The sequence below is a fragment of the Macrotis lagotis genome, chromosome X, assembly GCF_037893015.1.
Source record: "Macrotis lagotis isolate mMagLag1 chromosome X, bilby.v1.9.chrom.fasta, whole genome shotgun sequence".
Taxonomy (NCBI): Eukaryota; Metazoa; Chordata; class Mammalia; order Peramelemorphia; family Peramelidae; genus Macrotis; species Macrotis lagotis.
The window spans coordinates 46,756,091-46,828,179 of NC_133666.1; the positions used below are offsets into that span (position 1 = coordinate 46,756,091).

General features: G+C 39.8%; 2 protein-coding genes across 3 annotated transcripts; both read right to left on the bottom strand.

Annotated features, from left to right (window-relative positions):
- Positions 1–1,431: 1,431 nt before the first annotated feature.
- LOC141502147 (U1 small nuclear ribonucleoprotein C) lies at positions 1,432–6,637 on the bottom strand. 2 transcript variants are annotated; one of them, XM_074206743.1, is made up of 3 exons: positions 6,523–6,637; positions 4,528–4,593; positions 1,432–3,047 (listed from the first exon to the last, which is right to left on the bottom strand). In XM_074206743.1, exon 3 carries the CDS (start codon positions 2,964–2,966, stop codon positions 2,550–2,552), a length of 417 nt encoding a protein of 138 aa, XP_074062844.1. In that variant the 5' UTR covers positions 2,967–3,047; positions 4,528–4,593; positions 6,523–6,637; the 3' UTR covers positions 1,432–2,549. The 2 variants fall into 2 exon arrangements, with proteins under 2 accessions (XP_074062844.1, XP_074062843.1); XM_074206742.1 differs by having other exon boundaries at positions 1,432–3,050.
- A 34,180-nt stretch (positions 6,638–40,817) lies between these two features.
- On the bottom strand, positions 40,818–43,764 carry LOC141502536 (transmembrane emp24 domain-containing protein 2-like). The gene is made up of 3 exons (XM_074207292.1): positions 42,797–43,764; positions 42,494–42,550; positions 40,818–40,891 (listed from the first exon to the last, which is right to left on the bottom strand). Exons 1-2 carry the CDS (start codon positions 43,432–43,434, stop codon positions 42,529–42,531), a joined length of 660 nt encoding a protein of 219 aa, XP_074063393.1. The 5' UTR covers positions 43,435–43,764; the 3' UTR covers positions 40,818–40,891; positions 42,494–42,528.
- Positions 43,765–72,089: the final 28,325 nt, after the last annotated feature.

Sequence of the window (72,089 nt, forward strand, 5' to 3'; positions counted from 1 at the left end):
AATCTTAAAAGGTTGGGAAGGAAAGTGAATAATGTAGTAGGTGCTAGTATTTCTCCATTTTAGTTGTGGTAACTGAGGCATGAAGCAGTTACATGACTTGCCCAGGGTCCCACAACTAGTATCTGCGACAGGATTTGAACTCAGGTCTTCTGACTTCATGCTCTGACAGCCCAACCTGGCTGCCCCGATTTGACAGCACACTGCATTCAATTCAAACAGGAAACTCATGTTCCCTGCAGATGTACAGGTTGATAAATAGGTATTGTAGTAAACAATACTAAACTTCTGCCTCAGTAAGAGCACAGTTCAAATCTTATTCATTCTGTAACCCTGGGCAAGTTATTCTCAACCCCCCTTTCTGCAAAATGGGATTTATAGTATCTACTTCAGATTATTGCAAGGACAGGATCATTTCTGTAACATGTATTCCAAGTTTCAAAGCATTGTGTACTTCTATCAATGCTTGGTGAGGGTCACTAGGTAATTTTGACACACTGACCCCTTTCTCAAGTAACACAAAAAGTGTTTCAGAAAGTCAGATTGCTAACATACCCTCTTCAGTCACATTGTCATCCCAGAGTGAGGCCTACCAAAGACCTCTCCATTATGTATTGACCAGTTTATTCTCACTTCATGCCTTCTGCTACTCAAACTTCACCTCTGAAAGTACTTTGGCTATGATCCCTGAAGCATCTATCTGATGGACACCTCCCATCACAGGTAACAAGATCTTCTCCACAGGATCCTGGAAATCATACTACCAAGGGGAGGCTTCCACCCTATCTTGAATAGTGCAATTTTTCCTAAGATGAATTTGTTCTAACTGCAGCAAATGATATGAAATCAGTTATAAGTATTAGAATTCAAAAGATTGACAAACATTATTTTGATTCTCTTCCAGTTATTAGTGTTAAGCAATTAGATATCAAAATCCTCACTCTGGTAGAATGTCATTTGATTCCTCCTAGTTCTTTGGTTTTTGCAGATTTTTGCAATGCAATGGGGTCAATTGGCTTTCTCAAGGCCACACAGCTAGGTCATCATTAAGTGTCTGAGGCTGGATTTGAACTCAGGTCCTCCTGACTCCAGGGCCAGTGCTCTATCGCCTAGCTCACCTAGCCACCCCTCCTCCTAGTTTCAAAGCAGGGACTCTCAGTACTGTACTTTAATGTCACTTCAAGCCCCTTGGAACTCAGGGTTTGATTAATGTGCAAGGCATGATTGAACAGGCATTTCAATAAAGCTGTATCAAAAACAATCCAAGGGGCAGCTGGGTGGCGTAGTGGAAAAAGCACGGGTCCTGGAGTCAGGAATACCTGGGTTCAAATCCAGGCTCAGACACTTAATGATGACCTAGCTGTGTGGCCTTGGGCAAGCCACTTAATCCCGTTTGCCTTGCAAAAACCTAAAAAAAAAAAACAAAAAAACAACCCAGTCCATTTTCTTAAATGCTAAAACAGTCAATACTTTTATTTTTATACGTCACAATACAAATATAAGCTGCATTTCTGCCCCACTCTTCCTTTTAAATCGTTTCTTCATTGTCAGAAAGTGGGAAGTCTTCTTACATATTTGGAAACTACCCCTGGGGCAGTTTGCAAAAAACAAAAAAACCCAAACTGCAAGCTATTAACAATCATGACAAAAAGCTCTAAAAATAGAATGCAAATTAAAATGATTCTGAAGCTTCACTTTACACTGATAAGATTTGAGAAAAATGACAGAAGATGAAAATGGTCAGATGTCAGAGGGTCTGTGGAAAGGTAGGCACACTAATGCACTTTTGGTGGAGCTGTGAATTTGTCCAACAGTTCTGAAAATGGTTTGGAATTACTCTAAATCACTAAAACACACAGATCTTTGACTCAGTGATACCACCATGGGCACAGAAACCCGAGGAGGGCAAAGATAGAGGGAAAGGTCCCATATATACAAAAATATTTATAGCAGCACTTTTTGGAGTAGCAAAGAACTGCAAGCAACAATACTCATCAATTGAGAAACAGCAAATGAACATACAGGATATGAAAGCAATGGGCTATCGTGTGCACTAAGAAATGAAGACATCTAGAGCAATTTGCAAAACCTTGTATGTAATAATTGTAGAGGGAAAGGAAACAGAAACAAGGAAACAATTTACACAATCATCACAATATAAAGGAGCACAACACTGAGACTTCAAAACTCTGATCAATGCTTATGCAACTGTGACTTCAGAGGACTGGTAAAATGTTTCCTTTCCTTTGGCAGAGGTGTTAAATTATAGGTAAAGAACAAGGAGTAATTTTTAGATATGTCCAATGTGTTGACTTTTCACTGTGCTTATTTATCACAGGGGAGGGATACTGAGGGGAGAAGAGGAATCAATGGAAAGTGATGGTGATGTAAGAGTGTCAGCGTTTTAAAATGGGAAGAGGCAAAAAACAAAAATCAAAAACAAAAACAAACAAAAAAAAAACCCATGTCTGAGACCCAGCACCATGATGTTCTGGTGAAAGAGAACAAAGAATAGAAAACTGAGGAATGGGTTTCATCACATTTTTCCTATTTTATCTGTCTGGTCTAGGCATTGCTGGGCGCGTAGGCACCATCATAGGATGAGGAAGGGGCCTCATCATGGGAGGACCAGGCATCATAGGCATGTGGCCTCCCATTGGCATCCTCATACCAGGAGGTGGCCCTACAGGCATCATTCCAGGAGGAGGGGGCCCCATCATGCTAGGGTGAGGTGGTGGGATCATAGGCCCTCCTAGTGGAGGAGCAGAGAAGAGGTTGGGAGGAATTCTTCCTTGTTGAAATGCAGTGGTTGTTTTATCAATCAGGCTCTGGGCTTGTTCTTCCATCCATTTTTGGTAATAGTCTCTCACATTTTCTTTGTGCTTCCTCCCACTGCAGTGTGTCTTCCTCACAGATGGAGAATCATGAGTAAGATACGTATCACAGTAATCACAATAAAACTTGGGCATGTTGCAGTGTTGTCCAAGGTATCTTCAGAAGAGGCTGGCTAGGTTCCTCCCCCTCTTCACATATAAGGTAATTCTGGAATGCTGCTATCAAATAAAATATAAGGGGAAATAAGTAGGTCAAAAATAGAAAAAAATGTATCAAAATATGTAAAGCACCATTTTTTTGAGCGTAACAAAAAAACTAGCGTTATAATAAATGTCTATCAATTAGAGAACACTGAAAGGAAGGAATTCAGAAAAACATGTCTGACAACACTGCAAAGCAAGAAATATAACTCAATTACAATATAAAGGCAGAACAATGCTAAAAACATCTGCCCTCCAATTACAATGACCAATCTTGGTCCCAGAAGGACAGATGAACCCATTTCCTTCTTTTTTTTTTTTTAGTAGAGGTAGTGGCTAGACATAAGTCCCAAAGACTGATGGATGTGGTGGTCACTATTGCTCTAAAGGAAACCTGAGTAATATTATATGTATGTTTTCCAGCAAACAGTAATAAGAAAGGATAGCCTGGCTTTCATTATATTAGCTGAACAACTATGAAAATTTAGTGAATTGATCAAGGTCTGCAGTTGGTCTCACAGCACAGCAGACTAACCTCATTTTTTTCTATACCAAGTTCTTATAAATTTTGCGTTACACAAAAACTATTTTTCTTAGTAACTATATATAGTAAAATTATCTTCAACACAGGAATCAACAAAACAATTTTAGTGACTAACTCAGGATTCTTTGTCCATTTATTCCACTTCACTTTTCCTCTTTCATGTATACCTTTTCTACTGGTTCTGCTTTTATCACCTTACATTATTTCATAGATCCTTCCATACTTTTTTCTATTGCTTAGATTTGTCAGCCTGAATTGCCTTATAGCGGGTTTTTTTTTTAAATCCAGAGCTACCTGAGGGTTCTTTACATTATATTACCATGCCACAATGTTGGACAGTTTTTTTTTTTCCAATTTGGGTTTTGTTACTATACTTTATAACACTATGAAAATCTCAGATCATATTTTGTTTTGATTATCATTTTCAGGGTTGTTTTCCAAATAAGATTATTAGATCAGAAGGTGTAATTTTTGAATTTTTGGAACTCAAGTCTAAAACATTACACATATTCAATGTTGTAGCCTGTCAAGATCTGTTTGAATATCTCTTAAACCTCTTCTCAACTCAAAACTGACACCCTTCATCATAATGGCAAAAACTGAAAATAAAAGTGTCCCTACACTAAGGGGCAGCTAAATCAATTGTGGTTATTCAAATGGAATGGAATACAACTGCTTTGTCCAACTCAGGGAAATATGATAACCTTTTAAAAAATCTTTCATGATTTATTTTTATATCACTACAATAATCTTGTTGTGAAAGTAAACATAATCCTTTTCTCCAAAAAAGAAAGAAAAATAAAGTGAGAGAAAAAAGGTATACTAAGACTCTTAAGGGCAGAAACAGTTTCATTTTGTATCTAATACACGTTAATCACTGAATAAACCTTGTGCATCCTGCTGCAAAAAAAAAAAAAAAAAAAACACAGCCATACTATGATATGCACTTACCTGATAAAAGAGGCTCTAGCTCTTCAGATAGATACTCAGCAGAGATCCTAGAAAGATGACCAGTACCTAACAGAGAAAACCAAAATGAACATAATGCTATCAGCTGACAGCTATAGACTTCTGCAATCCCTTCATTCACCCAAATGAATACTAGGAATTAGTAGTGACAAAAAGAGAGTAAAAAGCCAAGGATAGGAGTTTGGAAGTACTAAATTGAGGTATTGGATTGAGCCTTTCTGTCCACAGAAATGAGCTGTCTGACCAATGAAGACAGAATGCATGCTTCAAAGTCCCTTCCTTTGCTCAATCTCTCTACCCTTCCAAACCTGTTTCTTGTACAGGTCTTTCACTTAGTCACTCATAAAACAAACATTCATTAAGTACCTACTAAGGGCAGGCACTGGGATAGTGATCGGAATACAAATAGTCCCTGTTCTCGGGTAGTTTCAATGTGAGAAGGGAAAAGTGTTATCAACATGGATATGGAAAAACACTCTCAATATCAAAAAAAGTCTTGTTTTGGAGACAAGAAGGAAATCAAGTTGAGCCTCTGCTTCGAGAGTGATTAAGCTGGATCCTGGTTTTAGAGCTACAAGGGTCCTTAGAGGTCAATAAGATATCTCCCCTGCACTAAGACTCAGAGTAAGAAATTACTTTGTAAGGTTCACAGAGGTGGCAGAATTCTGGTTCTGGCTCCAAATCCAGTGAGCTCTACTAAACCTGCTTTTCATCTTAAGGGCCCTGGGTTCAAGTCATTATGCCTTTATCGTGTCCCATAGCTTCCTTCCCTTTCACATGCCAGGTTCTGGAAAAAGTTGTCTCCTCCCCTTGCCTTCACTTCTCTCAATTAAGTGCAATCAAGCTTCTGACTTGATTACTCAATTGAAAGCAGCCCCGCCCGAAGCCAAACTTAGTAAAGCATGGGTTCAGCTTAAGAATGTCGGTCCTGTGGAGCTATTTGGATGCAGGATTCCATCAGAAAAAGCTCAGATCCTTAACAACAGGTAACAAATTGTCCTCTCGCCTCCTCCTGCCCCCCTCCCTCCCCTTTACAACCGGAAAAGGAACGAGCATTCTCTAAGCACACCTCGAGCCAGGAGCGACTATTCCAGTACAAAGGGAAGGCTGGGAAGCCATCTTGTAAACTGCCACTCAGGAGTGGAGGACTGCAGTGCCCCTCCCCCTCCGAGGCCTCCAGGAGACCTGCATGGACTACACCTCTCATCCGGAGCTCAAGGTTAGGCCCCCTCCCTTTTGTCTGGTTTCTTCGGGTCAGTGTAGACGCTTATCACATAATGCAGCCCCTTGGGGAGTCCTTTAATAAAATTATATTTAACGAGATGAGCAAAGCGGCTCCCTTGGCCTCCTTTGTCAACTGCAATTCGGGCCCCTCAGAAGGAAGCCTCGGAGTGGCCCTGGCTGAGTGACCGACGTCAGCTGGCTTTCTGGTGCTTCGCATCTTCCAGTTTTCCTCCGGACAAGAGGAGTGTTACACACTGAGGAAACTGAGGCTCCCAGAGGCCAAGTGGGGCTTTTCAAAAGCTGTTGGCAGCCAACAGCCTGCGGCCCGTGATTCTGCCCCCAAGTCCTTCTAGGGGAGGGAAACAATTGGCCGGGCTCACGGCTGCTCAGCACCCGGCCCCAAAGGCCATGTGAGGGCCGGGGTGTCACGGTAGCAAGGGGGGGGCACCTGCGGCTCGGCCAGCTCGGAGCTCAGAGGCCATCTTTCCCAAGGCCCAAACAGGGGAAGGGTTCAAGGTCACGCAAATAGCGCGGGTGCCCCCACCTTTTCCCCGTGGGCCGGGGGGGGGCACGGGGCTCGTTGCGTCCCGGCCCGAGTGGGGCTGGATGGGGCTGGGCAGCGAGAGCCAGCGCCACGCGGGGCGCAGTGAGTGTCGCAGCGGCCGCCCCCAGGCACCGCCCCGACCGCCCCCCCCCGGGGGTCCCTGCCAGGGCCATGCGGGCCGAGGGGCGCGAGCCCGGGGCCCCACTTACCCCTGCCAGCCAAGCCCGGGAGCACCACGCCGCCGCCGTCCGCTGTCCGCGGGGTCCACCTGGAAGGGCAGGGGGGCACGAAGCCGACCGAGCCCAGACGACAGGCACCGCGCCTAGCGCACTCTGGGAGGGCAGGGCGCCGACTGAGGCCTGCCTTCCCTCGCAGGAACTGCGCAAGTCTTGGACTCCGCGGGGCCCGAGCCTACGGGCGGGGCGCGAGGGGAGGCGGGGCTTAGGCCGGGGGCAGGGACTACCGCGGGACTTGCCTTCCCGGCCGCGGGGTCCGGATGGTCGCTGGGGGCCTAATCCCTGCTTTCTGGTGACCTGGCGCAGTGGCGGACGGAGAAAACCAGGGGGCCCACGGGGATCAGCCGGCCTGCCGTGGTCGGGGTGGCTCAGAAGGAAGCCCCCCGAAATCCTGGGCTTGCAGCTGGGGTGCCTTGGAAAGGTGGTCACACCCCACTCCTTCCTGGCTGCAGGAGGAAACGGGCCCTCCCAACACCCAGGACCTGCTCCAGACCGTTGTTCTGTCTGAAATTTAATTCACTAACCCATGAAAATGAAAGAAAAGTCTTCGATGAAAAGGAAATATTCAATTAATATGAAAGAAAACTTCAAATAAGGGGAGTGAGCCTATAGGATCCTAAGGTTATGAATCAAAGAAAAGCATCTTTCCAGTCCCTTCTTGTGCCAAAGGAAATCTCAAACCAACGGTCTATTTAGGATCTGATTGCTTATGGCCCAACCACAATTAGTGATGAAATGCCTGACGGTACTGAAAATAGGTGAACATCCACCCAGCAATGTGTGGTGTTTTGTAGTGACCCTGTAAAATGTCAAACGAGTGAAACTGAAGCTTAGGAGGCTTAAGGGACTTTCAGAAACTATAGGGTCATAACACGGCAACACATTATAGATACTAACATCTCTTTCATTTGAGAGATTAGGAAACAGACACTGATGAATACAACTATTGACAGTATCCTAAAACTCTGACTGGACACTCTCTTCCTATGTCTTATCTTTTCAAGTCAGAACACTATGGCTTAAGGAGGGAAAGGGACTTCCTAAGAAAGGCATGAATGAGCAGTAGCTATGTGACTCAGTGGATACAACAGCGCTTCAGTTCAAATCCAATCTCAGACACTTATTAATTACCTAGCTGTGTGGCCTTCCACAAGTCTCTTAACCGCATGGCCTTGCAAAACTGAAACAGATTCTTCCTTCAAAGAGTTCACTGTTTAATATGAATATATGAATGCACCTATTTATAAACAATTAACTGAATAAATGGGAGATAATCTACAGAGAAAAAGTGACCTTGGGCAATTTATTAAGCCCTGATTGCTTCCTGTCCAGGGCCATCTCCAGTTGTCCTGAACTATATCTTTTTTTTTTCCAAAGGCAGTGGGATTAAGTAATTTGCCCACAGTTGGATTTGAACTCAGGTCTTCCTGACTTCAGGGCCAGTGTTCTATCCACTGTGCCACCTAGCTGCCCCTTGTCCTGATATATGTCTGACCACTGGACCCAGTAGTGGTATTGCTGGATCAAAGGGGATGCACATTTTTGTTGCCTTTTGGGCATAATTCCAAACTGCTCTCCAAAAATGTTGGATGAGTTCACAGCTCCACCAACAATGTTTTAGTGACCCAGATTTCCCAGTCCCTTCCAACATTGTTCATTGTCCTTTCTGGTCCTATTGGTCAGTCTGAGAGGTGTGAAGCGCTACCTCAGAGATGCTTTAATTTGCATTTCTCTAATAAGTAGTGATTTAGAGAAATTTTTCATATGATTATAGATAGCTTTGATTTCCTCAGCTGTAAATTGCCTTTGCATATCCTTTGACCATTTGTGAATTGGGGAATGGCTTTGTTTTTAAAATTTTACTCAGTTCTCTGTATATTTTAGAGATGAATCCTTTGTCAGAAACACTAGTAAAAATTGTTTCCCAATTTATTACACTTCTTCTTAAAACATTTTTAAGTTCATCTGCTTGAGTAACATTGTATTCATCACTTAAAGTCTAGAAAATATTGAAACAAATCAAGCCTTGATTTTTGAGGTGTAAATGCTCACATTGAAACTTAACATCTCAATAGTTACCTAGCTGTGTAGCCTTGGGCAAGCCACTTAACCCTGTTTGCCTTGGAAAAAAACCTTAAAAAAAAAAGAAAAAGAAAGAAGAAAAAGAAATTCAACATCTCACCCTCGAATCTCACCCCCCCCCCCAACCAATATCCAGTTTCTTTCCAAGGCCAGTTGATTTTCCCTTCCTAACATCTCTTAACTACATAGTACTTTCTTTTCTCTGTCAAATACCACTCCCTAAGTATAGGCCCTGATCATCTATGGTCTAAATTATTACAATAACCTGTTGGTTGATCTTTTGCCTCAAGCCTCTCTTCACTGAAGTCCATCCTCTCAACAGACAAGGTAATCTCCCAAATCACCAATTATTCCCCTGTTCAATAAATTACTGTGCCTAGCTATCTTCCCCAGGTTCAAACATAAAAACATCTGAAATTCAAAGTCCTTCACAACCTGGCCTCCTCCTAACTTTCCTATCCTTAAGGCAGGTGGGTAAGCTTTTTTTTTTTTCTGCTTTTTTAGAAGTAGTCACTTGACCTCTTTGAATCATCTCTCTTACCTAACCTTAAAGACTGAATGGGCTTTTTCTTCAGTCAAACTGTGCCCTGGGAAAAATGTAGCTTTAAAAAGCCAAGGTTTCCCCTGCATCCAGGGCAGGGGCCTACTGGACCCAGCTGACTCCAGAGGAGAAAGTGAGGCTGGTAACTTTTGTACACACTCCCTCACTCAGATCCAATTCACTTGCTTATCATGGCACCACTTCCCTGATGTCATGACCTGTGAGAATGAAGGACAAACAACAGCAACCATCTCAGTCTTATTTCTCCCACATACACCGCCATCCATTGACACTGACTTTGCTGCTGTTCCCTCATACAAGATATTCTACATACAGACACAGAGCATTTCCACTGTTGTTCTCCATGTTGGAAATCTCTTTTTTCTCATCTCTCAACCCCCTGGTTTTCCTGAAGTCCCAGCTAAAATCTCACCTTCTATACTTCTATAGGAAGTCTGTCTGTCTGTCTCTCTGTTATTTGCCTATGGACTGTTTATATGTAGTTGTTTGCCTGTTGTCTCCAGTGCTTAAGAAATACTTAGGAACTGATTGACTTTTGAAATCCTAGGATTATGAATTAGAAGGGCCCTTGGAAGTCATCTCTTCTGACCTGCTCACACATCTGTTGTGTGAGTTGGACAGAAAACAGAGAGGGGGAAGGAACAAGCAAAAAGAATAGAAAATGGTGTTTGCAGCTTCTCTTCAAGTTTAAGATTCTCTTGAGACTTTAAGCACCTTTGATTTGGGTGAGAGCTTCTTGGGGGTTTTGAGCACCTTCCTCCACAGGGTTCTACAGATGGATTTTGGGGAGGGGGATTTTTTTTTTATTTTTACTAATTTATAACCTTCATTGTAATCCTATGTATTTTACTTTATACATTTTAAAACTTGATTGGGCATATAGCATCACAAGATTGTAAACTTCGGGCCTCCTTAGAGATCAATTTATCCAACCCCTTCGGTGTTAAAGGGAGGAAAACTGCCACCCAGGGAGAGGAAATGCCTTAAAAGATCACAGACTGTCAGAGCTAGAGGGGAACATCTTGTCCAATCCTTTTATTTTACAGTGTTGAGCAGACTTAGAGGGGGGAGATACTGGTAGGGTTATGGGCTAGCAGATCCTTTATGGACCATCGCCACTGATCCCCTCATTCTGCACATGGAGAAATTGAAGCCCAGTCTTTCCTAGAGCTGCAAACTCCTATAATAATAAAACCATAATTGAAACCTGGCCTGCTGGCTTACAGATATGTATTCTCTCCATTCTACCGCGTTGCGGCTGAAAATACCGCAGCAGGAAGTTAATAAGGCCTCTAGGAGACCAGGTTGCCTAGCAACAAGCAGGCTCTGGGTAAGAAGGAAGGCTGGCAAGAAGCTTGTGTACCCCCAGGGTGCCAAAAAAGCATTGACTGTTTCCTTGTGAACCCAGTATTGTGACAAGACTTGGGCTCCCCTTTGTCTTTCCTTCTCTATCCTTCCTCCCTTCTCTCCCCCTTTTTATCTATCCACTCCATCCCGGTCCCCAGTAGGCTCCCCAAAAAGGCAGTAAAAGAGCCGACTACAGAGATACTGAGGCCTAGAGAGGAACCGGAAGTTCTCCGCTGAGAGCGCCCTGACTTCCTGCTGCTCAACGACCAATGCGTGGGCACTTCCAGGCTCCCCTCAGTCCCCCATTCCCCTCTCAGAACTTTGCACAGTTCAGCTGGTTGATAATTAGGGGCCCAAGGCCCAGGGCCCAGGTCTTACCCTACCACCTCTCCCCTGCCCAAGGAGAGGCTCCTCCAGGGAGGGGGGGAAGGGGGCTAAGCAAGGAGAGCACAAAATTAGAAGAATTCCCAAAATCCCCCAGTTTCTAAACTCCCCTGTTCCATGGAAGAGAGGCCTCATGGGGGGCCCTGAGAGATCTGCTGACTTCCAGTACCTCTAAATCACAGTGAAACTAGTGAACAGCTTTTCTTCAAGTCAAAGGCCAGGATCACCCAGCTACAACTGGAAGGGGCTTCCCAGGCCCACGAGACTGAAGCCCTCTTTTTTCCAGAGGTGAAAACTAAGACCCGGAGAAGTGACTTGCTCGATATTCCAAAGGCAGTCAAAAATCAGAAGTGGGATTTGGGCCTTGGTTTCCAGTCTTCTCACTAAACCCTATTTTCAAATTGAGTCACTTTGGCATCAGCTGGAACATTTTCTTATGACTTGGGAACTGACCTACAAACAAAAGGAGAGTAGGGATAAATTTAAGGCTTCTCTAAATAAAAAACAAATGTGGAGCTAAACTCAGGTATTGACTTTACTGAACCTTTTCTATAGACAAAAGGAAGATAAAAATGAAAAACTTCCTTGCCCTCTAGGCATTTACATTCTAATGGGCTAGGGGCAATTAAGTAAAGGGAGGTAGGAGCAAAAGAACCCTAAAGCCTGGGGGTAGGAGGGTGTCAGGAAATCTGTTTAGATAATTGTTTCATTCTTTTTGTTTCTCTTCCCAGCTTAATTGGTTGATTCAATCATTCATTTTGTCTTGATGTGTTTGTTCAGAAGAGAACCTGTGAATCATCCTTCCTTTTAGCTGCATTAAAAAAAAAAAACTCGATGTTTTTTGCCTTTAGTCATAGCAAAAATTATCAAATGAGCTAATATTTGTAAAGTGCTTAGCAGAGTGTCTGGCATACCATAGACAATAAATATTTGCTATCTTCCCCCCAAGAATGACCATATAGACCAGCTTCAGTACTGTGTCATAAGACAAAAATCATTCATTAAGAAAGCTAATTGTTAATTTAATGTCTGTTATATTGAACAAGAACTGTATGATTTTTGGCACCTCTGCCCCTTTTTTCTTCCAGCCTGTGACTTTGCCAACAGAACTAAGGAATTTTGTCTTTTTCATGTCTAAAAACATTCACAATCCAGTGGCCAACCTGCTGGTGATGAGCTTTTGCACACCAAGTGCTTGAATGGGAGATCCACTCTGGAACCAGAACCACCCTCAAAATCGTGCCAATTTCATAGACTCTTTCAGATATACTCCACTGGCATAGCTTTGGGGAGCCCGGATCACCTCTATGCTACAACAATGGAGAGATTCAAAATATTTAGAAAAATAAATCAAATGATCCAGTAGCCAGGGTAAACCATTCCCAGTAGGCACTATACTAATATCTAGCTGTGGTCATAGGACCAATAATGTGCTGAGTGTCCCAGAAAAGTTACTTAAAATGGAAATATGAAAATGTTATCCTTACCTTCATGTAGGCATCGACAATGACACCACATCTGGAATACATTTTTTTTAGGATTTTTTTTTTTTTGCAAGGCAAATGGGGTTAAGTGGCTTGCTCAAGGCCATACAGCTAGGTAATTATTAAGTGTCTGTGGCCATATTTGAACTCAGGTACTCCTGACTCCAGGGCCACTGCTCTATCCACTGTGCCACCTAACCACCCCTGGAATACATTTTTTAAAATGAAATGATTTATTGCTCTCTGACAATTTCCACTGACGTCCTCTCAACAGAACTCTTCCTTATAAGAAAGAAATTAAACAAAAGAAATTAACCCACCGGATTTTGGTTCAGTTTGGGATTAATGAAATGTATTTTCACTGAATATCAAAGGATGACAGAAGTGAATTGTAGAAGGAACAAAAACTAAAATGAATGAAGGCACTTTTGTAGCTGTTTGCCAGAGGAATGCCTCCCCTCCCCAGGGGGCTACAAGCTCCCTCCTTCCAGGTGTCTCTGGTAGCCCAGTCCGAAGTTGGTTTTGTGAGAATACACATGAACAAAGGATATCTTTTAAGCTAAGGTTTTTATGAATTTTCTCAGGAGTAGTAGCAGACAGTTAGTACAAGTCACACACACTTTAGGAAGAGCAGAATGAGTTTAAATAGGAGATTCAGACCCTGCCCCTTCTCAGTCCAGAAGTCTAGGTGTTGAGGTCTTTGATCTGCTAATTTCTCAGAGGAAAGGGATGAGGTGATGACCTAACTGTGCTTGTATGACCTATGGGAGTCGCCACAACAGACAATTGCCAGGAGAAAGCACTATGCATGGGACTCTGGAGATAAGGAGGTATTCTTTTTTTTTTTTTTTTGCAAGGTAATGGGGTTATGTGGCTTGCCCAAGGCCACACAGCTAGGTAATTAAGTGTCTGAGGCCAGATTTGAACCCAGGTACTCCTGACTCCAGGGCTGGTGCTTTATCCACTTTGCCACCTAGCCACCCTGATAAGGGGGTATCTTATGCCTGTTTCCACTCAAGCCAGGTGGAAAGACTAGGGAAGTATTCTCACATGACTGGGGGCCTCATGTCAGGCTTAGCTCAAATTCAAAGTTTTATTTAACCTCAACACTATCATTAGATTCTTCTTATGTAGCTCTTGATTTGTAGAAGCTGTAGAGCTATTTATCTTTTATTTTCTGGGGGTTTTTTCTAGGCAATGGAGATAAGTGACTTACCCAAGGTGATACAGCTAAGTCATTATTAATTGTCTAAGGCCTGATCTGAACTCAAATCTCCTGACTCCAGGGTCTGGCCAGTGCTCTATCCACTGTGCCACCTAGTTCCCTGAGCTATTTGTCTTTTAAAAGCTGAAGTAAATCTTTTTGCTTTGGAACTCAGAATTTAACAGTATTCTTGGACTGTTTCTTTAAGGAATGCTAAAATCTGAAGATACTTTGAATTTACCTTAAATGACTCCAAAATATTTAAACTTCAGCTTCCAGCATTTGTCTCCAATGAATAATTTGAATTAATTTCTTTAAGTTTTGACTGATCTGATCTCCTTGCTGACCAAGGGACTCTCAAAATTCCTCTCCAGCACCACAATTCAAAAGCACCAATTCAGCTACCACTCAGATTTCATTATAGTCTAACTCATGATCATACATTACTACTGAAAAAAAAATAAACCATTGCTTTGACTATTCAGAACTTTGTTAGTAAGGTAATATTTCTGCTTTTTAGTCTGCTGTCCAGATTTGCCATAGCTTTTTTTCCAAGAAGCAGGTATTTTTTAATTTCATGGCTGCAGTAACCATTTCCAGTGATCTTTGAGCCCCCAAATATAAAATCTGACACAGCTTCCATTGTTTGTCCATCTTTTTGCCAGGCAAGAAGTAATGGGTCCACTTGCCAAGATCTTAAGGATTTTTGATATTAAGCTTCAAGTCAGCTTTGATATTTTCCATTTTTACCCTCATCAAGAGTCTTTTAATTCCTTTTCACTTTCTGCCATCAGCAGCATATCTGAGATTGCTGGTATTTCTCCCAGCAGCCTTAATTTGTAATATAAATTAAGTTAAATAAATATAAAGATAATTATGTGTTATAATATATAAAATATTATATATAATATATGATAAATATAAGTTAAATATATAAATAATATATACATATATTTATATTTATTATGTTAAATAGATAAGGTGATAATATACAGCTTTGTCATACTCCTTTCCCAATCTCAAAGATAGTAAGAAGCCTAATAAATTAATTTATCCATAGCAAAAAATTCCAGGGGAAGACAAATCAGTCAGTCAACTAACATATCTTAAGTATCTACTATGTCCCAAGCACTGTACTGAGTATTCAGAGGCAACTCCTCCAAAAAGAAAAAACATTCTCTACCCTTATAGTCTAATGGGGAACCCATGTACAAAATTTTGTTCAAATAAGGTACATATAAACTAAGTTAGGGACAGTTTACAAGAGAAGGCACTCAGATTAAAGAAGGCTAGGAAAGGCTTCCTGAAGAATGTGGAACTTTAGCTGAGACTTGAAGTAAGCCAGGAAGAGGACATGAGGGATGGAGAGTATGCCAGTGACCAGTCAGACAAGACAAGTGATATCAGGAGATGGAGTGTCTTATGTGAAGAACAATAAGGAGGCCAGCATCACTGAATTGCACTATGGGTGACAGAAGGTAAGATGTAAGAAAACTGGAAAGGTAGGAAGGAGCCAGGTTATGAATGACTTTGAAAACCCCAAAGAGGATTTTACATTTCATCCACTGGAGTTAATTGGTGGGGTGGGAGCAAGGAGGAAGGATGTCATTGTCAGAATTGTACTTTAGGAAGACCACTGTGACAGCTAGGGGAAAATCAGAAACCAACCAAAAGGTTAATAGAATAATCCAGGAATGAATTGATGAGGGCCTGTACCAAGGTGGTGGCAGTGTCAGAGGAGAAAAGGGAATATATTGGAGAAATGTTACAGGTCTTGGCAACATATTGGATGGGTAGGGTAGGGAGAATGAGTAGCTGAGAGTAATAGGTAGGTTGTAAGTCCATCTTGACAGTACTAGGGAAGACAGGAAGAGGGGAACATTAGGAGGGAAAGATAAGATCAGTTTTGGACATGGTGAATTTAAGATTTATACAGGATATCCTGTTCTAGATGTCTAAAAATAGTTTGATTGTGAGACTGGAGGTCAGGAGACAGGTTAAGGCTGGACAAATATTTTTAAGAGTTAGCTTGATGTTTGATGTTTGATAAACCCAGAGTCCAGATATTGGGATAAAAACTCTCTCTTCAATAAAAACTGTTGGGAAAATTGGAAGTTAGTATGGAACAAACTTGCATTACACCAATACCTCACACCCTTTACCAAGGTAAGATCCAAATGGATACAGAATTTAGACATAAAAAGCAATACAATAAGCAAACTTGAAGATCAAGGAATAGTTTACCTATCAGATTTATGGAGAGGCAAGTGGTTTATGACCAAGGAAGAGATGAAGAACATCATTCAAAACAAACTAGATAATTTTGATTACATTAAATTAAAAAGCTTTTGCACAGATAAAACCACTGTAACCAAGATCAAAAGAAATGTAGTAAATTGGGAAACAATTTTTACAACTAGTATTTCTGACAAAGGACTGATTTCTAAAATATATAGAGAACTGAGTCAAATTTTCAAAAAAAAAAGCCATTCCCCAATTGACAAATGGTCAAAAGATATACAAAAGCAATTTACAGATGAGGAAATCAAAGCGATCCATAGTCATATGAAAAATTGCCCTAAATCATTACTTAGAGAAATGCAAATTAAAGCATCTCTGAAATACCACCTCATACCTCTCAGACTGGCCAAATATGACCAGAAAGGACAATGATCAATGTTGGACGGGATGTGGGAAATCTGGAACACTAATACATTGTTGGTGGAGCTATGACCTCATCCAACCTTTCTGGAGAGAAATTTGAAATTACACCTAAAGGGCAACAAAAATGTGCACCCCCTTTGATCTAGCAATACCACTACTGGGTCTATACCCCGAAGAGATGAAGAAAACGGGTAAAAACATCACTTGTACAAAAATATTCATAGCAGCCCTGTTTGTGGTGGCAAAGAATTGGAAATTAAGGAAATGTCCTTCAATTGGGGAATGGCTTAACAAACTACGTATGTGGGGCAGCTAGGTGGCCATAGTGGATAAAGCACCAGCCCTGGAGTCAGGAGTACCTGGGTTCAAATCCTGTCTCAGACACTTAATAATTACCTAGCTGTTCGGCCTTGGGCAAGCCACTTAACTCCGTTTGCCTTGCAAGAACCTAAAAAAACAAACTATGTATGTGTATGTCATGGAACAGTATTGTTCTATTAGAAATCAGGAGGGATGGGAATTCTGGGAAGCCTGGAAGGATCTGCATGAACTGATGCTGAGTGAGATGAGCACAAACAGAAAAACACTGTACACCCTAAGAGCAACATGGAGGTGATAACCAACCTTGATTAACTTGCTCATTCCATCAGTGCAACAATCAGGGACAATGTTGGGCTATCTGCGATTAAGAATACCATCTGTATCCAGGGAAAGAATAGTGAAGTTTGAACAAAGACCAAAGACTATTACCTTTAAGTTTTTTAGAAAGTTAACTTATTATGTAACATTTTGCTGTCTCTTATACTTTATGTTTCTTCCTTAAGGAGATCATTTTTCTCTCATCACATTCAACTGAGATCAATGGAAACAATGTAAAGACAAACAGACTGCTTTTTGTTGGGGGGAGAGGGAAGGAAGATTAGGAGAAAATTTGTAAAACTCAAAACAAATAAAATCTTAAAGAAAAAAAAATAGAGTTAGCTTGAAGGGTTAAATTTTTGTGTATGACTAAAACATAATGTTTTTCATACTGACCCACGAGGTTGTAAAATAGAAAAAAAAGAAGACAGGGTTGCTGATAACTTAGGGCTGTGTGGCAGGAGACCAGAGGGATATTCTTGAAAGCAGAATGTCTTCATTTAAGGAAAAGTACTTGTGTCAGTTTTATGTCAGCTCGGGAACAATCCTTGGTAAAGAGAAGAAACCAGAGTTGGTTGATCAAGGGACAATTGGGGAGTTGTGGGAGAATTTTGTAGTCTCTTTCAGGCCACCTATATACATATGACTCCTAATTAATTTGAGATAGTTTTTGTTTCTTGATTTTTGTGATACAACAGTTACTGAAATGATAAATTAAACAATGAGAGCTGATGAGATCATCAAATGATGAAACACCATCATAACAGACAGAGAAGAGAAGAGGGCCAAGGATGAAGCTTATTGTTAGTGGCCACAAGATGGATAAACATCCATCCAAGGAGAAAGAGAAGTAGACAGGTAGGAGGAGAAGCAAGAGAAAGTGGATGTTTGATAGTGATAAGAAGGATGTGGATTGAGAAAGGTCATTAGATTTTACAATTTAAGAGATCATTAGACACTTTATAGGGGCAGCTAGTTGGTACAGGGGTTAGAGCACAGTCTTGGAATCAGGAGAAGCTGAGTTCAAATGTGACCTCAGATATTTACTAGCACTTGTGACCCTGAACAAGTCACTTCACCCTGTTTGCCTCTATTTCCTCATCTGTAAAATGGATTAGAGAAGGAAATGGTAAACCAATATAGTTTCTCTGCCAAGAAAGCCCTAAATGGAGTTACAGAAAGTTGGACACAATGAAACGATCCAACCACAAGAGGTAACTTTAAAGAGAACATTTTCTTTTTTCTTTTTTTTATATTTATTTTGAGTTTTACAATTTTTCCCCCAATCTTACTCCCTCCCCCCACCCCCCCACAGAAAGCAATTTGTTAGTCTTTCCATTGTTTCCATGGTATACATTGATACAAATTGAGTGTGATGAGAGAGAAATCATATTCTTAAGGAAGAAACATAAAGTATAAGAGATAGCAAGATGAGACAATAAGACATCAGGTTTTCTTTTTTCTAAATTAAAGGGAATAGTCCTTGGTCTTTGTTCAAACTCCACGGTAGAGGTTTTTCATCCGTCTGTGTACCCCTTCCCCATATCTAATCAGTTATCAAGTCCTGTGTTTTAACTTTAATATCATGTACCTCCTTCCCTCCTCTCACACTGTCATGCTGGTTGAGGTTCTTCTCACCTCACTTCTGGCCTTCTGATTGGTGTTACTGCTCTAAGTTTCTCTGGCCTATATTCCATCCTTCACTCACCTGGTTGTCTTCCTAAAGTACAACTCTGACAATGTCATTCCTCTATTTAATAAACCTCACTGGCTCCCTATCTCCAGGATTAAATATAAAATCCTCCGTTTGGCCTTCAAAGTCCTTTATAACCTGACCCCTTTCGACCTTTCCTGTCTTCTTTTTTCTTTTTGGTTTTTGGTACAGCACTGGGGTTAAGTGACTTGCTAGTAAGTATCAAATATCTGAGGTTGGATTTGAACTCAGGTCCTCCTGATTCCAGGACCAGTGCGTTATCCACTGTACCACCTAGCTACCCAGCTGCTCCCACAACCTTTCCATTCTTCTTATACTTCTCAATCTCCTGATCCTGTGCCATTGGCCTCCTGGCTTTTTTTTACAAAATACTGTTTCCTAACTGAGTACCTGAAATATCCTCATGTCTTTCTCCTAGTTTCTTGACTACTTTCAAGCCTCAGTTAATGCCCCATCTTCTGCAAGAAGCCTTCCTAGTCCTCCTTCATTATGAGTACTCATTTGTACAGAGTTGATTGTTGTTCCCCCCCACTGAATTTTTAACTCGAGAGCAGGGACTATTTGATTTTTTTTTGTTTTTCTTTGAATAATCTTTACTTAACACAGTCCCTGGTACATAGTAGTTGCTTAATAAATTCTAGTACATTGACTATTTTTGCCTCTTTTGTATTATCCCCAGTGGTTAGCTTTCAGTGGATAGAGCACTGGCTCTAGAGTCTGGAGGACCTGGGTTCAGATCCAGCCTCAGAAAGTTGACACTTCCTAACTGTGTGACTCTGGGCAAGTCACTCAACCCCAATTACCTTGCAAAAAAATAATAAAGTGCTTATAGACTGAATAACTGATCGAGTACTCCAAAAGCTAGCCACAGAACGATGGTTGATGGATAAGCACTAGTATCTGTCTAAGATTCAAGGGAAGACATCAGGCTCAGGAACAGAGCCTAGTGGGTGGATAGGCAGAAGGGCTAGTATAAGTTCTGAACAGCCACAGGGATCCTGGGACCTATTGACTAGCTCCAAGCTGTTTGCAGATACAAAAGGGAGTACCTGAGGAGTTGAAGAGGGGTTGGAGAAAGCCAAATCAGCTCCAAGACCACCCATTATGGATCTTGTAATGTATGGGCCTTCCCTTTACATGACTGAATACTGCAGGCAGGCCCTTCCCCTTTTCTGGTGAGAAGTAGTATCAATCAGTATTTGATTAGCAATCTTCACCAGGGGATGAGGGAAAGGAGAGAAATGAACTTTTTCTGTTTGCCTAGATCATTTTTGAGACCAGGACACATTAATGTTATGATTGCTGTTCAAAATACCTGGGGATAAGGGGGAGGCATTTTTAGGATTAGACCCTTGATATTCCTGGGGTCCCCCAACCCCCACCACCTTTGTTTTTTGCAAGGCAATGGGATTAAGTGACTTGCCCAAGGTCACACATCTAGGTAATCATTAAGCTTCTGAAGTCACATTTGAACTCAGGTCCTCCTGACTCCAGGGCTGGTGCTCTATCCCCTATGCCACCTAGCCTCCCCCTCTTTATTATTTTTAATAGAAATGGGTACTGTATTTTGTCTAAAGCTTTTTCTGCATCTATTGCAATTATCATATGACTTTTGTTTGTTTTATTATTGGTCAATTATGCCCATAATTTTCCTAATATTAAAGCAGCCCTACATTCTTGGTATAAATCCTACTTGGATATAGTAAGTAAATATATATATATTATTTATATATATTTTATGTTTTTGCTAGGCAATGGAGTTAAGTGACTTGCCCAAGATCACAGAGGTAGGCAATTATTAAGTGTCTGTGGTCACATTTGAACTGAGGTCCTCCTAACTCCCCGGCCAGCGCACTTTCCACTGTATCACCTAGCAGCCCCTTTGTGGTTACTGTTTATGTTTTGGGTTTTGCTTTTGTTTTTGCAAGGCAATGGAGTTAAGTGACTAGCCCAATGTCACACATCTAGGTAATCATTATGTGTCTGAGGCCACATTTGAACTCAGGTCCTCCTGACTCCAGGGCTGATTTCTATCCTCTACACCACCTAGCCACCCCTCTTTACTGTTTTTAATAGAAATGTGTACTGTATTCTGTCCAAAGCTTTGTCTGCATCTCTTGCAATTATCATATGACTTTTCTTTGTTTCATTATTGGTCAATTGTGCTGATAATTTTCCTAATATTGAACCAACTCTACCAGACTGAACCAGACTCAGTGGAGATTTGGGTTTTGCTGCATCCTTTTTTTATTCTTTGTTACCAAGATGGCTGCATACATGTGGAAGGGAAAAATTTCATCTTTCTAAAGGAAGGCATTGTAAAAATTAAAGATATCAACAAAACCTTTCAAAACAAATCCTTAGCTTTCTTCAAATCCACTGGTGATGCCGTCTACTTAGCCTTTCCTGTCCTCTCCAAATTGTTACAGCATTTATCTTGCAATCACTTAGTTACTTATCTTTGTAAATGTTGGAAACTCTCCCCTCTCCTCCCCCAGTAAACACAATGTCTCCGAACAGGGAGAATAAGGTGCTTAGGATAGGGCCTAACACCTATAAATCCTTATCCCCTTACAATGACTATGCCATAAGGGCCCTTCAGATTCCATAAGTCAATAAACATTTATTAATTATCAACTCTTTGCAGGTACTTGTGCTAAACCCTGGTTATATAAAGAAACCAAAGACAAATACATACAAATCAGATAGGATAAATTATTGTTCCTTGGGGTAGAATTCTTCATGATCCCATTTGGAGTTTTCTTGGCCAAATAATAGGGTTGTATGCCCTTTCCTTTTTCCAGTTTATGTTACAGATGAGGAAACTGAGGCAGACAGAGTGTAATGACTAGCCCAGGATCACACAGTTAGTATGTGAGATCACATTTGAATTCAGGCCTTCCTGATGTCCAGCCCTGATGGTCTATTCACTTTGCCCCCAGCTGACCTAGGTAAAGGATAAATAGAATATAATCAACAGAAGGAAGGCACTAGAATTAAAAGGGGCTGAGGAAAGCTTCTTAGTAAAACATGGGATTTTAGTTGGGACTTAAAGGAAGCCAGAGAAGTCAACAGTTGGAGCTGAGAAAGGATGACTTCCAGGCATGGGGAACAGACTCCATGCTTCAGAACTAGAAGGAAGGTGCCTTAAAAAAAAATCTAGGTTAGCCCCTTTGGTTTTATAATGGAGAAAAGAGAGGCCCTGAAAAAGGAAAAAGTTTTGCCTAAGGTCACTTGTAGTGAATTCAGAGTTCAAACCTGTTGCCTCTGACTCCAAATTCACTGTTTTTTGCCTTATTATGTTTCCAATTGATATTTATTGAGTATGTGGTTAGAGGGGCAGCTAGGTGGTACAGTGGATAGAGCACTAACTTTGGAGTCAGGAAGACCTGAGTTCAAATGTGACCTCAGACACTTAATATAGCTGTGTGCCTTGGACAAGTCACTTAACCTTGCAAAAACAACAACAAAAAAAAACAAATAAAAACACCTGGTTATTAGGTGGCTCCTAAGGCATGTCCTCTGTTTTAGGGTCAATCTGGTCCCACAGGCTTGACCTTTCTACCCTTTTGCCCTTTCCTCTGCCCTGGAGCAGCATGACAGGAAAGCAGTGGTAGCATGTAGAATTGGGGGGAAGAACCCTGACCTAGGAATCACTGAATCGACCTTGTATTGTCATTTTTACCACTGTGGGATCTGAGACACATTTTTTCCTCTCTGTTCTCAATCACCTCATCTGTGAAATTGGAGGGAGGAGGGGAGTAGAAAAATCTTTAATGTTGCTTCCAGCTCAAAATAAGAACTACACTAATCCTTTGAAAATTAATTTATTGTGATGCCAAGCAGCTATGAGCCAGCTATCTCACTTTGCTAATTCGTATTGAATGACAGTTGTTATCTGTAACTGGGGCACCTAAATCTGTCCCACTATTTCCTCTCAGGGTTCCATTTCCATGAAGGACAAGTAGATTTGGTCCAGGGGCCTCTCATAGGATTAGATCCATAATGGTTAACTTTCCCTTGTAGTGAAAGGCCAATGGAGACTAAGCTAAAAAAGACTAGGCTTCTTTTAACCGTTAACACTGAAGAAAGTGTTACTTAAATCTAAATTTCCTCAAATAAAACTCTAATCCAGAGGCTCAAAGGCAATGTCTGAATTCTTAACCCAAGAGTCAAGAAGGCTAGTTATAAGTACCTATTTGGGCTTTAATTGAAATGGTTTTCTGAGAGCTAGGACAACCCTAGGAGATTGGCTATGCCCATCCAGAGGAGGAAAAGCAAAGCAAAACAAAACAAAACAAAAAACCCCTTCAGAATCTGAATCTGAATATTACATTCGCTTTTTAAAAGTTTCTCTTATTTATTTCTTTCCTATTTTTTCCTTTCTCTCTTTCCCTTTAATCCTCATTCCTCATACCAAAAATGACTAATCTGGTAAACATGTTAAACACAAATGTGTATGTACAATATCCACTGGACTGTTTGCCACTGAGGGAAGGGGAGGTGGGAAGGAAATTATGTAACTTAAAAATGTGCATATGCATGTGGATGAATGTTGAAAAACTTTGATAACATGCAATTGGAAAAATAAAATAAAATATCAATTAAAAAAATAAATGGTTCTCTGACAACTTCTGACAACTTTAGCTTCAGAGAGGTTTCTCAGAAGAGTCCTGTTCGTCAATTATGTTAATACCTTTTGGCTCAGTCAAAAATCACCTTAAATTAATTATCATAATAAAGTACATCAGAGGATGAGAACACCTGTATGGATTATAACATGCTCCCATAATATTTTGCAATTTCTATGCTTATATTCTCAAACTTTGATGTCCGGGTTTTAGATTCTAAAAACATTTTGCCTCATAAGCATCCTTGTGACCACAAAGCACATCACTTGAATTCTCTTTGACTCAGTTTTCTTCTTGTAAAATGGCTATTATAATAATAGTTCCTACCTCTCACTGTTGTGAGGCCAAGATGAAATATTTGCAAAGCTCTTTGCAGAATAGAAGTCTCTATATCAGAATTTCATCATTGCTTTCAGATAGAATCGATTCTTGCTAAGTGAAATGAGCAGATTATGTCTATATTAACAGCAACTTTGCTTGATGGTCAGCTTGGATTTAGCTCCTCCCTGCAGTTCAATGATCAAGGACAATCCTAAGAGACTTGTTATGGAAAATGCTATTCAAATCCAGATCAAAAACTATGAGTCTCAATGCAGAGCAAAGCAGACTATGTTACTTTTTAAAACTTTTTTTTTGTTGTTAAGGCAATGGGGTTAAGTGACTTGCCTAAGGTTACACAGCTAAGTCATTATTAAGTATCTGAAGCCTGATCTGAACTCAGATCCTCCTGACTCTAGGGACAGTGCTCTGTCCACTGTGCCACCTAGCTGCCCCACATACCCACTTTTAAAAAAGGAACCATCAGACCAAATTAGATGTTGGTAAAGCTGAAAATTTCAAGGAAATAAATGTATGATTACCTACAAAAATATAAAACACCTAAATGAAGGAAACTGATCCAGTCCCAAACCAAAGAGTACAGTATTCTTTGGAGCCTCTATAAATGTTGATTGATGATTTTCATAGGAGAGGTTGTTCCTGAGCTCCCCATTGACTTGGGGGAGGATGGATCCCATAACTCCCTTCTCTTTCCTTAGTTCTGCTGCTCTCCATTTGGCTGAAGAGAAATACAGGAACCCCAGTGATGTCAGCTGTTCCCCTTGAAGTACATTATTATTCATGTAAAAGGGGTCCTTGACATTTTTTGGATTCTCCTTAGAAATATGAATTTGACTAGACACCTTTAAGTCTAGAAACCTACTGATAAGGCACAAATGTAGGGGTGGTGGTGTCACAGAACCTATCTTGGACTTAAGAAATGTTCTTGTTTACCTGATCCTTTTGCTGGGCCTGTGAATTCCTGACTCCTCCCAAGACTATCGCCCCTTTCCCCAGATGTAGCTGAACCTGTAGAACATCACATTCCACACATCCTAAGCCTATAAGAGGCCTAGGAGTATGGGATTCTTCCTATGTTAGTAGTTATCTGTCCGATAAGGAAATATAACTAACTGCTGTCTTTGCTTCTATCTCCTGCTTGCTCACAATACACCCCCCCCACCAAAAAAAAATAACTGTAAAAACCTTGTTTTCTGGACATTCAGGGCTATGTGATTTGAGGGAAAATGTAACTCTGCATAGTCAGGTAACAAATGTCCAAAACTTATCAAATTTTGGTTTCCATCTCACTCTTTGGATTTAGTACCCTGACAGCCAGTCCCTAGCCCTGCTTCTGGTATGCTCAGGAACCTATCTTTGCTCCTGGATATTATCTCAGCTACCTCTAAATACCCTTTAGTGACACCCCAAAAAGGGACTTAAGTGTCAGGAATCTGTCTAGTGATGGATAATATGTGGACTCTCCCACATATCTGTCAATTATTATTGATACTACTAATAACATTAATACAGTTGGACATGTTGGTTCCTGCCTTTAATCCCTGCTGCTGGGAGTGGTTAAGGCTGGTGGATTGCTTGGGCTCAGGAATGCACTAAGCTGATTGGGAGTCTAGCATCAATATGGGGAGTCTCCAAGGTTGAAGGAAGATGAAATGGTGGAGGGGGGGAGGGAGGGAAGACCACCTAAAGAGGGTCAAACCAGCCCAAGTCAGAAACAGAAGATCAAAGCTCTCATAGGGATCAATAGTAGGGTGGAATCCATAAACTTCCTGGGTGGCATAGAAAGAGTCATCTTCAAAAAAAAATCCAAATAATGATAATGATGATGATAATGATGACTATAATGACCTCAGTTCTGTTTTAAACTTTCTCAACACTTATCATCTTGGCATTCTTCTTCTTCTTCTTCTTCTTCTACTTCTTCTTCTTCTTCTTCTTTTGGCTAGGCAATGGGGTTAAGCGACTTGCCCAAGGTCACACAGCTAGATAATTATTAAGTGTCTGAGGCCGGATTTGAACTCAGGTCCTCCTGATTCTAGGGCCAGTGCCCTAACCACTATGCAACATATCTTCCTTTTCCAAGTTAACCCTTTACTGTGACCTGGTTTTCTCCTTACCTTTTTGTTTTCTCATTCTGTTTCTTTTTTGTCCCAGCTTGACTACCTAGCTACCCTACTGAGGTTACTGAACCAACAGAGCAAGTTGGTTGTTCAAAGGTCATCCAACTTTTGGCACAAACAATAGGCTCTTAGTATATGAAATTTTGGAATTTAGTAGAGACCTCATTTTAAAGATTTAGGGCCACATAAGGAATGTGATATGCTCAAAGTCACATAGCTAATTAGGGGTGATGTTGCCTATCAACATGTTCTGTTTTAAATACTTTTATTCACTTCATCACTCTCACACACAATTCAAATCAGTATCTTCACACCTTCTCATTCTGTCTCCTCACCATGCCACCTTTCAAGGGAACTCCTTCCTCAACACTTCACTGGGCAAATCTCAATTGTTTGGGAAAGAGTTATTTTGAGAACTGCCAAAGTCATATACTTTTAAGTGAATGATAGTTCAGATTCAGATCCAAAGTTTGATTTTCTCTTCATGGTAGAGAACAGATGATATCTCCATTTTTCTATTTATCATTTCAGATAATCTGAGAATGAAATCAAGGAGTTTATTGCAGAGTAAAATACTTCCAAAGAAGATGAATCATGGGAGAAGTTATATGCAGGCCCTACAGGAGCCATTCTTCAAGCACTTTAGTTTGAAGAGGTCTCTGAATGGAAAGGAGAGAGATTTCAGGCATGGTACAATCCCAAATGAAAAAATTCCCACGCAGGAAAGAACCACAGGTATAGTGAATTGAAGCAAAATTTGGTTTAAGTTCAAACTTTTTATATATTTCAGAGATCATTAAGAGAGAAAGTCCCAATTTTTGAGGAGGCTTTCATGCAGAATTTCAAGTTTGTGGTATAAGACATTTTCAAATGCAGAAAAATATTATTAATGTGGGAAAAATTTCTTGTTATGAATTTTTTTCTTTTTTATTATTTTTTTATAGATTTTTAATTTTTTTCCAATTCCACGGCAAAGATAGTTTTTAAACATTTATCCTTTTTTTTTTAGATTTTTGCAAGGCAAATGGAGTTAAGTGGTTTGGCCAAGGCCACACAGCTAGGTAATTATTAAATGTCTGAGACCAGATTTGAACCCAGGTACTCCTGACTCCAGGGCTAGTGCTTTATCCACTGTGCCACCTAGCTGCCCCAACATTTATCCTTTTGCAAGCTTTTGAGTTCCATGTTTTTCTACCATGCTCCCTTCCCTCCCACCTCTCTGGCTGTAAGCAATCTGATATAGATTCTACATGTACATTTTTCAATATTAGTCATATTTTGAAAGACGAATTAGAACTAAGGGGAAAAAACCATGAGAAAGAAATAACAAACACAAAAGAAGTTTTAAAAAGTAAATATAGTATTTTTGCTCTGCATTCAGACTCCACAATTTTTTTTTCTGTCTATGGATGGCATTTTATAGGAAGACTTTTGAGCGGAAGACACGTTTTATTCAATATCCCAGGAAAACCCATATGCATTTGGTTGACATTCATCCTGTGTTCGACATTAGAAGATTCACCACACAGACAAACCATATAAATGTAATGTATGTGGACAAAGCCTTCAGCAGGAGCTCACACATTATTGAACATCAGAGAATTCATAGTAAAGAGAAACCTTATGGATCTAATGAATGTGGGAAAGCCTTTAGTCTAAGTTCAGACCATAATAAGCCTCAGAGAATTCATAGTGGGAAGAAATTCTCTGAATGTGAGAAAAGCTTTCATCAGAGTATTTATCAAACATCAAAGAACTCATACAAGGGGGAAACCCTATGAATGTCCAGGCTGTGGGAAAACTTTCAAGGGAACATCTAAATTAATTCTAAAGTCAAGGATTCATAGTGGAGACAAAATTTATTGATGTAATGAATGTGGGAAAGCTTTCAAGAAGAGCTCAGTATTTCTATATTTCTATATACAGAGAATTCTTTCTGAGGAGACACTCTCTGAGTACAGTGACTATTGGAAAACCTTTAGATAGAACGTAGGCTTTCATCACCATTCACAGTCGAGGGAAGCCCTATAAATATATTGAGTGTGGGAAAGCTTTCAGGGAGAACTTCAGCCTTATTCAACATCAGAAGATACATACCAAAGAATGACTCTCTAAGCCTACATAAGGGGAAAGGCTTTAGTTAGATTTGGAGTATTAGTATACCTCAGAGAATACACTAGAGTCAGATTCTGTAAAAGAAAGAGAGAGGTTTAGAATCAAGAAAAAATAGATGATTTAAATGCTTATTAGCAACTGGAGAAGTTTTAGACTCAGACAGATGTAGAAAGGAGAGAAATGAGGTCAGCCAAATTTTTGTCTGTGTATTTCTTCAAAATTCATTTCAATCTGTCTGGTTATAGCATGGGATATTGATTAAGATAAAAAAAAAATCTTCGTTACAGTGTGAGGAGACCTAGGGCTCAGCAATTTTGGAGGGCCACATTGCCAACAGAATTGATATCTTGTGGCATCAGTTGGGGCACAGTTAGGCTAAGGTTTTCCAAGCACTCAGAAGTCAAATAAAATACTTTTTAAATTCCATTTGATTTTTTTTTCTCAATAATAAGCATTTTTTCCAACTTTTCATTCCACTTTACTGGGGAAAAAAGGAAAAATAAACATTTGTAATAAATATGCATGTCAAGCAAAACAACTTCCCACATTGGCCATGTCCAAAAATGTCTGTCTTATTCTGCACCCATACTGATGAGATCACAGATCTAGTAAAGCTTTAGCCCATTCATTATTTAAGTCATCAAAATAAAGACCTTTAAAGAGTCAACACATTTTTGTTGTTGTTATTCAATCAGGTCTGAATCTTTTGACCTTATTTATTTATTCATTTTACATTTAACAATGGAACAATAGGAGTCAATTTACATTCCAGGAACAGATGATATTTTGTTTTTACAAAATCTGTCAGTATAAAAGTTTACAAAATTTGTTTCTAATTACAAACATCCTATATTCATAATTCCTTGCATCATTTACCCCTTCAAATTATTTGGGACCCAGATTCATCTAGGCCTTTCAGGGTCCATTTGGAGGTGAATGCATTGTAGTGGAAATTCAACTGAGGCAAAGTCCATAGGATGGTGGCTATCAGGGTTAGCACAGCTGGTTAGCATCCTACAGAGGCCACTATTGGAGATAGCCTTAAGAAATGAATCTCAGGAAAAAAAGATTGAGTAAACAAAACAAGGAAGGGTCATTTAACAGTCCTAGTAAATAGAAAAAAAAAAACTAGAAGATCTATAAAGAACAAGAATTGTAGTTTAAGATCCTAAGCCAATATCAGAATACTTTTCATGAGAACATGGGTTCCAATATAAAAGATTCATTAATGGTTGCCACCTTGAGATGAAACAAAAAAGCTCAAGAATAGTATAAACAAATGCATTAGATAATCATTTTAGAACAGCACATGTCCAATGATTAGTCTGCAATAAAATTTCTATTTAACTTTAGCCATGTTTAGAATGAACAAAAATTCTAGCTGAAGAATGAATCTCTCCTTTAAAGCAGTTAAAAATAGAACAATAGGGGATTATCCTGATATAAGAAGTCATGCTGATATTTCTATTCATTAAGGGAAATTGTTGTGATAAGGAATCACATTCTATGTTTAAAAAAAAGCCAATTGTTAAGGATTTAGAAGATAGAGTTCCAATGGCTCACGCTTACATTTAATTATTGTGTACCCAGCATGATTATAGTAATTTGCTATAAAGAGTACACATGGGGTGGCTAAGTGGCATAGTGGATTAAACACTGGCCTTAGAGTCAGGAGTACCTGGGTTCAAATCCGGTCTCAGACACTTAATAATTACCTAGCTGTGTGGCCTTGGGCAAGCCACTTAACCCCATTTGCCTTGCAAAAAAACAAAAGAGAGAGTACACAGGGACATGTTCCTTTATGAATTAGATGTTTGTTACAGGCAGGTCATACAGACAATATTTTGACTATATTTATGATAAAGATAATGGAGTAGTTAGCCATTTCCTTCTCTAGCTTGTTTTATAGATGAGGACAGAGTTAAGTGAGTGGCCCAGGTCTGAGGCCAGATCTTAATTCAAATATCCCTAATTTAGGCTCAGCACACCATCCACTGCTGCTGTTCAGTCCTTTCAGTTGTATCTGACTCTGTGAAACAAATTTGAGGTTTTCTTGGCAAAGATATTGGAGTAGTTTGCCATTTCCTTTACCAACTTATTTGACAGATGAAGAAACTGAAGTAAACAGGGTGAAGTGACTTGCCCAAAGTCACACAGCTATTAAGTATCTGAGACTGGATTTGAATTCAAGAAAATGAGTCTTCCTGACTTCAGACCTAGTGCTCTATCCACTAGTTGTCCCACCAAAAGAGAAAACTTGGTCTTCTATGACTTGGGAAAGTTATTTCTTGTTTTCTGCAAGCTTTTAGGTTTACATTCACAAAGTTAAAGGAAGCCTTGAGTGGGGGGGGGGGCGCTGTGCCAAGTCATTAGCCTCACTTTCTCCTTCAGAAAGATCTGAATCTAGTGGCCAGATATGGATCAGGATGAGTGGAGATGGCACTAGATGTGAGGCAATCTGGGTTAAGTGACTTGTCTAAGGTTGCACAGATAGTAAGTGTCAAGTGACTGAGGCTGAATTCAAAATCCTATCCTGACTCTAAGGCCAGTGCTGTACCCACTGCACCTAGCTGCCTCCTGGTTTGGAAAAACTCCCTAGGCAACCCTTTTCATTTTGAATTTTCAGAGTTCTAAATTTGTTAATCTAAATTTGATCATCTTAAACCCCTATTTTAGTGTATTCTCCCTAATAGCAATCGAGAGTAACATTTAGTGACATTGAGTGACCCAGATATTATTGCCCCAATATCATTTAATCAATTAACATCAATTAGCTGTTATAAAGGTATATTTGCTGAAAATATCTAGCAAAACTAAGGCACAAAAATATCTCTCCGAACCAGTTACACTCAATATTACCACTTTGATCCTTGGCGAGAATGGGCTCAATCTTAAAGCAATTGAAACAAAGCATTCAACCACTGAAGTTCATTTATAAATGCCCGAAGCATGCTGATGGATGAGTAATAATCAATCGGCAATTATTTATTAATCTCCCTTCTCAGCTCTGCCTACTGGCTTTCTTTATTTTTTTATTTTATTTTTTGTTGGGGCTTTGGGGCAAAGTGGCTTGCCCAAGTTCATACAGTAAGTATAAAGTGTCTGAGGCAGCATTTGAACTCAGGTCTTCCTGGCTCCATAGCTTGTGCTTTGTCCACTGTGTCACCTGGTTGCCCCATCCTGGCTTCCTTTAAATCTCAACTAAAATCCTGTCTTTTATTTATTTTTTTTTAGGTTTTTGCAAGGCAAATGGGGTTAAGTGGCTTGCCCAAGGCCACACAGCTAGGCAATTATTAAGTGTCTGAGACCGGATTTGAACCCAGGTACTCCTGACTCCAGGGCCAGGGCTTTATCCACTTCGCCATCTAGCCTCCCCAAATCCTATCTTTTAAAGCAAGGCTTTTCTAATGTGATTCCTTATCACAACAATTTCCCTTAATGAATAGAAATATCAGCATGACATCTTATATCAGGATAATAATTATACATTTGTTTGCTTGTTTTTTCTCCCATTAGAGGGTGAGCTCCTTGAGGGCAGGCACTGTCTTTTACCTCTTTTTGTACTTCCAGTGTTTAGAAGAATGACTGGTCCATAGGAGGCACTTAATAAATGTTGATTGATTGATTGTCTACTAGGTGCCAGGCAAAAAACTGTGCTAGGTATTGGGGAATGAACCAATCTGTATTTACATTCATTCCCGTTAAAATGGGAACAGCAAGAATAATTTAAAATACTTTGTTGTTGGTGGTGTTTACAGTCATGTCTGACTTTTTGTGATCCCATTTGGCGTTTTCTTGGTAGAGATACTGGGGTAGTTGCTCTTTTCTTTCTCCAGACTATTTTACAGATGAGAAAACTGAGACAAATTTCACTTTGATGAAGTGACACGCCCAGGGTCACATAGTCATAAGTATCTGAGGTTGGGTTTAACTTCAGGTTCTTTTGATTCCAGGCCTGGCACTTCATTGTGATACTAGCTGCCCGTTAATTAAGAAAAATTATATATGTATATGTGAAAGATGGCCTTCAGTGAAGTTTCCTCATAAATACGCTCTTATATACAATTGTGAGATGACCTTCAGTGAAGTTTCCTCGTGTCTTATGAATACTCTCTTATACACCTTATCTTTTTTTTAACTTGCAAGCTAAATCTGTACTGTTTTATAGTTACCTATGATTCTCAGAAAAATGAGATAATTTTTTGCTTTTCTTTTTTTCTTGTAAGCAATGGGGTTAAGTGACTTGTCCAAGGTCACACAGCTAGGTAATTATTAAGTGTCTGAGAATGGATTTCAATTCAGGTCCTCCTGAATCCAGCACCAGTATTCTATCTACTGTGCCACCTAGATGCCCCTAAAATGAGGTAATTACTTTTTTAAAAGATTTTATTTATTTTGAGTTTTATAATCTTCCCCCTGATCTTACTTCCCTCCCACCACCTCCCACAGAAGGCAACTTGCCAGTCTTTACTTTGTTACCATGTTGTACATTGATCCAAATTGAGTGTGATGAGAGAGAAATAATATTCTTAAGGAAGAAACAAAGTATGAGATAACAAGATCAGACAATAAGGTATCAGGGTTTTTTTGGTAAATTAAAGGAAATAGTCCTTGGTCTTTGTTCAAACTCCACAGTTGTTTCTTTGTATACAGAAGGTATTCTCATTTGCAGAGAGCCCCAAATTGTCCCTGATTGTTATACTGATGGAATGAGCAAGTCCATCAAGGTTGAACATCACCCCCATGTTGCTGTTAGGGTATACAGTGTTTTTCTGGTTCTGTTCATCTCACTCAGCATCAGTTTGTGCAAATCCCTCCAGGCTTCCCTGAATTCCCATCCCTCCTGGTTTCTAATAGAACAATAGTGCTCCATCACATACATAAACCACAGTTTGTTAAGCCATTCCCCAATTGAAGGACATTCACTTAATTTCCAATTCTTTGCCACCACAATCAGGGCTGCTATGAATATTTTTGAACAAGTGATGTTTTTACCCTTTTTCGTCATCTCTTCAGGGTATAGACCCAGTAGTGGTATTCCTAGATCAAAGGGGATGCACATTTTTGTTGTCTTTTGGGTGTAATTCCAAATTGTTCTTCAGAAAGGTTCGATGAGTTAACAATGTTTTAGTGTCCCAGATTTCCCATGTCCCTTCCAGTACTGATGATTGTCCTTTCTGGTCCTATTGGCCAGTCTGAGAGTTGTGAGATGGTATCTCAGAGATTCTTTAATTTGCATTTGTCTAATAAGAGGTGATTTAGAGCAATTTTTATATGGCTTTGGCTCCCTTCGATCTCCTCATCTGCAAATTGCCTTTGTATATCCTTTGATCATTTGTCAATTGGGGAATGGTTTGTTTTTTTGAAAATTTGATTCAATTCTCTCTCTCTCTCTATATATATATATATTAGAAATGAGTCCTTTGTCAGAATACTAGTTGTAACAATTGTTTCCCAATTTACTACATTTCTGAAGGTGCAATTTTTTTTAATTATAAAGATTTTATTTATCTTGAGTTTTACAATTTTCTCCCTAATCTTACTGAGTGGGATAAAGTCTGAGATTTCTTCAGTAGAATATTATACATTGGAGAACAGTTAACTATGTGCCCCTCCTCCCTTGACAAAGCAACCTCTGGGATGTTGGTGGAGAGTCAACTGACCCCATCTTATCTGTTGAAGTCTGGATGTCTATTCAATTCCTGGGGCTGAAGAGAGAATCTGGTTTTGGTTTGATTTTTATGCTCTTTTTCCCTAGATTAGTTTTCCAGTCTACTATTATTACTCCCAGTCAGGAGTAACTGGGTTCAAATCCGGCCTCAGACACTAAATAATTACCTAGCTGTGTGGCCTTGGGCAAGCCACTTAACCCTATTTGCCTTGCAAAAACCTAAAAAAAAAAATCGTTGTAAAAGGAGAAGGAAGTGGATGTGCAGCGCCCCCCCATGTGGAAATCAGCTCCTCCCTCACTGAGCCGGTGGTAGCTGTGCAGAGTTAAGGGAAGGGAGGAGGTTTCTTATAGAGAAAAGCTGTGGTTTGGGGAGAGTTTAGAAGAGTTTAAGAGAAGAAAGAACCTTTAAGGGAAGGATTGAGAAGTTCCAGGAGGGAAGATTTTTATCCTTACGAGTGTCTGGGAAAGATTCCGTGCTTTCTCCGTGGGTTGGGAGAAGGGGTGGTGGGTTGGACATGTCGGGGTCTTGATCCCATCCACCATCTTGTTAAAACTTGAACCCTAGACCGAGTTCTACCTAAGTGCCCCACCCACCTGTGGAGGGAGGTGGGGATACACAGGAGAGCTCAAATGCTTAAGCCTTAAAGGGACAGCAATCCCTCCACAGGTGAGATATGTGATAGGAAAGGAAAAATATATAAAATCCAGGGCTTAAGAGACTCTGTTATTGAAAGGAAATCACATTTAATGACTATCTGCTTGGCCACGTGGCCTGAGTGATTGACTCATTGTTTTTATTCTGAACTAGAGTTCTGGAAAACACTCTGAGGGTTTTTAGTGTTGTAACATTCTGACAAAAGTTGTACAGAATAGTGGAATTAAATAACCTAGATTGTTAATTAGTTTGGCATTCTAAACTATTTTAACATTGTAACTGTTGCTTAGGAGTTAAGTGGTTTGGGATTTTAAACTCTATTTTAACACCTTGGGGTTAAAGAAAAGTGCTATTGAGTTACTAAGAAGAGAAATACCTAGGTTACCAGGGATGTTTACTGATTTCTTTTGGGAAAAACATTGTAATTGCTTTTAATGTTAAGCCTAATAATGCTAACAATTGTATTTTTATTTAGGATAGAGCTTTTGGAATGTGAGTGCTGGATTCTTTGTCTAAAGGCACTCTAAAGTTTGTTTTATCAAACTAAATGGTTGGGAAGTTTAGTTGTAATTACATTGGGGTTTTAAATGTATCATGGATGGGATTGGATTCTTTTTTTGTTTTGTTTTTTAAATTTATTTATTTATTCTTATTTTGTACAAATAATGTTTTTTATACATTACTAAAATATTCTTGTTTAAGAGTAAACATAATACCCCCTCCCCCCAAGAAAATATAGACCCACATAAGCAATAAAGTAAAGGGGAGAGAAAAAATTGAAATTAAAATTAAAAAATAATAATAATTGTAGGTATAGCCAGGTGGCGCAGTGGACGGAGCACCGGTCCTGGAGCCAGGAGCACCCGAGCCCAAATCCAGCCCCTGACACCCAACAATCACCCAGCCGTGTGACCCCATGCAAGCCACTCCAACCCCATTGCCCTACAAAAACCAAAAAAAGAAAAAAAGACCCCAAATAAAATAAAATAGTAATAATAATAATAATAATAGTAGGGGGTGGCTGGGTGGCAGACAGATTACTGGTCCTTGAGCCAGGAGCACCCAGGTCCAAATCAGGCCTCAGATACCCAACAATCACCCAGCTGTGCGGCCCCAGGCAGGTTAACCCAGTCCTATTTGCCCGAATTGAGTTAGGATAAATGTGATTCTTGGGCCTGTTGCTTTTGCCTCAATCTCTCTAATTGATTGTGGCCCATTCCTTGAGAAATGAATAAAGCTTTCTCTTCATACCTTGAGAGATCTCTGAAATTTATTTAAGTAGCATTTGTCCCACACATTACTTCCCTCTCCCCACTCCGCCCCCCCAGAAGACAATTTGTCAGTCTTTACATTGTTTCCATGGTATACATTGATCCAAATTGAATGTGATGAGAGAGAAATCATATCCTTAAGGAAGAAACATAAAGTAAAAGAGATAGCAAGATCAGACAATAAGATATCTGTATTTTTTCCTAAATTAAAGGCAATAGTCCTTGGACTTTGTTCAAACTCCACAGTTCTTTCTCTGTATGCAGATGGTATTCTCCATCGCAGACAGCCTCAAATTGTCCCTGATTGTTACACTGATGGAATGAGCAAGTCCATCAAGGTTGATCATCACCCTCATGTTACTGTTAGGGTGTACGATGTTTTTCTGGTTCTGTTCCTCTCCCTCAGCATCAGCTCATGCAAACCCCTCCAGGCTTTCCTGAATTCCCATCCCTCCTGGTTTCTAATAGAACAATAGTGTTCCATCACATACATATGCCACAATTTTTTCAGCTATTCCCCAATTGAAGGACATTTACTCAGCTTCCAGTTCTTTGCCACCACAATCAGGGCTGCTATGAATATTTTTGTACATGTGATGTTTTTACCCTTTTTCATCATCTCTTCAGGGTATAGACCCAGTAGTGGCATTGCTGGATCAAAGGGGATGCACATTTTTTGTTGTCCTTTGGGCATAGTTCCAAATTGCTCTCCAGAAAGGTTGGATGAGTTAACAATGTATTAGTGTCGAAGATTTCCCATGTCCTTTCCAGTACTGATGATTGTCCTTTCTGGTCCTATTGGCCAGTCTGAGAGGTGTGAGATGGTACCTCAGAGATGCTTTAATTTGCATTTGTCTAATAAGAAGTGATTTAGAGCAATTTTTATATGACTTTGGATCCCTTCAATCTCATCTGTAAATTGCTTTTTCATATCCTTTGACCATTTGTCAATTGGGGAATGGCTTGTTTTTTTGAAAATTTGACTTAATTTTCTGTATATTTTAGAAATGAGTCCTTTGTCAGAAATACTAGTTGTAACAATTGTTTCCCAATTAACTACATTTCTGGAGGTGCAGTTTTCAAAAAGAAAAGTCCCTCTGCAGGGACCAGTTTATATCTAAGAAAAGGCCCATAGACCAGCCAGAAATACAGGAAAAAGTCCCTTGAGGCAGCTAGATGGTGCAGTGGATAAAGCACCATCCCTGGAGTCAGGAGTACCTGAGTTCAAATGTGACCTCAGACACAATACTTTCTTAGCTGACCTTAGGCAAGTCACTTTACTCCATTGCTTGGCAAAAGCAAAACAAATAGAAAACAAGACCCTTAATGAGTTCAATTGCTGTGAATAATATGTCATAACAATGGAGGCCTGTTCAATATTCAAATTTTATTGACAAATAAGAGGGAAAAGTGGGAGAGAAGAGAAGGGGATTTAATAAACAGGTTAGGTAAACAAAGAATAAAATTCACATGAGGGTGGCACTGCTTTGGGGAGCATGAGGGATGGGTCTATTCAAATGATCTATTCAGGTGGGAAGGCTTGGTCTCATAGAAGCTACTGTGCTCCCAAGGAAAGGAGATAAGCTCCCAAGTAGCCTTCTGAGTTTGGTTTCCTTAAAAATCTGCTTTTGGTGTCTACCTGGAACTAGCTCCTTGTACATGTCAAGGTTCAGGACACAGTGCTCTTGGAGGTACACAGCTTCGGAGGAAAGAGAAACTGTAGGTGGCAAGGCATTTTTGGACTACGGCTGGATTATCGGCCGTACTTTTTTCTAATGGCTAATGTGATAGCATTGGTTTCTCTGAATAGATTTTATGAAACTTTGCTTAAGGGGATGCCATGGTGACTTCAAGACTACTAGACCACACACACATACACACACACACACAAACCACAGAGGTATATTTTTATCTATTGTTATAGGAATATTTTACTTCCCTTTATTATTCGGGAGTCAGGCACAGGGCCACTCCTGCAATTTTGGGTAACTAAAAGCCTTTTAATATTAACCTCACCTGAACAAAAGCGATCCCCAGGACGTGATCATTTATTGATAAACCTTAGATTTCTTAGATAACAAGCCAGTTGAAAAATCTGAATTGTCCTTGGCTCTTCCTCCTCCATTAACCTATTTGAGGCTCAAGCTGCCCTTTGTGTCTTTTTTTTTTTTTTTAAGCTCATTCTTCTGCAGGCTCCTAAGCAAGTCTTGTCTGTGTGTCATAACCATTGTCTCTGGCTCAGCCCAGGTAGGATCTGGCACTGTGGTTCTGACCACCGATTAAGTGGTCCTGGTACTGACCACTGATCAAATGGTTCAGTGACTCTGGCCTGATTTAAAGTTCTACAGTGGGGGCAACTAGGTGGTGCAGTGGACAGAGCACCGGCCCTGGAGTCAGGAGTACCTGGGTTCAAATCCGGTCTCAGACACTTAATAATTACCTAGCTGTGTGGCCTTGGGCAAGCCACTTAACCCTACTGCCTAGCAAAAACCTAACAAACAAACAAATAAATAAAATAAAGTTCTACAGTGGCTTCCTCAGTCTATTTCCAGTCTGGTTTTAGTTCATCACTGGTTAAGTGATTTTGCTAAGAATGCACATCATATCTCAGTGCTGTAATTGAGGACAGGCCAGAAATCATCTAGGGATCTCATTCATTCCCATTACTGTCTCTATTATACTATGTGCTGCCACCAAGTGCATCAAAGCTTGGCCAGACATATAAAATACTTTGTGGGGTTCAGGAAGCTGATTTTAGTGAATTTTATTTAAATTAGTTCCAGAAAATTGGTTTAGTTTATTTGTTTCAGTGATTCTGATTTGGTAGAAAAAATTTGATACCAAAATCATTTTTCTTTTGGGTCCCTCAGTGTCTGGTTCAAAGATTCCTGGGAAAAACTTTAAAGTATAGGATCTAGTCAGTACATTTCTTCTAAAGACACCATGTTGTCTTTTGGCTAATTGGAGGAAGATTCCTGTCCAGGAATCCAAATTATCTAAGCTCAGTTTAAAAATCTCTGAGAAAATGTTTGGACAGAATTAACTTCAAAGAATGAATATTTTTGGCCTTGGAAAAAAATCCTTTTTAATGAGTTTTCTCTCATGCTGTAGATAGCATTATCTATATCAGGTACAGGGTCCTGGTAAAGATAGAAAGGGCAAGTAAAAACTGAAGTTCTAACTTTCATATGAATCATGAGTTCCCAATTTTTTTAAGACAATGGGATTAAGTAACTTGTCCAAGGTCACACAACTAAGAAAATTATTATGTCTGAGGCTGGATTCAAACTCAGATTGTCCTGACTCCATAGCTGGTACTCTATCCGATGCACCACCTCGTTGCCCTTGAGTTCCTAATTTGACAATCTTCTCTTGTTATATGGGATATTTTATTTTAGGTTTTTGCAAGGCAAATGGGATTAAGTGGCTTGCCCAAGGCCACACAGCTAGGTAATTATGAAGTGTCTGAGACCGAATTTGAACCCAGGTACTCCTGACTCCAGGGCCGGTGCTTTATCCATTGCACCACCTAGCCACCCCTTATATGGGATTGTTAATAGAATTAGCTTGTTAATAGGATTAGCTCCATAATATTTCACTACATGAACTATATATATATATATATATATATATATATATATATATATATAAATAAATATAGACATACATATACAAGCTAGGTGGTGTGGTGGAATGTCAGTCTTGGGAGTCAGGAAGATATATCTCATACATACAGGCTCAGACAGTTACTAGCTGTAGAACATCCTAAGCAAGTCTCCCCTAAAAGAATGGAGGCTCCTTGAAGGGTAGGGAGCGGTTCACTGCAGCTTAAGAAATATTTACTGACATTGATAATCATCCCTCCTCCTCCTGAAGTTAGAAAACTAGAGGGAGCAATTCTGATTAGGGGGTGTGGGGTATCCAGCAAAGCACAGATCGGTGAATGTTTGGATTTGAAGTGGAAAAATGTCTTTACGTGTTTTTAACTTGAATATTTTGTGCATCATCTTCAAGGAAATCAACTCCTCAACACAGGATAACAGTATTTGCCCTGTCCATGGCCCTCCACCTCTACTAAGAAAGGAGGGAGGTGCATTTTCTCATGACAGTGGGATTTCACAGTTTAGAAAATGCCTGATCCTTGAATCCTCAAATGAGAAGCTATCTTTAAAATAATGTACCAAATATTTCTGGGTCCAGAGGGGAATCTGTAATAAAGGAAAATTATAAAGCTTGTGAAACCTATCTTGAAATGTCAACAGCTATTCACTTCCCAGAACCCTAAATTCAAGTCTCAGCTAAAACCCCATCTTCTATAGAGAGGCTTTTCCCAGTTCCCCTTAATTGTGTGCTTTCTCTCTGCATTTTTAATCTCTGAACACAGCTGTTTGCTTACTGTAGCTCCATTAGATTGTGAATTCCTGGAGAAGAAGGACTGTCTTTTGCTTTTTTTTTTGTTTGTTGCTTTCCCTTATGTGTCTGGAACTTTATTAAGTTAATATTTATTAATGTTAGTTGATGGATTGACTCACAACTCTGAAAATTGTCCCCAAGAACCCACCACTCAACTGAAATTTCTCTCTCAAAGGTTCCCAATGACCTAGGAGAAGGTCATGAGTGGGCTAAAGTCTGAGATTTCTTCAGTAGAATATTATAGATTAGAAACAGTTGAGCTGTGTCTTATGTCTCTTCTGCCCCTCCTCCCCTGACAAGCAATTAAATGTTACCTTGACCAGAATGTAAAGAGTAAACTGACCCTGTATTTTATCTGGATTGAAGTCCAGATGTTTCTACCTTCCTTGTCCTGGAAGGGGAGAACCTGTCTCTGTTCGAATTATATGCTTTTTCTTTAGAGTAATTTATGCTTATAGATTGTGAAGACCACATTCCTCACTAATGAGGATGGGTCAGTGTGGGGGGGATCAAATTAGGATAAATAGATCTTGGATTTCCTGCTCTTGTAACCCCTTTTTTCTCCCCATGTTTAAGGTGGAGCAAGGAGTTCAATTCTGGAGAAGTGAATAAAACTTTTCTCTTCATACCTTGAGAAATCTCTGAGTTTTATTTAAGTGGGAAAACTCATCCCAGACAGTCAGAATGTAGAAATCTGTTGGACTTTTTGTAGTCTTTTCTTTTTCCTTTTTTTAAACATTTGCTTTGTTATTGAACCTGAATTCTCTTAGATCCCTATTTATTTAATTTACATTTTTCAGTCATTTTGAATTGTTATTCAGGGATCTTCCCCCCCAAATCAGGGTAAAACAAATAAATTTTTTTTATGAAATGCTGCAAATATTTTGCATCGAGTTAAATTTTTTTTAACTTGGAACATGAAAAAATCACAAATACAATATAATGCTTGAATGAACCAGTTTTACACTATAAACTGATGTTTTTATTTGAAATTAATCTTCAGATGCTGGGAGGCAATTTTCTAAACACAACAGCATTCATATTTGCCTAAAAAGAAAGAGGGGGAAAAAAACCAACTTATAAATACAGTTATAATACTGTTGACTCAAATAAAATGTTAGCTATTTAACATTACAACAAAATCTCCAACCTTTCTGGGGAGCAATTCAGAACTCTGCCCAAAGGGCCATCAAATTGATCCAGCAATACAACTACTAGATCTATATCCCGAAGAGATCATAAAAAAGGAGAAAAGACCCACATATACAAAAATCTTTATAGCCATTCTTTTTGGAGTGGCAAAAGAATTCGAAACTGAGGGGATGCCCATCCACTGGGGAATGACTGAACAAGTTGTGATATGAGTGTGTTTGTGTGTGTGTTTGTGTGTGTGTGTCTGTCTGTCTGTCTGTGTGTGATGAAACAGTATTGTTCTATAAGAAATCAAGAGGGATGGGGATTTCAGAAAACTCTGGAAAGACTTAAATGAATTGGTGCTGAGTGAAGTGAGCAGAGCCAGGAGAACTTTGTATACATTAACAATATTATGCATTGATCAACTATGGGACAGGATAATGATCAAAGACAATTCTAGAGGATTTGTGATAAAGTATCATCCACATTCAGGAAAGGAGGAACCATGGAGTCTGAATTCAGGATAAAGGATACCATTTTCAGTTTTTAAAATTCGTTTTATGTTTCCCCCCCCCATGGTTTTTTCCCCCTTTTGCTATGATTCTCCTATCTTTTGTTTCATATGGAAATATGTTTAACATAGTTATTTGTATTAGATTATTTACTGTCAAGGGGAATGGGGAAGGAAAGGAGGGAGGGAGAAAAATGTGAGCTCAAAATCTTACAAAAAGTAAATGTTGAAAACTATCTTTGCCTGCAGCTAGAAAAATAAATAAAAATATTTATTCATTAAAAAACCATTTCAACAAAATCCCCAAGATGTTTAAGTCTTTGGCCATAAGCATCTAGTTTTCCCACAATTATGATAATACATGTGAGCAAACTGCCTGTGACAGAACTGCAGCTAGGCTTGCATTAGAAGACTACCATTTTCTGAAATATCAATCCATGTTGGTTAAGTTACAAGTCTGAGGCAGAAAACTGGTTAACTACTTATTCTACATTAGAAGATTCTGTAGTTCAAGTCTGAGACTTAGGGTTCAATGTCAGAAACATTCCATCTTGGATCTGGGGAAATTTATTTGGGGGAGTTTTAAAATAAAAGTAAAGCTAAAGGAGAAACAAGTATCTAGTTTGAAGTGCATATACTGGAGAGTCCAATGACTGTCCATTATGATCTATTTAGAAGATTTAATGATTTCTTGCATTGTACTTTTATAAAAGCAATTTGATGTTTTTCTAATAACACATTAATGTAATGACAATAAATTGTAAGAATAAGAGAACTGAAGAAAATGAATTTTTCCCCCAAAAGGCACAGCAAGAGTGAAATTCCCACCCCCATCTGCCCACTTGGGAGTAAGGGTCTCCCCAAGATGTCTTTTTTTTGGACAAAATTCATGGATTTCAAAACAGGAAAGTTGAGGCAAAAAAGGGGTGGTAGGGGATGGGGAGGGGAAGAATGCATTCTGATTTGCTGTGATGGATCTCTAGAAGTCAGTCAGAGTCACTCACCTCATTCCAGTGACCCCTTGAGTGATCCCTTCCAGTCAAAGCAAGTCTGCTTGAGTTCTATAGTGTGGGTCAAAGAGAAAGGTTTCAGTTCACATTAGTTAGTAAACAGTAATTGTGTTCTTGCCAACCTTACCAAACTCCCTCTCCCCACTCAAGCGGTTTAGAAGATGGAAGGATCTGCAAGGAATGATCTCCAAAAAGCCTAAGGGAGAGCCCATGTTGTGAAGCCTCAGTAATGGATAAAACTTGACTGTGGGGAGATAAGGGAGATCCCCCCTCCCACTGGGAAGGGTATTTTCTTACAGTGGTCTGTGGACCTGGAAGCAGTTCCTCAGGTAGTAGAGCTGGCCAAGGGACATGGTCAACAGGATGCTGGCCTCGAAGAAAGCCCACGTGATCACCTTGAGGTTGGTATTTTCACTGACATCCCGATGGATCCTGTCCTGGAGCTCCATGTGCTCCTGCTCACGCTTGATCGCCAGCAGGGCCTCGGCCAGCTCCATGATCACCTCTTCCAGCCCCTGGGTCCAGTCTTCCTCATCCTGGGCCTTGGCTGGAGCTGGGCCCCAGTTGGGGTGGACGGTGAACATCACTATCTTGGGCGACAAGGTGGACACACGGTTGCTGAAGCAAAACTTGTAGGGCCCGGGCAGGTGGGCATGAAAGGCGTAGCGGCCGCAGGTCTGCCGATCCAGCTGCAGGAGCAGGTCGTGATCGGGGCCCGTGACCGCCACGTCGATGTCCAGGCCGCCTCCCCGCCTCACCTGGAAGCTGAGGACCATGATGGCTCCCACCATGCCTTGCTCGAAGAAGCACTCTTCCTCGTGGGCATAAACCTGCACGTAGAGGGCAGAGGCGGCCTGACACTGGAGCAGCGCCCGCAGCAGCCAGGCAAGCCCCAGGCACCGGAGGCCTCTCCTGCGGGCGGCTGTGGCCACCATGGCGAGAGCCCACTGACTCGGGAGCCGCGCGGGGCCTGATGACTCCTGTCCTCGACGCCTGTCCTCCACACCTCAGCCGCCCCGAACAGTGGGGGGGGCGGCGGGACGAGGGGCAGACGTAGCCGCCGATTGGCCACTCTCCTGGGCTTCCAGGTTACCCCGGAAACATTCACCAACCCTCCCTATAGGAGTGGACCTCCCCTACTTCTCCTTCCTCCTCTTCCCAGGCCACTTGACCTGCTTCTTCTCTGGCCCCTTTACTCAGCTGCACCCCTAAGTTCAAGGGACTCGTGTGCTGAGATAACTACCCAAGGTCACCTCACCGAGCTTCTCCTCCTAAGCAACAGGCCCTCACGTTCAGCTACGCTACTGGACCGTTCAGGCACTGACCCCAGAGCCTCTGGCCTGGCCTGTGGCAACCGTGCGTCGGGACCTGGGACTTCCAGCCTTGCCCCTCTCCCATCAGTCCTTCTGCACGCAGTCACAGCCAAATGCTTCCCAAAGGGTTCCCTGTTGATATCAGAGTAAACTACAACTTAGTTTGACCCTGCACAATCCAACTTGTTAACCATAATTGTCTTTCAGTTAAAAAATGAAATACCAAACTTAGACTTGTAAATGAAATTTTATTCTCTAGGATTTTACCAATGGGTGGATGGCATCCTTATAGATACCAATGCAGAATGAAATGAATAATCAATATTTACAGAATTCAGACCAATTACACAAAACTTTGGTGACCAGCCAATCAGGTTACACATTTATACATGACGGTGTCATTATTTTATGATTCTCTAACCTAATTCTATTTCAGAACTGCCAAAGATCCAATTAGCCAACACTACTGTCTCTTCTCACCTGATATTTTATGTTGTATTAGATAGAGATATATAAAACATTGGGGTTCCTCCCTTTCTAAGATATCATAAGGATATCCTATCTACATAACCAGAACAGTCTCTTGCCTTCAAAGCTTGGTCTGCTTTTTTTTACATACACCTGTCGAGAAGCAATTACGAGGTGGGGGGGATTAAGATTGTTTGACACAGCTACAATTGGCCTTCAGATTTATAACAGTACAGAGAGAGATCTTGTGGAAGGCCAGAGGTCAACATTCCAAACTAACAAACCTCAGATAGGGCCTGACAGAACAATTTTTATTCAGAAATATAGATCAGAAATATTAATTCCATATTAAAGAATATCAGACTTAGACAAACTCCAGCCTATTTTTACAGGTTCACTGTGTTATCACTCCCTTTCTTTTCTTTTTAAATTTATTTTTATTAAAGATACTATTTGAGTTTTACAATTATACCCCAATCTTGCTTCCCTTCCCCCACCCAATCACAGAGAGCACTCTGTCAGTCTTTACTTTGTTTCTATGTTGTACCTTGATCCAAATTGGGTGTGATGAGAGAGAAATCATATCTTTAAAGAAGAGAAGAGAAGTCTCAGAGGTAACAAGATCAGACAATAAGATAGCTGTTTTTTTTTCTAAATTAAAGGGAATATTCCTTACACTTTGTTCAAACTCCACAACTCCTTATCTGGATACAGATGGCACTCTCCTTTGCAGACAGCCCAATATTGTTCCCAATTGTTGCACTGATGGAATGGGCAAGTCCTTCAAGGTTGACCATCACTCCCATGTTGCTGTTAGGGTGTACAGTGTTTTTCTGGTTCTGCTCATCTCACTCAGCATCAGTTCATGCAAATCCCTCCAGGCTTCCCTGAAATCCCATCCCTCCTGGTTTCTAATAGAACAGTAGTGTTCCATGACATACATATACCACAGTTTGCTAAGCCATTCCCCAATTGAAGGACATTTACCTGATTTCCAATTCTTTGCCACCACAAACAGGGCTGCTATAAATATTTTTGTACAAATAATGTTTTTACCCTTTTTCATCATCTCTTCAGGGTATAGACCCAGTAGTATCACTCCCTTTCTGTTATTTCACTCCAAAGGATCTTTTTACAGGTTCCCCAAATTCACCTTTTGGTCTTTCATCTCCATGCCTTTGTACAAGCTATCATCCACCTTTTTAGAATCCCTTTGCTGTTGTTGCTGAGTTGTTTCAGTCCTGTCCAACTCTTTGTGACCCCATTTTGAGGTTTTCTTGGTGGAGAGATTGGAGCCACGTACCATTTCCTATTTCAGTTCATTTTACAGAGGAGGAAACTGTGGCAGAGTTAAATGACTTGCCCAGGGTCACATAGCTAGTTAGGATCTGACAGAAGATTTGAACTGGCAAAGAGGAATGTTTCTGACTCCAGATCCACCACTGCCCCACCTAGAATCCCTAATTGCCTTCAAATTTCAGCTTAAAGGTCAGTTACACAAAGCCTGGACTTCTTAAAATGTATCCAGTTTACCCCATTCCTGAATAAAGTAACTTGTAATCATTTTGTTTGGCTTCTGTGTAAGTTTTTAGAAGAAAATTATTGGGTGGCTAGGTGGCACAGCGGATAGAGTACCTGCCCTGGAGTCAGGAGTACCTGAGTTCAAATGCGGCCTTGGACACTTAATAATTACCTAGCTGTGTGGCCTTGGGCAAGCCACTTAACCCCATTGCCTAGCAAAAACTAAAAAAAAATCATTAATAGTATCCTCTGATTTGTAAACATGTCTGGCATCAACAATGCTATTTAATTTAGCCTTATTGTAAAATCAAGCATTTCGAGGCTATAGAGAAATAGCCAAGCTGGCATAGTTTCTCACCCTTCTCCCCACAATGTCCTCAGATAGGTCTCTATCCCAAGGTAATCTGAGGTAAGGTTACTAGCAAATTCAGACAAGGAAAATGTGTAATATGTTAACAGTTTGTCAATAGTCACTATGGATTCTTTAAGTGGCCATTCCCCTCTAGTATTCTCTACTAAGAAAAAAAATTGGTGACATAAATGGTGCTGCCAAGGATAGGGCATTACTCAGGAAGATCTGAGTTCAAATTTGACTTTAGATATTTACTAGCTGTGTGATGACCCCCCTCCTCCCCCGGGCTGTTTGCCTCAGTTTCTTCATTTGTAAAATGAGCTGGAGAAGGAAATGGCAAAGCTCTCTGTCAACAAAACACAAGTGAGGTCACAAAGAGTCAAAGATGACTGAAAATACCTGAACAGCAAAAGGAATAAGAATAAGAAGCTTCCTCAACATAAGAATATATTCTGGAGGGAGGGAGAAGGGCAAAATGAATGAGGGCTGAGGAAGACAAGACTCATTTTAGAAGTTTGTAGTTGGATCAAATCACAGGTGGGAAAGGCAAAGATCTTCAGCAGTTCAGTTCTCGTTTTAAACTCAGCTGTCACTTTTACTCCATTTACCAATTGTCTTTCTTTTTGTTTAAAGGCGTTTGACTTTTCTTGACTGCAACAACATATATGAATACATGCATGTATATATGTGTGTGAATGTAAGCATACCATAAACATGCATATGGCTAGTCACTTTGCTAAATGGTTTTTATAGTTTTAGTTGAACTAAAATGGAAAATTTTAAAATGTTCCCAAAATCAAGTAAAAATCAGCCCTATGCTGGCTAGGCTTGATGTGTTTCAAATGAGAAACCCAGGCAATTTGGTGTGAACAAGCCGTCCCTCCCTGAGGCCAGGATCAAATTAGTAGCAACTTCAGAATTCAAGACCTTCAGGAAAGGATCTGGCCTGAAGAGCCATTCCAGCCAAGCAATAATGAATAATTGGGAAAGAGAAGAGCATCCTACCAAAGACTATTCCCTTTAATTTTTACAAAAGGGTTATCTTATTATGGAATTTTGCTATCTCTTTTTTTTCCTTTTAAAGATTTTGTTTGAGTTTTACAATTTTTCCCCTAATCTTACTTCCCTCCCCCCACCCCCCACCCCCCACAGAAGGTAATTTGCCAGTCTTTACATTGTTTCCATGGTATACATTGATCCAAATAGAATGTGAGGAGAGAGAAATCATACAGTTAAGAAACAGGGGCAGCTAGGTGGCACAGTGGATAGAGCACTGACCCTGGAGTCAGGGGTACCAAATTCAAATCTGGCCTCAGACACTTATTATCTAGGTGTGTGGCCTTGGGCAAGCCACTTAACCCTATTTGCCTTGGGGAAAAACATAAAGTATAAGAGATAACAAGATCAGACAATAAGATATCAGTTTTTTTTTCTAAATTAAAGGTAATAGTCTTTGGTCTTTGTTCAAACTCCACAATTCTTTCTCTGGATACAGTGATATCTCTTATATTTTATTTTTTCCTTAAAGATATGATTTCTTCTCAAAACATTGAGTTGTTTTGATCAATGTATAGCATGGAAACAATGTAAAGACTATCAGACTGCCTTCTGTAAGGAGTGGAGGGAGGGAAGCAAGATTGGGGGAAAAATTGTAAAATTCAAAAACAATTAAAAAAAAAGAAAAGAGCATATTGCCCTTGGCTTCACCCTCTTAGCTAGAAGAAGACCTCAAGAATTTCAGAGAATCTGAAGATGTTGGACTTCCCATCTCTCATTGGCATCTTAGCAGCACTGACAAAGATCCAGTTAGTCCAAGAGTACTGTCTTCTGTTCGGACATGATATTTTATGTTGTTATTAGTTATGACATAGACATATAAAACAATGGAATTTCTTCTTTTCCAAAATGTCATAAGTACAAGAATTTATTCAGATTCTCATTTAGATGACCAAAGCAGATTCCTGCCTTTTTAGGATGGTCCTTGATTGATTGTTTATATAGCTTTGGCGGAAAACCTGCAGATGCAATTAGAGGGGCATTAGGCTCTTACAGAAAGAGCCTCCCTTCAGATTTATAACTAGAGACACAGAGCTTGTAGAGGGGCAGAGGTGAACATTCCAAACTTATAGACCTCAGTTAGAGGTTGATAGAACAACTTTTGTTCAGAAATATTAAATTCTAAATTAAAGAAAATCAGATTAGACACTTCCCTATGTGGAGTTCTGTTTTGGATATGTTAAGCTTAGGATGTCTATAGGACTTCCAGTTTGAGATATCCAAAAGGTAAGGTGGGATTGGATTTCAGAAGAGAGCTATAAGTGTGTGTGTGTGTGTGTGTGTGTCTATATATATATATATATATATATATATATATATATATATATATATATAAAATGAATCATCTACAAAGAGATGATGTACCGATGAGGCAAGATAGTACAGAAGGAGAAAAAAGCAGCCCACGATAGAACTTAGACAATACTCAGTGGTTCAGTTTTCTTTTTCTGTCTCACTTCCCTTTTATGTTAGTCACAGACTGTTGATTTTCTTCTTTTCTCTGGCAGCTTTTGGTTTTAGGCAAAATGTGAGCCTTCAGGGTACTCTGGTAAGTATCTGCCATTTTTTGAGCTAGGTGTTCACCTCATGTGGGTGGATTGCTTATCTCATGTTGACCAAATTTTCTTGATTTTCCCAGTTTCCTCCAAATGTGGGATCTCTTCTATGGGTGGTATACCTTCCAGTGCAAGTAGATGTCTGAGATTTGGGTAAAGGCAGGGCAGCAATGTCCTCTGATAAGAAGGGTAGAAATACAGTAGTCTTGTTGAGGTAAGTCAAGTCACTTGCCAGGTTGTTGTAGTTAATGTAAGACCTACCAAAAAAATAGGATTTGTTGATTTCTTAACATTGAGGACCTAGAAAAGATCTATTAAAAAGAATATGGGTACCCATGTTAAGGGAAATTGGGATTTACATATCCATTTAAGGGAAGCTAGATAGCATAGTGGATAGAGTACTGGCATTGGAGTCAGGAGGGCAAATTCAAACCCAGGCTCAGACAGTTGACATACACTAGCTATGTGACCTTGGGTAAGTCACTTTACCCTGATTGCCTCCCTTCCAGGGCCATCTCCTGGTGTCTTGATTCATATCTGGCCACTGGATCCAGAGGGTTCTGGAGGAGAAAGTGTGGCTGATGACTTAGCAAAGCATCTCCCTTACTCAAATCCAATTCATGTGCTTGCAATGACATCTTCTTTGAGAATGAAGGACATGCATCATCATCATCATCATCCTTTTAAGAAGAAAGGTTTCAGGGCAGCTAGGTGGTGCAGTGGATAGAGCAATGGCCTTGAAGTTAGGAGGATCTCAGTGCAAATCTGACCTCAGACACTTAATAATTACCCACTGCATTGTAAAGAAAACCAAACGGCAAAAAAGGAAGAAAGGTCTAAGTATGATCTAGAATTTATCATCTTCCTCTATGATATCAGAAACAAAAGCTTTGACATTATATTTCAAGAAATCCTCAAAAACTGCCCATTGATAAAGATCAAACATACCAATTATCTCCTAAAGGAAACCCCTGTCTATCCCAAAAATATAAAAGCCAAGATCCAGAATTGACACGTAAATGGAAAAAAAAAATTGCAAGTATCTAGAAAGAAGCAGTTTAAGAGACAAGAAATTCCAGTTAAGATCACAAAATATTTGGCAGCTTCTACTAAAAGTCAGAGATCCCAGAATGCAGTATTTCAAAGGGCCAAAGAGATAGGCTCACAACCAAGAATATCTTTTCTAGTAAAGCTGAATATACTCCTACAGGGGGCAAAAATGGCTCTTTAACAGAATACGGAGCTGTGGAACATTTCTGATCTAAAGTTGAACAGGAACTGAAACACAAACACTGGAGTTCAGTAAAACTAGAATGATCAATTTACTAGAATTGAAAGAATTGTGTAATGATTTAGTGCTTATTTTATTGGGGGGGGAGAAACATGGGTTCCTTCAGAACTTTAATGTCTTCAAAGGGTACCAGGGGAGTTAACAAAGAAAACCATGGGCCCTGGGGTGGATTTTGTTTTGGGATTTTTTGAGGGGCTGCAGAAAGGAAAGAGAAGACAGGGTAAAAGGAGGCAAAGGCTAATGTAGAAAGGAAGTGTAATTTGCTATTTCTTGTGGGGAGAGAATTATGAAAGAATGGAAGCAAGGGTATAGGGAAAAGGAATCAGATCAGCTCACTCTTATCTGAAATGGACAATGTGTTGAAAAGGTAAAATTTGGTCTAGAAATACATATGGGGAAACGTGAGAATAGGGAAGGGAAATGGTGGAGGCGAAGAGGGAAAACCAATTTCCTGCAGCTTAAAGGAGAATTAAAAGAAAAAGTATTACAATGCAAGGAAGTGTCTTCGATTGCCTTCACTTGGAGAATGGCTGAAGAAATTGTAAAATAGTATTATCATGTCATAAGACATTTCCGAGGCTACTTTAGAGAATCCTGGGTAATAGGGACTGATAGTGAGCAGAAGCAGAACAAATGATAAAGGACAACAGTAATATACAGAAAAACAAGGGTGGCAGACTTAGGGTCGGCCCTCATTGCAGAGGCCTGGTGACGAACGGGGGGGGGGGGGGGGGGGGCAGCAGGTGCAAAGATGTGTCCGCTGTGCACATCTGAATTGTCTGTGATGGCTTGCTCTCCATTTATTTTTGCCTCTTTCAAAGAAAAAAGCGTCGTGTAAGAGATGCAAAGAGCTGATCGCTGGGGGGCCTGGGGTCAGGAAAATTGGAATGGGAATTCGTGCTCGGGCACCGGCATAGCGGCGCGACCCGGTGAAGTCACCAGATGTCTCTGGGCCTTAGATATAAAACCTCCCAGGGGCCTTCTAGGGACCACAGAGACGAGAAAGACCTCCGGAGTTCCTAGAGAGACTCCGGAAGTGCCGCGGCGGCGGCCCGGGCTCTGGGCCCGCCCTGCCCACGCACTGCCTTCCTCTCGGGCTTGCGGTGAGGCCATGGGATTCCGGGCCTGGAGCGGGGGAACGAAAGGCCTCTCACTTTCCGGGGCGCTCTTTGAAGTACCCCAAGGGCTTTAAAAGCGCACGCGCGCTCCTTCCCGTCACGAGCCCTCACGTTCTTGCGGCCCGCGCTAGCATTACGCAACTACGCATGCGCAACGGATGTTGCCGGCGCCCCCTTACGCAACTACGCTCACGCGGCCCGCGCGACCTCTACGTGATCCCGCTACGCCATCACGCGCCCGCAAGACCGCTACGTGACCTCGCCGACGTTCTCCCGCGCGACCCCTACGTGATGCCGCTACGCCATCACGCGCCGGCACGACCGCTACGTGACCTCGCTGTCGCTCTCCTACGCAACCGCGCTCATGGGGCTCACGTCAACACTGCATGACTTCGCTCTCGCGCCCCAACGCGGCTCGCGTGATCTCTGCGTGACCTCGCGTTCAGGACGTGCTCACGCCATCACGTACACGCGTCACCGTACCCCGCGGCGTGACCTCGCGCCTCCACGCCACCGCGATCACGCGACCCACGCCATCACTACGTGACCTTCGCCCACGTAACCACGCACCCGCGCGGTCACTGCATGAACTCGCGCTCATCCCCTTTCCACGCCTGCGCCCCCGTTACGTGACCTTGCCTTTGCTCCCCACGCGGCCCACGCAACAGTACGTGACCTCGCCATCGCGTCTCCACGCAACCGCGGGCACGCGTCCCACGCAGCTGGACGTCACTTTCGCGAACTCGCGGGATCGCTGCGTGACCTGGCGTGCATGCCGTGCCCACGTCACCTGCATGCTGACTCTGTGCCTTTGCCCACGGCCCCCCCAGTGCCCGCTCCCTGGACCCTAACCTAACTGCCTCGGTGTCCCCAACACGCACCCCTTGTTAAACTTCACTGAGGTTGTGGCTCCAATGGGGAGGGGGTTACTGAGTCACGCATGCTCAGAATCTAAGACCCAAGTCGGGGAGCTGCACTTCCGAGGCGCTAAGGAGGGAGTCATGGAGGGTTCCAGTCACAGGACTGAGTTTTGTGGGTAGAAGTCCTGTAGGTCAGTCGTTTGTCAGTTGTCTCTGACTCCCTTCCAGGTTGTCTTGGACTGCTTTGCTGTTTTCTTCACTATTGCATTTTACAGATGAGGAAACTGAGATCATCAGAGAAGTGACTAGCCCAGGGTGCCACTGCTGCTAAGTACCAGAAACCACATTTAAACTTAGGTTTTCCCCTAACTCCTGACTCTGAAGTACAATAGCAATATTTGTGTAATCCCTGCATAAAAGGGATCCTTGAGACCTTTCCTGGGCCCCAAGAAACTGCTCAGAAATAGAACTTTGGCTCACTGCCTTTGGGTCTGAAAACAATCTGACGGGACCCAAATGCCTGACTCTGAGGGTCACAGATGTACCATAAATTTGTCTAAAATTCACAAAGCCCCCTTGTTAACCTCATCATCTTGCTGTATCTGTAAAATTCCTGCTTCCTCCCAAGACTGTCTCCCTTTCCCCACATGCAGCTGGAACCATAAGAGACTAAGTTCAATTCCCTTGAACCTGTGGGAAGCCCTGCAATATGTGACTTCCTCTGTCTCAGGAAACATGTTCAGACATAACACGGAGACCCTGACCCTTTCCCCCTTTCAGTCCGGAACCCTATGTTTACATATGTTTGTAGTAGTATGATAATATAGACCCATACAGATATATAGATATAGTATGATATATACTAGAAAAATATTGCCAACTGCTGTCTTTGCTTCTGTCTGCTGCTTGCTCTCAGTACCACCCCCCCAAAAAAACCACTCTAAAAACCCTATCCCCTGAACACTCAGGGACTGTCTGATTTGGCAGTCCCCCAGGGAAATTGAAGATCCCCAAACTTATCAAATTTTGGTCTTCATCATCTCACTCTTTTGGTTCAACAAGCCAGTGCTCTAACCACTGCATCACCCCCCTCCCCAACACTGCTGAATAATTATTGATTAAATGTTAATCAAACACACATTTAGGGACACTACAGAATAAGAAGTAGAAATAGACCTGTTGTTTAGGTTGTTGAAACAACAGTTTCTATTAGAGTCTCACATGAGAATCTTACATGATGGATCCTTTCTTCAGAGGAATTTTTAGATTAGTGATTTTTCCATATTGCTGTACAGATTGGTATTTTCGGCAGGACATCCATTGGTCTAAGTTTCCTAGTAAAAAGAGTAGTAGCCATGGTATTTTTTTAAATAATTTTTTTTTATAAGGCAATGTGGTTAAATGACTTCCCCAAAGCCACATAACTATGCAATTATTGTTTCTGAGACCAGGTTTGAACTCAGGTCCTCTTCACTCCAGGACCAGTATTCATTCTATCCACTATGCCACCTAGCTGCCCCGTAACCATGGTATTTGATACTCCCTGATATTACTGCTACTACTACTACTACTACTACTACTAATAATAATAATAATAATGTAACAAGAACCAATATGTAGATGTTGCCTACTTTATGCTTGACAGTGTTCAAACTGTGCTGAGATTGTTATCTCATCCAATTCTCACACCAACCCTGGGAAATAGCTGCTGTCATTATTCCTATTTCACAGTTCAGAAAACTGAGGCAAACAGGTGTGGTGACACATCTACTCAGTATCTTTCATGGAACTGAACTCAAGTCCTCCTGGTTCCAGGACAAGGGATCTATCCACCACACTACCTTCATCCCTCAATATAATTGATTATTGATTATATATTAATTGAACACATTTGGGGAAACAGCACAATAAGATATAGAAGCATTCCCATTTCTTGCACTTGGTTATTATTGAACCACTTACCATTTTAAGTGCATTAATGGGAATTTTCTTTTAAATTTTTGCAAAGTAATAGCGTTAAGTGACTTGCCCAAGGTCACACATCTAGGCAATTAAGTGTCTGAGCTATGATTTGAACTCAGGTCCTCCTTCCTTCAGGGTCAGTGCTCTATCCACTGTACCACCCAGCTGTCCCAATTGGAATTTTCCTTTTTTCTAACTTTTTAATTCTTTTTTGAATTTTACAATTCCCCCCCATCTTGCTTCCCTCCCCCCACCCTCCACATAAGGCAGTCTGACAGTCTTTACATTGTTTCCATGGTATACACTGATCTAAATTGAATGTGTTCAGAGACAAATCATATCCTCAAGAAGAAAATAAAGTATAAGAAATAACAAAATTACATAAGATACCTTTTTGTTTTTTAAATTAAAGGTAATGGACTTTGGTCTTTGTTCAAATTCCACACTGGGTACAGATGGTATTCTCCATTGCAGATACCCCCAAATTGTCCCTGATTGTTGCACTGATGAAATGAACAAGTCCATTGAGGTTGATCATCACCCCCATGTTGCACTTAGGGGGTACAATGTTCTTTTGGTTCTGCTCATTTTACTCAGCATCAGTTCCTGCAAATTGTTCCAGGCTTCCCTGAATTCCCATCCCTCTTAGTTTCTAATAGAACAATACTGTTCCATGACATACATATACCACAGTTTGCTAAGCCATTCTCCAATCAAAGGGCATTTATTTGATTTCCAATTCTTTGCCACTACAAACAGGGTTGCCATGAATATTTTATACAAGTAATGTTTTTACCCTTTTTCATCATCTCTTCAGGGTATAGACCCAGTAGTGGTATTGTTATATCAAAGAGGATGCACAATTTTGTTGCCCTTTGGGTGTAATTCCAGATTGCTATCCAGAAAGGTTGGATGAGTTCACAGCTCACAATAATGTATTAGTCTCCCAGATTTCCCACATCCCTTCCAACACTGATCATTGTCTTTCCTGGTCATATAGGCCAGTATGACAGATGGAATTTTTCTTATCAGAAAGTAGCTTTGAGGCAGCTACGTGGAGCAGTGGATAGAGCACCAGCCCTGGAGTCAGGAGTACCTGAGTTCAAATCCAGCCTCAGACACTTAATAATGACCTAGCTGTGTGGCCTTGGGCAAGCCATTTAACCCCATTGCCTTGCAAATACCTAAAAAAAAAAAAGTAGCTTTAAATGAATCCTTTTCTGAGAGCTGTCAGCCTGGTAGTTTTAGATTTGTGAATTTTGGATTTTGACATACTGGTTTTTACTCTCAATGGCACACATACTATATTCTGCAAAAGGAGATGTCATCATGGTCCTTAATCTTAAGTAACAGTAATAATAAGTATAGATAATTTTTATATATTTCCTATTATATCCCTGTGGTAAGGCCTTTACCATTAATATCACTTTGAATCCTCACAGCAATCCTATTGTTGTTCCCATTTTCCAGATAAAGAAACTGAAGTAAAGAGGTCAGTGACTTGCTCAGAGTCAGACAAACACTCTGTCTGAGAATGGATTTGAACTCAGATCCTCTTGATTCCTGGACCACTGCTCTATCCACTCCATCACCTTCCTTCCCCAATATTATTTATTAATAGACATATATTAATCAATCATATTAATCAAACACACTTGAAGATAGAGCTGTATAAGCAATAGATATATACCTGTTATTTAGAGTTGGTTGTTATTGAAATAAAAAACATTTTTTATCTTAATATTACTTTTTCCAATTACACGTACAGGTAATTTTCAACATTCCTTTTTAATTACATAAATATTTTATTTGTTTTCGATTTATATACAATAGTAGTTTCAATCTGTTTTTTTACAAGATTTTGAATTTTACAATTTTCCCCTTCCTCCCTTCCCTCCCCCCTCCCCCCAACAGAAGGCAATCTGATATGGTCTTTACATTTCTTTCCATGTTATGCATAGATCCAAATTATGTAATATATAAGACAACTTTTAAAAAATTTAAAATAATAATCTTTGGTCTTTGTTTAAACTCCATAGTTCCTTCTCTGCATACAGATGGCACTCTCTGTCACAGATCCCCTAAAATTGTCCCTGATCTTTGCATTGATGGAGTGAGCAAGTCCATTAAGGTTGATCATCACCCCATCATCATTCATTTTTAAAAATTTAATTTAATTTTCCAATTACATTTTCAACAACTGTCCTTTTGCAAGCTTTTGAGTACCTCCCTCTCTTCCCTCTACCATTCCCATGGCAACAATCAATCTGATACAGGTTGTACATGCACAATCATGTCTAAACATATTTCCATGTTAGTCATCAACCATTTTTGTAAGGTTTTGAGTTCCACATTTTTCTCCCTCCCTTTCCTTCCCCCTCCCCAAGAGAACAAGCAATCTGATATAGGTTATACATGTATGATCATGTTAGCCATATTCTCACATTAGTCATACTATGAAAGGAGAAGCAGAACAAAAACCACAAGAAAGAAAAGAGCAACAAAAAAGTGAAACTGCTTCTGTCTCCATTCAGAGTCCTTAGTTCTTTCTCTGTATGTGAATGGCATCATGAATCTTTTGGAATTGCACAAATCACATTTTAAAAGACATCACTTGAACTCTTTCTTATGAGAAAGAACCTTATATAATGAATTCTCTCTTGAGAGGAATGGTCCTTTTTAGATTTCTGAAATTTTCATTTTGATATAATGGTTTTTACTTTCAGCAGGAGATTGTACTGGGTTCTGCCAAAAGAAATGGTTGTCATGAAACTTGATCCTTAGTAATAACAATTACAATTGCTAACATTTTGTTCTGTCTGCTATGGGAGACTTTACAATGATTATTTCATTCAATATGCATAAAAATCATAGGAAGTAGGTCCTATTAGTATCCCTCCTTTACACAAAAGGAAACTGAGGTAATGAGGGGTTCAGTGGTTTTCTGAGAGTCACACAGCTAGTCTATATTGGTGGCCAAACTTGAACTCAGGTCTTTTTGACTCCTGACTTACCTCTCTATCTACTGTATCATCTCTCTATCCCAATATTGTGAATTATTATTGAAATATGAATCAATCTTATTCATCAAACCCATTTGTATCTATAGCACTTTGAGAGATAGACATCTGCCAGTTATTTGGACCTAGTTGCTATTATAACATAGAATTTGCAAGTACATTCATTGGACTATTTGGTATGATAAAGAACCCTTAAATGGAGAATCCTTTCCTTGAGAGGAAGTTTTAGATTTGTGAATTTTGAATTTTGGTGTACTGGCTTTTAATTTTCTCAGTATATATGTGCAGGTTCTGTAACAGAACTTGTAGTCCTTATTCCTTTTTTTTAGTTATTCTTAAATAGTAGAAGGAACAATAAGAAGAACAGCTAATTTTTACATAGTGCTTTACTCTGTATGGTATACTGTATTAAAAGGCTTTAAAATGATTATCTCATTTGATCCTGAGAGATGGGTGCTACTATTATCCTTATTTCACATATCTAGAAAGAGAGGAATACAGATTTTCAGTGACTTGCCCAGGGTCACAAAGCTAGTAACTGGTCAATACTAGATTTGTACTCAGGTTTTCCTGACTGCAGGCCCAGCACTCTATCTACTAGGCTACCTTGCTACTTGCTACCCCAATATTATTAATGCTTGATTAAGTGTTAATCACTAATCAAACATTTGGGAAAATAACACTTTATGAAAGAGGCATGTGACTGATTGATTGTTATTGAACCAAAGAATATTTTAGATTGCCTTAAATGATCCATTTAAAAAATTTTATTTCTTTAGCAAGGCAATGGGGTTAAGTGATTTGCCCAAGGTCACACAGCCAAATAATTATTAAGTATTTGGGTCCGGATTTGAATTCAGGTCCTCCTGACTCCAGGGCCAGTGCTCTATCCACTATGATCCATTTTTTTTCCTTTTAAAGATTTTATTTATTTTGAGTTTTACAATTTTTCTCCAATCTTGCTTCCTTCCCCCTACCCCCCATGGAAGGCAGTCTATTAGTCTTTACATTGTTTCCATGGAATACACTGATATGATCCATTTTTTAAAGAGGGAACCCTTGCAAGAAGAATTTGTAGTTATTCAGAAATTTGTAAATTTGTGAATCTTGCATTTTGGTGTTCTGATGCCCACCTTTTATCGTGGTATTTGATCCTAAGTAATAACAAGAATAGTGCTAATCATAATGATGAAATATAGATGACATTTCTACAGTACCTACCTTTTCCCATCTTTGTTAAGAGCTTTACAATTATTCTCTCATTCAATCCTAATAAAAGCTCTTAGAGGTAGTTGCTGTCACTCTCCCCATTTTACAGATATTCAAACTGAGGCAAACAGAACTTGCTTAGTCCTCAGTGATTTGCTTAGGGTCATAGGCTAGTCAGTATCTGAGAACAGATTAACTTCAAGTCTTCCTAACTTCAGGCCAAGCTCTCTATTCACTACATCATGTTGTTTCCCCAATATTATTGATAAGCTATTCATTAAAAACACATTTGGAGGCAGAACAGACTAAGGGATAGACATAATCCTTTTATTTCGTTCAGTTGTCACTGAACAAAATAGCAATTTAGATGCATGAATTCGAATCCTTTTTATAAGAAAGGACTTTCCATTAAGAATGCTTTTCTGAGAGGAAGTGTTATCCTGGAAGTTTTAGATTTATGAATTTTGGATTATACTTTTTACTTCCAGAAGGACACTTGCCTTGGTTCTTTGAAAGGATTATTTGTCACAGGAATGGATTGTAAGTAATCATAATAATATATTGGCTACCTTTTTATATAATGCCACACACTAGACTAAAGGCTTTACAATGAGTATTTCATTAAATCCTCACAACTTCCTTGGAGGGGCTGATGCTATTGTTATCCCTATTTATAGGTCCAGTGACTTATCAGGGGTTCAATGTCTAGTTGGTGTCTGAGGTCTCATTTGAATTCAGGTCCTCCTAACTCCTAACCCAGCACTTGATGTACTATAACTCCTTACCACAGTATTATTGATTGATTGTTGATTAAATGTAAATCATATCAATCCAACATATTTGAGGATGCTGCTGTATTACAAAGTATATATCTATGTCTATTATTTAGGGTTGGTTGCTATTGAATCAAATAACATTTTAAAATATGTTAATAGGTCTTTTTTTTTAATAAGAACTCTTACAAATAGAATACTTTCCTGAAGGGAAGAGAGATCTTGGAATTTTGGATGTTACTTTACTGGGTTTTACTTTCAGTGGCACACTTGTGCAGGTTCCCTAAAGGAGTAGTTGTCACAGTTCTTAATCCTCCATCATCATCATCATACAAAGAATAAGAATAAGAATGAATGAAATTTATATATCGCTTATTGTTTTCATAGTAATGTGAAGGGCTTTGCAATTGTTATCCCATTGGATCTTCAGAAGAACCCTGGGAGGTTTGTGTTCCTATTTTCCCCATTTTAGATGAGAAGACTAAGTCAAACAAAGGTTTACTGATTTGCCCAAGGACATATTGCTAGTTAGTTGCTAGGGCTGCATTTGAACTCAGATCTTCCTGACTCCAGGCCAAGTACTTAATGCACTGTATCACCTCACTGCCTAATAGTATTGATTAATGATTGATCATATATTAATTATATTATCAAAAAGTTACATTTGGTGACACAGCAATATGAGATTGACATATTCCTTTTATTTGGGATTGGGATTTTAATGAACTAAGTGGTTTAAAATGCATTAATTGAATTCTTTGTATAAGAAAGAACCCTCATATGAAGAATCTTTTTTTGAGAGGAAAGAGTCATCTTGACATTTTTCATTTTCAGCCCTGTATGGGTTCTGTAAACAGAGTGGTTGTCATGGTACTTGATCCTGAATAATAATAATAATGAACAAAAAAATAATCGTAATTATAGCTACCATGGAGCTAGTGCCTACCATCTGCCAGGCACTATGGCAACCACTTTAGGATCATTATTTCTTTTGATACTTACAAAAACCCCGGAAGGTAAGTGCATTTATTATTTCCATTTTACAATTCAAGACACTAGGCAAAGAGACTTGCTCAGGGTTCCACAGCTGGTCAGCATTTAAATTCATCTTGGAACTTAGATTTTCTTGACTGGGCCAAGCATTCTATCCTCTACTGTACCACCTTGTTCCTCATTACTACTGATTAGTTATCATTCAATATTAATTGAAAACATTAGGGGACACAGTAGAATAAGAACCCATTATTTGGCATTCTTTGTTATCAAACCAAAAAGGATTGAAATGCATTAATTGAACTCTTTCTTATTAGCAAGAATTGTCACTTGAAGAGTCCTTTCCTAAGAGGAAAAGGCATCCAAGAATTTTGAGATTTGTGAATTTGGGATTTGGGGATTCTGTTTTTTTCTTACAGCAGGATACTTGTACCAGGTTCTATTAAAAGAGTAGTTGTTGTGACACTAGATCCTAAATAAAATTTCTAATACTATCTCATATATTCAGAGCACCTACTATGTACTCAGAACTGTTCTAAGGATTTAACAGTTATTATCTCATGTGAGCCTCAGAACAACCATGGGCAGTAGGTGCTGTTATTGCTTCTAACTAAAAAAGATAAAGAAACTGAGGCAAACATGGGGCTAGGAAGTATCTGAAGTCAAATCTGAACTCAGGTTTTCCTGACCTCAGTTCAAGTTTTCAATCCATTGCACCTCACTGCTCCAATAGCATTGATTAATTATGGATTAAATATTAGACAAATACATTTAGTAACAGAAATATAAGGAGTAGGTAGACATGAGGTAATGATCTTGGATTGATTGTGATTAAATCAAATACCACTATAACATGCATTCCTCTTATAGGAATCAACTCTTATATAAAAAATCCTTTCCTGAGAGCAAGGGTTATCCAGGAACTTTTTGATTAATATGAGTTTAGAACTAACATGTGTTTAGAACTTATTTGAGGGGCAGCTAGGTGGTGCAGTGGATAGAGCACTGGCCCTGGAGTCAGGAGGACCTGAGTTCAAATCTGGTCTCAGACACTTAATAATTACCTAAGCTGTGTGGCCTTGGGAAAGCCACTTAACCCCATTGCCTTGCAAAAACCTAAAAAAATAAAATAAAAAGAACTTATTTGGTACCAGGCAGTGTGTTAAGATTATTATCTCGTTTGATCCTTACAAAAAAACCCTGAGAAGTTAATATTTATTATTATTATTCTTATTACAGATGAGAAACTGAAGCAAAAAGAGGTTCAGTGATTGGTCCAGGGTTACATCCCTAGTAAGTGCCAAAAACTTGATTTAAACTTGGATTTTCCCACCTTCTATCCAATGAGCCATTCTAATTTTTGATTAAATATTAATCAAACATATTTGGGGACATAGGGATATCAAAGAAGACCATGGCATCAGGGAGGTGATGCCATGACAAGCACATGAATTGGATTTGAATGAGGGGGTCTGTGCTAAGTCACCAGCTTCACTTTCTCCTCCAGGACTATCTGGGTTCAGGGGGCTAGATATGAATCAGGATGATTGGAGATGGCCCTGGATGCCAGGCAATCAGGGTGAAGTGACTTATCCAAAGTCACACAACTAGTAAGTGGCAAGAGGTTGGATTCAAACTCCTGTCCTCCTGAATCCAAGGCACTCTATCCATTGTACCACCCAGCTGCCCAAGGATATAGGGATAGAAAAAGGCCAGCTATTTTAAAATGGTTTTAATTGAACCAAATAGTATTTTCAAAAGCATTCATCTTCTAAAAAGACAAAAACAAAAACAAAAGCATTCATCTGACTCTTGTATTAGCAAGAACTGTCACATGAAGAAACTTTTCAGAGAAGAAGGGTCATCTTGAAATTTTTAGATTTGTGAATTTTGCATTTTGGTGTACTGATTTTTTTGTTTGTTTTTTGATGTTTGCAAGGCAATGGGGTTAAGTGACTTGCCCAAGGTAACACAGTTAAGCAAATAATCTGAGGACAGATTTGAACTCAGGTCTTCCTGACTCCAGGGCCAGTACTCTATCCACTGCACCACTGTGTACTGACTTTTACTTTCAGTAAGACACTTAGGGTGGTTAGGTGGACAGTGGATAGAGCACTGGCCCTGGAGTCAGGAGTACCTGAGTTCAAGTCCAGCCTCAGACACTTAATAATTACCTAGGTGTGTGACCTTGGGCAAGCCACTTAACCCCATTGGCCTTGCAAAAACCTAAAAAAAAAGACACTTATATGGAGTTCTTTTTTTACATTAAATTTTAATTTCTTTTTTCAATTATAAGTAAACAAAATTTTTTAACATTTTCATTTCCAAATTATCTTCCTCTTTCCTTCTCCTTCCCACTCCTTGAGAAGGCAATAATGCAAAACATTTCCATGTTAGCCATGTTGCAAAAGATGGGGCAGATGGGTAACACAGTGACTTGTGGGCTAGGCCTGGAATCAGAAAGACTCATCTCTATGAGTTCAAATCTAGCCTCAGATACTTAGTAGCCAATCAGTTCACCACTGTGGGGTGAAGGAAATGGCAAACCAATTTAGCTAGAATCTTTACAACTTTTCCATGGATCTAACAGATAAACTATTTCATGCTTCTCTAGTTTACTTATGATATTAGGCTTTATGTCTAAATCATGTGCCATTTTACTTTATTTCAACATATGGTTTGGAATGAAATCTATACTTAGTTTCTGCCAAACTGCTTTCCAGTTTTCCTAGAAAATTTTGTAAAATAGTGATTTCTTGTCCCCAAATTTTGACTCTTTAGGTTTGTCAAATACATTTTTATAGTCATTTACTTCTATGGATTGTATAACTAATCTATTCCATTGATATGCCACTATATTTCTTAGCAAGTATCAGATTGTTTTGATGATTATTGCTTTGTCGTATAGTTTTTGAGATCTGGTACTGCTAGACCACTTTCCTTCACATTTTTTCTAATTTTTTTCCCTTAAAATTCTTGAACTTCTGTTCTTCCAGATGAATTTTGTTGTTATTTCTTCTAGCTCTATAAAATAATTTTTTAGTAATATGGTTTTGTAACTATTCACCCATCTTACTTAGAGTGTCAGATTTATTAGCATGTAATTGGGCAAAATAACTCCTAACAATTATTTTAATTTTCTCTTAACTGGTGATTAATTCACTCTTTTCATTTTTGATACTGTTAATTTGGTTTTCCTCTTTTGTTAATAAAATGAACCAGTGGTTTATCTAATTTGTTGGTTTTTTCCATAAAACCAGCTACAAGTTTCATTTATTAGTTCTCTTAAAGATTTTACTTATTTTGAGTTTTACAATTTTTCCCCTAATCTTACTTCCCTCATCCCACCCCCCCACAGAAGGCAATTTTCCAGTCTTTACATTGTTTCTACGGTATACATTGATCCAAATTGAATGTGATGAAAGGGAAATCATATCCTTAAGGAAGAAACATAAAATATAAGAGATAGCAAGATCAGACAATAAGATATCAGTTTTATTTATTAGTTCAATGGTTTTCTTAGTTTTATTAATCTCTCTTTAGATTTTTAGGATTTCAAATTTGCTGTTTAATGGGGATTTTAAATTTTTTTTCTAGGTTTTTAAAAATTTCATGCCAATTCATTGATCTGTTCTTTCTTTGTTTTATTAATGTAAGTATTTAGAGATCTAAATTTACCCCTAAGTACTGCTTTGACTGCATCTCATAAATTTTGCCATATTGTCTCACTGTTGTCCTGTTTAATGAAGTTATTTATTATTTCTATGATTTGTTCCTTTATCCACTCATTCTTTAGGATTGGATTGTTTTCTAATTAATTTTTAATCTTTGTTTCCATGGTCCTTTGTTGAATATAATTTTTATTGCTGTATGGTCTGAATAAGAGGCATTTAATATCTCTGTTTTTCTGTATTTGGTTGGGACATGAAAACTTGGTTAATTTTTGTAAAGTAACCATGTAAAGCTGAGAAAAAAGTATACTCTCTATTTCTATTTATTTTTCTCCGGTTTATCTTTTTCTTTAAGACTTTGGAGGCTATGCCATTTGGTGCATATATGTTTGGTACTGATATTCATTGCTTATGATACCTTTTAGTAAGATGTCATTCTTTGCTTATCTCTTTTAATTGGGTCTGTTTTTCCTTCTGCTTTGGCTGAGAGCATGATTGCAGTCCCTGCTTTTTTTTCCCCCCTCTTTATTTGAGTTGAAGCAAAATAGATTCTGTTCCAGACGATCATTGTACTAGGCTCTGGAAAAGAAGTAGTTGTCATGGTACTTGAGCCTCAGTAACCTTTCCTCTAATTAATTGTGCTTGGCAGTACTCTCCATTTGTGACTCACCTTTAGTTCTCTGAGCTGTGGGGCAAGGTGACCTGTGTGGGCCTGCTTCCTGTGGAGATGATTATGTTCTTGCTGGGTAATTTGAGAGGGGCTGGTAATAACAGAGAAAGGCACATGCAGAACTGAAAACAGGGGGAGGGGAGGGAAAAAAGCAAGAGAACTGGAAAAGAGAGAAAGAAAAGCCGGGGGTGGGGGGGAAGGAAGATGGAGTGGCTGGTCTGTTGTCTATCAGCAAATGGTAGAGATGTCTGGTATTTGTACTCCTGGAGACAGAATATGTAGGGTCACGTTTAAGCTCCAATGCTTGTTAACTCTATCTGACCTCTGTAAACTTAAAAGATTTAGAGTTAAAAGAAAATGACAGAAAATATAGATTATACATAAAGTCTTATTCTCTAAGATTTACTGAGAAATCTATAGGTGGAAGCCATGTATCCAAGATGACCACTGAACACACAGAAAGAACGAATATTTATCTATTAAAAGAACAAGGAGATCATTAAAGCTTTTGGCAAATAACGAATCAGATTGTACATTTGCTCACAAATATGCTATCCTTACATTGCATAGAAAAGATGCCTATCCATATCATAACTGGTAGAATAATTAATAAATACCAGAAATTTATGTGATTCTCACAAAGATAAGCCAGGTTTCCCAAATTCTAATCAGCAGTCTTCCTGTGATTGTTAGCAACATTAAAAATAGGATCATTTCTCATAATCATTTCTCATAATCCGCAGTTACAGACTGAGAATTTAGACTTTGGTCAGTAGCGTAGGCTTAAAAAATGATTAACTTTGACACCTCTCTGAACCTCAGTTTCCTCATCTGTAGAAAGAATAAGAAGATTTAGGACAACCTTAATGAATAAAGTACTGTGCAGAAAGTCCTTTGTAAACTTTAAAGAAGTATGTTGTTGTTTTCTGGAGGAAACAAAGCTTCTGGAATCCCATAGGACAAGATACAGGATTGAATTCTTTTTCCACTTAGATTTGAAATGCCTCTTGACCATGGTGACATACCTGGTGTTTTCTTGACACGTATCTAGCCCTCTCTGCCACAGAGATACAGTATCACCAAAGTGCCTTTCCTTTTCCTTTGTGGGGGGCATCCCCCCATCTCTGATTCCTTTTGGCCACACTGGGCTATTATATTTAGAATTGGAAAGTACCTTGGAAGGAAATTGATCTAGCTTCAGTTTATAAATAAGCAAATGACCAACAGAGAGACTCAGGAACTTGCCTAAGGCCACACAGCTGGATAGTCCCTAGCCTCCTGACTCCAATTCCAACAACTCTTGCCACCGAAGTTTGGGACTCTTCCCATTATGTTTGCACACAGCTGCCTTACTTTTTTTTTTCCTTAAAAACTCATACTCTCTAAGCAACGAAACCATATCTTTATTCACTCGCTTTCTCCATCTATACCCTTCCCCTTTGATTTTTAACTTGGTGAAGTTAAATCTCCTCTTCACAGTTGCTCACCTTCTTTTCCTCCCTAGTAATGTCCCCCAGCTTTCCAGGCTATACTTTCTTACCTAGGGTGAGCTATAAACCCACCTCTTCGTGAATTCAGTTTTACAAACATATGCCAACTCTGCTTCCCTGAGCCCAGTAATAACTGTGCCACTCACTGGACATGAGTAGCCCTGATTGTTAGTGCGCTGGTCATTTCCTTGTGTCCTGTCCCCAGTTCTATTTTAGGGGCAGATTAAGAGCCCCTTTATTCTCCACACTTCCTAGTAGGAGCAGTAGGAAAAAAAAAAACTCAGGACTCAAATTCCAAAGATCTGGATTCCAGTACAGAATCTGCTTATTAGTTTAGGGACTCTAGGCAAGTCACTGGACCTCTGATCCTTCTATTCTTTTTCACAATTGAATTTCGGGCTTCACCTTGAGGGACAGTGCTTTGTTATCCCTAAATCACTGCATTAAATGTATCAACTATTATGCAACTTAGGGAGTGCTCATTTCTGGCAACTTGGGATATATGGATAGAGCTTTAGGCTTGGAGTCTAGAAGCCCTGAGTTTGAATTTTGCTTCTCATGTTTGTCTCTTAACTGGGACCCCTGGACAAATCATTGAACCCCCTTCTGCCTCACTTTCCTCTTTTATAAAAGTGATTTGTTGTGAAGATCAAACAAGATAATTTATGTAAAATGTTTTGTAAACCTCAAAAGACTATAAAAATGTTAACTACTGTTATTAGTATGTAAATAATGTCTTTTTAAGAGTAATTTTGCAGGAAATATGCTTTTCAGCAGTTGTCTTCCCTTGGTCCCCCCCCCCCCGTCTCTCTCTCTCTCTCCCCCCTCCTTCTCTTTGTCTCCTTTCTGTCTCTCTCCCTCCTCCTCTCCTTCATTCTCTCCCCCTCTCCCTCTCTCTTTTCCCTCCTCCCTCTCCCTCTCTCTCTCTCTCTCTGTAGCCATGGAAACAATCCAAAGAACAAGGGTGAGGGAGTACATCTGGAAATCTGTTTACTTGCTAATGCTCCAAATTTTTGCTTAGAGAACTGCATTTCATTTCGTTTACAGTTCAATGATCTTATGTCAACACCTGGTCACTCTGGCATAGAAAAGAAAAAAAAAGAAATCTATGGCTTTTGCTCAATGTTAGAAGATGCTTATTTCACAGCATTTAAAATATGGGGACAGGACCATTTGGGATCCATCTTAGTCTTTTCTCAGTTCAATGACGACTTTTTAAACATCTATTTAATTGCTCTCCTTTTAAAAATCATGACTTCCCACTGGATTTCCTTTTCCTCCTTCAAATGCACTCCTTTGGAATAAAAGTACAGTTAAGCAGAGCCAATCAATACATTGGCCTCTTCTAAATACAATTCCTCATTTCGTACTAATTTTCTATCCCCTCTCTGCCAAGAGGGAGATAGTATGTTTCACCCCAAACCTTCTGATGTCCTTTCTGTTTATTACAGTGATCAAAGGTCTAATATCTTTCATTGTTTTCCTATATATGATCATGTTCGTTGTGTAAATTGGTTTCCTGATCCTTTTTACTTTCCTCCAAAACAGTTCCTATACAGCTTACCAAATTTTCTGAATTCTTCATATTTGTTTATTACAACTCAAGATTAGTGTATTACATTCAGATACTTAAGATACTGCAACCATCTCCTAATCAAAGGGTACCCAGTTAGCTTCCAGTTTATTTTGCTTCCACAAAAAATGCCCTATTATAAACAACATAGATGAAACCTTTCCTTTGATTTTTGATCTCCTTAGGATATGACCATTTCTCTCATTAGGGATTTAAAACATTTGTTCACAAGATTATTTCTTTACAATTCTCATGAAAAATTGTTTATATGTAGGGAGCAGAACCAGGATGGTACAGCAGCAGGAAGAAATACAATGAAATCTCCTCAATGTAAATATTAATGTTGAGGTGGCTAGGTGGCATAGTGGATAGAGCACTGGACCTGGAGTCAGGAAGACCTGAGTTCAAATCCAACCTCAGACACTTCATAATTACCTAGCTGTGTGGCCTTGGGCAAGCCACTTAGCCCCATTGCCTAGCAAAAAACAAAATATTAATGTAAACCTGACTCCCTTCAAACTGATTTCCTGTTTTCTCAGCAGTTTTTGCAGACTAGGGAAGTAGGGAGGCCTTATCCCAGCAATTAAGTCTTGTTTTGATACATTGACCCTAATATTATGACCCACTAAATGGAGTAAATTTCAGTACCCACAGTCTCAGGGCTGTGTCTTCCCAGGAAGAAATGTATGACCTTGGACAAGTCACTTAACCCTGATTGTCTCATATCCTGGGATCATCCTGATTCCTATCTGACCAGTAAACCCAGATGATTCCAGAGGAGAAAGTGAAGCCAGTGACTTAGCACTGCACCTCCCCTCATTCAGCTCCAATTCAATGCTTGGCATGACATCTTACTACATTTGGCAGATCACCTGAGGTCACAGTCTTCTTTGAGAATGAAGGGCAAACATCATCATCATCTTCAGCAGCATCATCATCAGTCAGTGGTACCTACTGCTAGAGGGAGGTGGAATGTATGAGATTTCCTGCCTCCAGACAAGCTCCATTTTGGAGACTGCTTGTCTCTCATGCTTCTCCTTTGATCCTCTGCCTTGCTTTTCACCTTAAAACCAATCAATTAGTAAATATAGAGATTCTGCCTTTAACTCTTTCTTACTTGAATACTAGTTTCTGGCTGCTTGGCTTGGCTCTCCAGATCCTAGTGTAGAGCCTTGCTTGCTTTTTCCTGTTGTTTCAACTGTGTGAGATACATTATCATCTGTTTTCATTTTTACATCTGTCTATCTATAATTGTATATATGAACTCTTAAATCCTCTGCACATCTAGACTCCAGTATCACTATATACTTGCATAAAAATAGCATTGGTTATTAATTTAGACCAAGCTTTTTAAAAGAAGACACATACTTATGAATAATTCACTTTTCTTCTTAATCTAAACTTATAATTAATTATTATAATTCATATTCCTCAGTGAAACAAGTCAGTTAGACCAGTTATCCTCACAGTAGGAGAAAGGATCATATAGTGTGATAAGTTCAAAGACATTCTACCACCTCTTCTTTTAATTAAGCCCATTTTAGCACAGTGGATAGAGTGCTAGGCCTGGAGTCCAGAAGATATTTCCTAGGTGTGTGTTCTGGGCAAAGGCTTCACCTTTGTCTGCCTCAATTGCCTCAGTTGTAAAATGAAGATAACATATCAGAGGACTGTCATAAGGATCAAATTTTATAATATTTATAAAATACAATTGCTGGCATGTATATAAATGCTTATTCCTTTCTCTCCCCCCATGAGTTATGTTAAATTGGTTTATTTGTAGGAGCCAACAGCCCCTAATACCTGTGGGCCATCCTGTGGAGAGGCTATTGTGATGGACTTCTGGGAGTACTTCAGTGTGTGGGTGGTGGATTAGAGCTGGCACTACTCACATCCTTTATGTATGAGTGAGTGGGAGTAAATGAGCTAACATGTAATGCATTTTACAAACTTTGAAATGCTTTACAAATGCTTGGTGTTATTATTATTATAGAAATGAAATTAGAGCAACTAAAGCAGCAGCATAATGGATGGGAAGAGAGAAAACCTGGCTTGGACTAGGGGAGTGGCAACATGAATGGAGGAGAAAGGATGGACATGAGGGGCAGACTTAGTGACCCAATACAGGGAATGAAAGAGAAGAAAAAATAAAAAATGCTTCTGTTTTCAAACTTGGGTGAGTGGGACAGTGGATATGTTCTTGGAACAACCAAGAAAGTTGGAGGGGTAGTGATGTTTGTCCTTCATTCTTGAAGACCATGACATCAGAGAGGTGATGCCATGACAAGCACATGTATTAGATTTGAGTTGGGAGTCTGTGCTAAGTCACCAACCTCATTTTTTCCTCCAGTCATCTAGGTCTAGTGGCCAGATATATATTAGGACAATTGGAGATGGCCCTGGATACAAGACAATCAGGGTTAAGTGACTTTCTCAAGGTCACACAACTCATAAATGTCAATTGTCTGACACTGAATTCGAGCTCCCATCCTCCTGACTCCAAAGTCAGTGCTCTATTCATTGAGCCACCTAGCTGCCCTTGAAGGGGTAGTGGGTTTGAATGGGATTTTAGGAAGATTTAAATTGAGGTAGTTGTCTAAAGGCAGTTGAACACATCTTTTATTCAGCTGGGGGGGGGGGGAAGAAATGAGGGGCTCTCAATTGAGGGAGGAAATCAGCATGGGATGATGGGGACCTATGAGCTTTTTGTGGGACAGTGTATAAAGAGAGAAGAAAAGGCCAGTTTTAAGGGATATTCAGTTAGAGATTGGGAGGAAGATGAGAAGCAGGCTAAATGGGAAGTTCCTTGAAAACTGTGACTTAGATTCTCTCTTGTGTAACTCAAGACTGACTATCATTTGTTCTGTTGGGGTTCAGAAGAAAAACTATTCGGGAAAATGATAATGCTTCCCAGTGATATGATGCTTTATGACTTCCAGATTGTATTCTCCCAACATACTTTAAAGTATGTCTTACTAGTGCTATTGCTACCTAAGGCTCAGATTCAGAATATCATAGTAGCTCAGAAATGGATGGAGAAGTTATATTGAAGAATTAGGATAGAGAAAAAGACCACTGAATTTGTCAAAAACTGATGACATATGAGAAAATTCCAAGAGAGTTTGGGTTCCCGGGAGATGTGGGCAGCTTGTACCAATTGCTTGGTAGCGAATAGGAGAGAAATGGGAAAGGTACCTGAGGTGACAGCACAGTTAGGGGACATGTGTCTAGGTTTGAAGGTGGAAGGGAAAGAGTCAGTAAGAAGTCTGGAAAAGGAACAACAATCCTTCTGTAGGATCTGGGAAAGGTGGGATCAAAGACACAGATGACGGTAGGGCGGTATACATCTTCCTCAGAGGAAGAACAGAAGGGATGAGAACTAAAAATATGGGCACAGAGACATTATTTTTCCATTCATGATACAGTCACTTATCTAAGAATGAGAATCCTGCCTGGGTTGTTGAATGGTGAGGGAAACACATTGGTTTGCCAATTGGGTCCCTTGGCTAGGATGTTTTTTCTATTCTTTCTGCAGTAAAACTTTTCTTATTTCTCTCAAATCATTGCTCTTCTTTAAGCTTCCAAATCAGGAAGCCTCAGTGGTTTTGAGCTCCAAATGGAACCTTTGTGCTTCTTCTCCTCACTTAGGTGGCTTGTGTGAAGAATAGTAGGCTGGCTTCCTGGTGTTTTCCCTGGGCCTGCACTCTATTCTTCTGAGTTCTTAATGTAGTTCATTTCTTGTCCTTCAGGTGTCATGATCCCTAGGAGTTTTCTAGTGTTCTTAACCTTGGGTCTGAAACCTTTTAAAAACATTTTGATCACTTTATTTCAATACAATTGGTTTCCTTTCTAATCCTGTGTCATTTGAGAAGACTTTTTCCAGCCTTCCCAAGGCTTGTGTGACAAAAACCTGAACCCTTTGCTCCAGGTGATGTGGAGAATGAATCCTCCCTGTGCTCTCTTGCTGTTTGTGGCCCCCCCCCATAAGGTTCACTCACTTCTTTTCCTAATATTACCTGATCTTAAACTGTTTTTGCCTCCATCCCTGAATATCCTGGGGCTGTAACTGAGAGTGTACTTTGTGGCCAAAGTTCTCTTGGCCATCAGTAACTTCCTTTCCCAAGGGCTGGATTTTTCAGTTTCTAAACTTGACCTGATTTTTCAAATGGAATAAGAAGTCTGTGAGAATCAGCTCTGCCTAGGACTGAGATGGGAGAAATTCTTGATGGTGAGGGAGGGAGATCTAAGGGGAGTTAGATGTGCCTAACTCTTCCTTCTATTGAGTGAGTGAGGTCACAGCTGGTTTTCTTTTTTTTTTTGCAAGGCAGTGGGGTTAAGTGACTTGCCCAAGGTCACACTGCTAGGTAATTATTAAATATATGAGGCTGGATTTGAACTCAGGTTCTCCTGACTCCAGGGCCAGTGCTCTATCCACTGTGCCACCTGGCTACCCCCATAATGTTGCTTTTAATATTTATAATATTCTCCTGGTTCACAGAAGTTTTACTTCAGGAAATGGGTGAGTAGTTGATTTGTAAAAATATCTTTTGAATGGAATGAATCTTCAAGGGTCTTAATCAGCATTGTAGAAAGATGAAATGAACCACAGATTGTAAGAAATGAGGGTAGGATGCATCTTTGGGGGACCCAGAGGTTGTTGGGATAGATAATCATGTGTCAGTGGATTCCTGAAG

Coding starts and splice junctions, on each gene's coding strand:
- LOC141502147 (XM_074206743.1), bottom strand. CDS start 2,966: ATGCCCAAGTTTTATTGTGATTACTGTGATACGTATCTTACTCATGAT.
- LOC141502536 (XM_074207292.1), bottom strand. CDS start 43,434: ATGGTGGCCACAGCCGCCCGCAGGAGAGGCCTCCGGTGCCTGGGGCTT. Junction 42,551..42,796: donor TTCCAGGTCCACAGACCACT/GTAAGAAAATAC, acceptor CCCACACTATAG/AACTCAAGCAGACTTGCTTT.